Source organism: Notamacropus eugenii, chromosome 2, assembly GCF_028372415.1.
Source record: "Notamacropus eugenii isolate mMacEug1 chromosome 2, mMacEug1.pri_v2, whole genome shotgun sequence".
NCBI classification, from domain to species: Eukaryota; Metazoa; Chordata; class Mammalia; order Diprotodontia; family Macropodidae; genus Notamacropus; species Notamacropus eugenii.
In genome coordinates this window covers 60637872-60709960 of record NC_092873.1, presented here as the reverse complement: position 1 = coordinate 60709960, position 72089 = coordinate 60637872, and the positions used below count along the sequence as shown (strand labels likewise).

The 72089-nt window shown below is 40.5% G+C and overlaps 3 protein-coding genes across 3 annotated transcripts; 2 read left to right on the top strand and 1 right to left on the bottom strand.

Annotated features, from left to right (window-relative positions):
- Window positions 1-14749: 14749 nt before the first annotated feature.
- Window positions 14750-46636, top strand: LOC140525310 (uncharacterized). The gene is given in 8 exon segments (XM_072640576.1): window positions 14750-15306; window positions 16536-16627; window positions 20279-20405; window positions 38028-38117; window positions 44276-45851; window positions 45853-46046; window positions 46049-46203; window positions 46205-46636. Coding segments are annotated over 7 exon segments (2355 nt in total). The 5' UTR covers window positions 14750-15306; window positions 16536-16594; the 3' UTR covers window positions 46385-46636.
- LOC140525309 (cullin-4B-like) lies at window positions 28750-41702 on the bottom strand. The gene is made up of 2 exons (XM_072640575.1): window positions 40918-41702; window positions 28750-32703 (listed from the first exon to the last, which is right to left on the bottom strand). The coding sequence occupies exon 2, from the start codon at window positions 32366-32368 to the stop codon at window positions 30038-30040; it is 2331 nt and encodes a 776-aa protein (XP_072496676.1). The 5' UTR covers window positions 32369-32703; window positions 40918-41702; the 3' UTR covers window positions 28750-30037.
- Window positions 46637-52881: 6245 nt separating the features above from the next.
- Window positions 52882-69716, top strand: LOC140525312 (uncharacterized). The gene is given in 7 exon segments (XM_072640578.1): window positions 52882-52985; window positions 55314-55528; window positions 55984-56081; window positions 59842-59968; window positions 60866-60961; window positions 63482-65192; window positions 65194-69716. Coding segments are annotated over 6 exon segments (2103 nt in total). The 5' UTR covers window positions 52882-52985; window positions 55314-55494; the 3' UTR covers window positions 65231-69716.
- The last annotated feature ends 2373 nt before the right edge of the window (window positions 69717-72089 follow it).

Genomic DNA, 72089 nt, shown 5'->3' with positions numbered 1-72089 from the left:
TCCCCTTCTGAAAACAAAGTTCGAGTACCCTCTCTCTTCACCCCCTTCTGGGTTCCCCTCCACCCAGGATCTCTAGTGCAGTCCCTGTTCGGGCGCCAACTGTCTGGCCTAATGCCATGGGTTGCTGGGTCGCTTACCTAGACCAGGTCTTCGGTGATCAGCTGGAGGAACATATGAGAGAAGAGACCACCAGAGTGAAGCAGAGGTTCAGGCTTTATTCAGGATATAAGCTACATATCAGCATGCAGGGCAAGCTCTCCCAGAGAGAGAGAGCCCCTCCTCCCCCCCACTCAAGCTTTCCTGTCCCTACTTAAGCTCTCCAAGCCTCATGGTTTGCTTGTGGACAGTGCATGCTCCCAGCCCATCGGCTAATTAACAAAGGCATGCTCAGACCACTGACCAGTCTCAAGGGTGGGATGCTCTCCCCAGTGCATTCCCGCCGAGAAGAGGTGGAAAACAAGATATAACCCGTTTCACTCCCTCAATTCCCGGCTGTTACCTGGGGGGGCCTCATGAGAGTTCTGCGGTTTCAAGAGACCCTCACCTTTACCTGACCCGAGACTGTTCCTATGAGACTAAGCCTATGCCTCCACAGTATTAGAGCTCAGGTCCTCTAGACTACAAGCTCAGCACACTCCTGCCTCATGTAGCTGCCGTTGGATTGCAATATGGCATCCCCAAAAACTCAGGGACAATCATGGCCTGCATTGAAGGGCATAACTTTCAGGAATTGGGAGGTAACTTACTCTGTACTCTTCCCTCGTCAGACACTGCAATTATTGTGGTCATTTATGGACAATCTAAGAAGGATATTAATAATCTGGAGAGAGGAAGGAAGCCGTAATGGTGAAGAGCCTTGAATCCAGATATTTACAATTCGAGGGAACTGGTCATATTGAATGCTAAACCTAATGACAAAGAGACCCATGGGAAAAATGAATCTGTCTTCAAGTATTTGAAGGTCTTTCATGTGAAGGTAGGATTAACCTCATTCTTTTTGGCCCCAGAGGATGGAACCAGAAGCAATGAGGAGAGACGCAGACTTAACAAGACATTGTTCAGGGTGATGGAGACAGAACCAGGAAAACAATATATGCAATGGCTACATTGATATACATGAAAAGAAATAACTAAATGCTGTCTAAATATAATGACAAATTCATCCTGAAGAATAAGAAAATGCAACTCTCATTTTCACAAGTGGAGGATTATGGGCATAGGATAGGATGTTGCATAAACTGTCAGATTTTCTTGATACAATCGTTAGATTCACTAAATTACCTCCCTCCCCTCCCCCAATCTCTTTTTTAAGAAGGGTGGCCTTCTGGAGGAAGTGGAGATATATTTGAAAATAAATATATAAGAACAAGATAGATCAGAAAAACATTTTTTGTCTTTTTTTTAAGTATTACTAACATAGGTTGGGAACATATATAGACTTCACCTAGGTATTAGCAAAATGTTTTAGAAAGTCTTGTGTTGTACCTGTGGGAAAAAATGTTGATTAGAGAATAATACTGTTGACCAGATGGAAAAACTATTAGGTCAGCCCCCCAAAAATGGTCATTAAAGATTTTATGTTGGATTGGAAGGCCTAATGTAGAGTTCCCCAGGGATCTGCAATATTTTCCTAATTTTATCAGTGACTTGGATTAAGATATAGATGTTTGTCCAGTTTTCTCCCCATATCTCACCAGTTCCATTACTTTGGCACTTCATTATGCCCTCCTTCCCCAGAAAACTCATTATTGAGAAATCTCATTCTGCAAGATTGTATCTGCTTGGTCCTCACATCTCAGTATCTCTGTGCTCCTCTGCAATGTTAATGGAATGGGAAAATCTTCCCACGCCATTAATAGGACCATATGGCCTGCTTTGAGCTTGGGCCCAGCTGACTGCTGTGATACAGCCTGAGTCACGTGGCATGGTAGGAGGAGCTTGTTGAACAGGTGAAGCAGAAAGTGAGTGGCAAAGCTGGAAGAGAGTGAGGCAGAGCAGCTATTAAGAATGAGAGAGGGAGGAATTTTGCCTAGGGAAGCTTGTTTGTGAAGGGGCCTGAGGCTATTGGTGCTCTCTAGATTGGTGAGATGTATAAACTTCTTTGTTACCTTGGTGGATTTGGCTTTCTGGTATCTGAATAAATATCTTGACTTCGTCTTTGAGGAAGTTATTTATATTTTGTGAATTGACCCTGGAAATATGCATGCATATTGATAGTGGCAGCTATGGGTATAGCACTGGCCTTACAAATGGTGATGGAAAGATATAAAACCTCTATTGGAGACAGGAAGCTCTAGGGAAAGAAATGGGTATCCTGGGATGGGAGAATTTACCTTATTCCTCCCTAGTGAGAGAATGGACTAAAAGCATAGGCCTTTGCGAAAACTGGGAACAGAAGATTGCAGAAGGGAAAACTCAGAGATTTAGAAAGATGTTTTTTGTTTGGTTTTTTTTTTGTATTTAAATTTATTTATTTAAGTTTTCAACATTCATTTCCACAACATTTTGGGTTCCAAATTTTCTCCCCATTTCTCCCCTTCCCCCACCCCAAAACACCGAACATTCCAATTACCCCTATCACCAATCTGTCCTCCCTTCTAACATCCCTCCCTTCCCTTATCCTCATCTTCTCTTTTGTCCTGAAGGTCAAGATTTCCATAACCCATTACCTGTATTCCTTATTTCCTAGTTGCAAGAACAATACTCAACAGTTGTTCCTAAAACTTTGAGTTCCAGCTTCTCTTCATCCCTCCCTCCCCACCCATTCCCTTTGGAAGGCAAGCGATTCAATATAGGCCATATCTATGTAGTTTTGCAAATGACTTCCATAATAGTTGTGTTGTGTAAGACTAACTATATTTCCTTCCATCCTATCCTGCCCCCTGTTTCTTCTATTCTCTCTTTTGATCCTATCCCTCCCCAAGATTGCTCCCTCCTCCCACTGCTCTCCCTTCCATTATCCCTCCCACCCTGCTTATCCCCTTCTCCCCCACTATCCTGTATTGTAAGATAGGTTTTCATACCAAAATGAGTGTGCATTTTATTCCTTCCTTTAGTCGAATGTGATGAGAGTAAACTTCATGTTTTTCTCTCACCTCCCCCCTTTTTCCCTCCACTGAAAAGTCTTTTACTTGCCTCTTTTATGAGAGATAATTTGCCCCATTCCATTTCTCCCTTTCTCCTCCCAATATATTTCTCTCTCACTGCTTAATTTCATTATTTTAAGATATGATCCCATCCTATTCAATTAACCCTGTGCTCTTTGTCTCCCTCTGTGTGTGTGTGTGTGTGTGTGTGTGTGTGTGTGTGTGTGTGTGTAATCCCACCAACTACCCAGATACTGAAAAAAGTTTCAAGAGTTACAAATATTGTCTTTCCATGTAGGAATGTAAACAGTTCAACTTTAGTAAGTCCCTTATGACTTATCTTTGCTGTTTACCTTTTCATGTTTCTCTTCATTCCTATGTTTGAAAGTCAAATTTTCTTTTCAGCTCTGATCTTTTCATCAAGAATGCTTGAAAGTCCTCTATTTCCTTGAAAGACAATTTTTTCCCCTGAAGTATTATACTCAGTTTTACTGGGTAAGTGATTCTTGGTTTTAGTCCTAGTTCTTTTGACTTCTGGAATATCGTATTCCACGCCCTTCAATCCCTTAATGTACAAGCTGCTAGATCTTGTGTTATCCTGATTGTATTTCCACAATACTTGAATTGTTTCTTTCTATCTGCTTGCAATATTTTCTCCTTGACCAGGGAACTCTGGAATTTGGCCACAATTTTCCTAGGAGTTTGTCTTTTAGGATCTCTTTCAGGAGGGGATCAGTAGATTCTTTCAATATTTATTTTGCCCCCTGCTTCTAGAATATCAGGGCAGTTTTCCTTGATACTTTCATGAAAGATGATGTCTAGGCTCTTTTTTTGATCAAGGCTTTCAGGTAGTCCCATAATTTTTGAATTGTCTCTCCTGGATCTATTTTCCAAGCCAGTTGTTTTTCCAGTGAGATATTTCACATTATCTTCCATTTTGTCATTCTTTTGGTTTTGTTTTGTGATTTTCTCATAAAGTCATTAGCCTCCATCTGTTTCATTCTAATTTTTAAAGAACTATTTTCTTCAGTGAGCTTTTGAACTTCCTTTTCCATTTGGCTAATTCTGCTTTTTAAAGCATTCTTCTCCTCATTGGCTTTTTGGACCTCTTTTGCAAATTGAATTAGCCTATTTTTAAAGGTGTTATTTTCTTCAGCATTTTTTGGGGTCTTCTTTAGCAAAGTGTTGACCTGCTTTTCATGCTTTTCTTTCATCTCTCTCATTTCTCTTCCCAGTTTTTCCTCCACCTCTCTTACTTGATTTTCAAGATTCTTTTTGAGCTCTTCCGTGGTCTGAGCCCATTGAATATTTATTTTGGATGTTTGGGATATAGAAGCCTTGATTTTTATGTCTTTCCCTGATCGTGAGCATTGTTCTTCCTCATCCAAAAGGATGGGAGAAGATATCTGTTCACCAAGAAAGTAACCTTCTATAGTATTATTTTTTTCCCCTTTTTTGGGCATTTTTTCCCAACCAGTTACTTGACTTTTGGGTCCTTTGTCAAGAGTAGGGTATACTCTGGGAATCTGTGAGATCTCAGTTCCTCCAATGTGGCATGATCAAGAGTGTACTGGTCTGGACACAGAGAAGGATTTTTGTGCCCAGAATGTTAGCACTTACCTCTTCACAGCCACCTGGTCTCCAGTGCCCAAGTCAGCACTGGGGGCTGATTTTCAGATAAGCTGGATGGGCAGGGCCACCATTCAGTGTGGGACAAAGACCAGCTCACCCAGGGCCTCCACACAGGCTGGAGGCAAGAAACAGCTCTTCAATGCCCCCAGGGTTTTTACACTCCAAAAATGTATGCAGCTGCTGTGCCTGCAATGTAGCCTCTGAGGCAGCTGCCTGCTGCTAGAGCTATGGGAAGGCCCTTCTCCCTTCCTGGCCAGCTGGAAAAACCCCGTCACTGACCTTTGGTGCCTATGGGTTGAGGGATCTTTGAGCCTGCTGCTGCTGGGACTGGGGATTCTGCAACTGGAGATTCTGCCCCCAATGGCTGTTCGGGAGCCTTGGGCCGTGTGGCCAAGGCTGGGCTGGGCTCCATGCTCCGCTCCATGTCCAGTGCAACCCATGTTTTCCGTGGGCCTTTCAGGTCACCCTGTGCTGGAAATCTCCTCCACTCTGTTGTTCTCCTCTGCTGCTGCTCCAGAATTTGTTGAGAGTCCCTCTCTACAGGTATTTTATGGGCTGTGTGTGGGGGGGGGAGGGAACCCTGTGTATGTGTGTCTTTCTACTCCACCATCTTGGTTCCGCCCCCCCTAGAAAGATGTTTTTTAAGGAATAACCCTCTAACTTCAGGGCAGGGTCATGAACTCCAGGACCTCTTTTTAGGACAGAGGCTCAGTACAGGCCTCCACATCCCACCATCTGCACTACTGTGAGATGACATCATTTCCTCACATACAGGGTACTTCTTCCACCTTTCCCCCAACCCTTTTCAGCTTCCTTTTGTACGTTGTTGTCCTTGAGTTCAGGGACTGCCTTTTGTGTTTGTATGCCTAGCATTTAGCACTTGGCAGGAGCTTAATATTTATAGACTGACTGAGAGGGATAGCTAATACATTGAATGATAGGAAACAGTAAGATTTAGATAATCTAGAACATTGGGCAGAATTTGGTTTTGTATTCTGAGTTTAAACACCTATAAAATAAGGTATATGAAGTGAATATCTTTCATACACTTGTTTTTTAAATACATATATATGTATGTATATATGTGTATACCCACACATAATAAATTCCACTTGTTATTTTCAAAACTATCCTACTTGTCTATTTCCTCCTGAACTTCTATGAATTTTAAAAGACATTTCAGTTCATTTCTTTTCAGGGGAATTACTATTTCTAATCTTTCTCCTTAACAACTCTCCATCCAATTAAAAACCTAACGGAAAAAAACCCACTTTTGTAAAAACAAGCATAGTAAAGCAAAATGAATCCATAGGGTTGTCTTGTCACAAAATATCCCTTTCTACAACTTGTGTCTGTCACCTCTCTGTCAGAAGATAGGTAATAGCTTTCCTTCTAGGTCTTCTGAAGAGATGGTTTGTCATTGAATTGATGAGTTATTAAATCTTTCAGTTTTTCTTTTCAGTGTTGAAGGTGTATAAATTGTTCTGGTTCTGCTTGATTCCCTACATCAAGTGAGATTACCTAGGAATTTCTGAAATGATCTCTTCAAGGATCCTTCATATATAGTTCTTTCCACCCCCAACCCCTATCTTGTTTCTTAATCCTCTATTCAGCATCAGAAAGCTTGTTTTGCTACCTCACCATCCTCTTCCTTATCACCTCTGCTCTCACCTCTGCTTGTTTCCATGTCAACTTTGATGTATTTCTACACCAAACTATGTGTGTTCAACTCTCCTTTGTCTTTTAGACAATCTTCACACCTTCATCAAGCAAGAAAATTCCAAAACTGGATGAATTCTTTTCCTGAGGAATCGGTGGCCTGGTTCCTGACTGTCCGTTCTAGGGACCGCTCATTCCAGAGGAAAGAGGCAGGGCTTGGGCAAGGCATTTGGGAAAATTCCCTGGGTGGGAGACTAGATGGGATGTTAAGGATTCAGAGCTACCATTAGGTGGCAGTAGAGTTGCATTAATCAATGCAATGATGCCTGATACAGGATTTTATTTTTTACCAAAATCATTGCAATATTAGTTGTTAAGGAAATGTTTGCCTGAATTTCATTTTCCTTAAGTTCAGTAGCCATCAACAAAAATATTAAATATTGTTTTTTTAAAAATGAGCGTACATATGAAATTTAGTTTCATGTGACTTCCTTTTGTCAGTTCATTCCTTTGTCCTCTTCTGATCTCTTTTTCTTTGTATTTATTGCAATGATGGAGTTTCTCATGTAGTTTTAATCAAGGTTTATGTTGTCCTTACTCTCAGTTTTTTATTCTGCATCTCTACATGGGCCCCAGGTTTCTTTTAAGTTTACCGTTAGGTAAAATTTCTTTTGGGTGACTTATCAGTAGTCCATCACGGTCCTAAAACAGTTTGCTTGGTCATTCCCTCTATCTTAGAAGATATGAGTTCCTTAATTCTGTGAGCATTTTTGTTTAAATAGGTATCAGCTTCCTTACTGCTATTGTCTTCTGAGGTTTTGGACAGCAACATGTCGTACATGACATGGAATATTTCCAAACTCCAAGATTCATGTCTTTATTTTATTGGAAAAAGTCCATGACATCAGCCCACTTCATGAAATGCCACCATAGGGCTCATCTGTTATCTCTTGTGTTTCACTCTTCTCCTCCCCCACTTTGATGACCATTTTGTTTGCCAATGCTTTTAGCTGTCCTTGGGTGTTTTAGCTCCTCTTTCACAGCTTCTACTGTCTATCTACCACTACTGCTTTGCAGAGCTCTCTTCATGCCTTCCTTGCTTCCCTCCCTTTTTATCACTGCTTCTTTCATGCCTCTTAGGTTTAGTGCACTAACCTCCTAAGAATCTAACTCCAACTACATGACATCATGTCATTGTAATTGTCTCTTCAAGAATTCTGTAAGTATTTATAGTTAGTCTCATTTATACAGTATTTGCCCAGCACTTGAAATAGAACGATAAAGATGTCCCTTTGACCAAAGGAATTTAATCAGGTAAGGGAAATAATAACAGGTCTTCAAATATCCAGAAATTAGAGAATAGGATACGTGCAGAGGAAAGATTCCACAGAGAACTTTATTAGCTCTATTTGATTCTAACTCATCTCTCTAGCTACTTGGTATCTTGGATTTCTGTTTTAGGGCTACAGGATATCAGTTGTTTTCACTATTTCTAAGGCATGTATATCCATTAGGTTTTAGAATAACTCAATTTAGTACTTGAGTTATCCACATACCAACAGACTGAAATCTCAGGGATGAGAAATTTCCTTTTTCTTTTTTAAATTTAATTTTTAAAAAATTCTGAACTTCAACACCACAGAAAACAAGTCTATATACACAGAACACAAAAATTGGATTCTATATGAAAACCACTTTATATTGCTTGGGTTTTTTAAAAATTATACAATTAAAAACAAATTACTTTCAAAACTGTCCTGCTTGTTTGTGCTTCCTTCTGAACATGTATTTTTAAAAAATGACTCTTTTTATTGATATCATGATTACTAACCTTCCCCAACTCTCTTTCTTCCCCTGTAGCTTACTGGAAAAGGAAAAAAAAACCAAATAAGTATAGTTATACAAAAAAAAAAAATCTATATAGTGACCATGTCAAAAAGTGCACGTCCCTATACCCTGTATCAATCACCTGTCTGTCAGGAGGTCAGTAATGGAGATTCTGGGATCAGAATTCTCAGGTCTTTCCAAGTTGTTGTTTTTATGTACTATGTTGTTCTTGTGTAAATTGTTTTGCTCTCTTGGCTCACTTCATTCTACATCATGATGTTCATATTACCCAGAATTCTCTGCAATCATTTCTTGTAATATGTTACAACACACGAATATTCTATTGATATGTTAGTATACATTAATATACGTGTGATATACTAATAGTCATAAACAATTTGTGCAGCCATTTTCCAGTAGTCTAAGAAGCAATCGAAGGTACCACATTAGATTCTAATTTTCATTTTCCCTCTTTTCGTGTATCCTTCAGGATTAGGAAGTTCGTTTTACTTTGGAGTATTCTCTCCCTAGTATTGTCCTCCTTAAGCATCTTCCTTCATGCCCACTTGTTCCCCTGTTGAGTTTGATGTGCTTCTATACTAAACTGTGTGTGTGTGTGTGTGTATGTTTGTGTTCAATCGTCCTTTATTCCAGATAAAAGTGAAGTTGATGATGCCCATTCCCCACTCCCACCCCAATTTTAAGAAATAGCCAATTCTACCCTCTTTTTCCTCCTTCTGATTGTGGTTTAGTCCTTCAATCTCAAAGAGGGCCATGACAAGAGGGAAATAATGACATGATTTGCAATTGAATTGGATTTGAGTGAGGGAGGGCTTTTCAAAGTCACCAGACTCACTTTCTCCTCTAGAGCCATCTGGATCCAGTGGCCAGATATAGATTAGGATGACTGGAGATGGCCCAGGATGCAGTGGGAGACTTTGGCCTTTATAAGCTAAGGTCTTTTTACATTCTCACTTTGAATGAGGCAACATCCATTTAGTGAATAGGCCTCTTTAAGAAGTGAGTCAAAGAATGACTCCTTTAATAATAATAATAATAGACCGTGATTGTGTAATTCTGACTATGGTTCCTTTTTATTTCTTTCTAGATGCTTACAATATTTTTCTTTGATATGGAAGTTATGGATTTGGGCCATTTATCTTTTGTGATTCTCTCTGTTGGCTGTTTAGTCATTAACTCTTCCTCCAGTCATAGATCTAAACTATAATTTCTTCCTTGTTTCTCTAATTTGTTTACGTATCTGTTTGGAGCTTGTCTTGGCATATGATGTGTCTAAACCTAGTGATGACATACTGCTGTCCACTTTTTCCAGTAGCTTTTGTCAAATTGTTAGTCCTTCCTCCATTGGTATCTTTGGGTATATTGAACACTGTGCTACCATATTTATTTTCTTCTTTATATTGTATACCTAATCTGTTTCACTTATTGACCTTTCTGATGTCATTTGAGATGCAGTATGACCAGGCTCCCTGCCTTCCCACTCTTTTCATTATTACTCTCGAGATTCTTGACCTTTTATCTCTCAAAATACATTTCATTATTTTTTTCTAGGTCTATAAACTATTCCTTTGGTAGTTTGATGTCTCTCCAATTATTTAGATTTATCTATCTGCAAAATATCTTATTGTTGGAATTATATACTTGCAGAGTATATCTTGGTAGATATATTCCCAGATATTTTGTAATTTCTATCATTATTTTCAAGATTTTCTCTTTCTAGCTATTCCTGTCAGCTTTTATTGATATTATACAGGAATGCTGATGACTGTAAATTTATTTTATATTATATCCTACAACTCTGCTAAATTTATAATTTGTTTCAATTAATTTTTGGTTGACTCATTTACAGTTCTCTAAAATAAATTATCTTATTACTTGGCATAGTAGAGAGAACACTTGCCTGCTGTCAGGAAGACGTGAGTTCAAATCTAACCTCAGACACATAACTAACTGTGTGACTGACAAGGCACCTAACCTCTGTTTGCACAATTTACCTCATCTGTAAAATGGGAATAATAAAAGTACCTACCTTCCAGGGTTGTTGGGAGGATCAAATGAGATATTTATAAAATGCTTACTTAACACAGTGATAGGTCCATAGTGGGTACTATATAAATATTAACTGCTATTATTATTGTTAGCTGCAAAAAGCAATAATTTTGTGTCCTTTTTGTCTATGCTGATTCCCTAGATTTCTTATTATTGTGTTACTGCTATAGCTGGCATTTCTAGCCCTGAATAGTGGGTACAATGGGGACCTTCACTTTACCCCCTGATCTTATTGGAAAGCTCCCTAATTCTTCCCTAATATATATAAAGTTTGTTCTTGGATTTAGATAGATATTACTTACCATATATTAAGGAAAGTTTATTTAAAAAATAAGTTTTATAGTTAGTTTCTGTTTCCTACATCACCATAGTTATCTGATGTATTCCTCCCCTACATTCTCATAGAGGTATCTCATATAACAAATATTTTTTTTTGAGAGGAATAAAAGACAGGACAACTAATCAATGCATTGAAAAGTCTGAAAACATGTTCAATGTTTTGTAACATCTGTGGACCTCCCATGCCCTTGAAGGGGTAGATTGGGAGTATATTTTCATATCTTCTCAGTAATAGGGGAACACCTATAAAAAGATGTGGCGGCAGGAGAATGGCCTTTATTGGAAACAAGTGTGCCAATTTGGCTAAAAGGTAGATCTCTCAAAGAGTGGGGCAGTATTGTGGAATTATTCTAAAAAGATGATAGGCGCCTGTAACCTGTGTGTGCTCTGGCCCCCTTCCTCAAATCCAGGCGTACTACATCACCCCCTAAAAGGGTCCTGTGTCTCTTTTCTACCACTGAATCTGCTTCAGTTAAGGCTGGCCATATTCCCTGCATTGTTGGGGTCCAGTGACTAGCATCTCAGTTTTATTTAACATCACTTAGCTTTTAAAAAAGAAATAGTTGTTTCAAAGGCATGGCAGGACCAATGGAATAATCACCACCACCGCCAATACCTCCAGGGCACTCTGTCCTGTACACTTTAGTCTCTGGGAGAATAGGTGCAAAACAGTCCAGGTCCAACATAGGAGTGGTCCTGCCAAATCCAGAAGTGGCATCAGTGCTAACGTTAGGAGGTTAATTCTTTTTTTAAAGGGGGTCGGGGAAAAGGTAATAGAATCAATCACAAAAGACAAAATAAATTTCTTTTTGAGAAATTAGAAAGCTTTTGCACAAACCAAATTAGTACAATTTAGATAAGTGAAAAGATTGATAAAAATCTTTGTATTACTTATCTCTGGTAAATACATAACCCAATATACATAGGTGAGGAAGAAAAATATGTAAGACCAAAAACCACTCTTCAATAGATAATTCATTAACAAATATAGACGATTTCAAGAGAGGAATTCTAAGTTTTTTAAAAAATCAGATGGAACACTGCTCAAAATCAGTTATGAGATAAATACAAATGACGATGATGATAGCTAACATTTCTATAGCACTATGTGCCAGGCACTGTGCTAAGTGCTTTATAACTATTATCTCATTTGATCCTCACTATTGAGAATTCAGTGCTATCATTATCCCATTTTACTGATGAGGAAACTGAGTGACTTGCCAAGGGTCACATAGCTATTGATTATCTGAGGCTCGATTTGAACTTGTCTTCCTGACTCCAGACCCAATACTACTCACTGCATGCCACCTCATATTGATAAAATTGGCAAAGATGACAAAAGATAGGGAGAGTCGATGCTGAAGGGGTTGTAGAAGGACAAGCACACTAATACATTGTTGGTGGAGCTGTGACATGTCCCAGCAATCTGATAAGCAATTTAAAGATATGCCAAGAAAGTAATTAAAATGTCTACACCCATTGATCTCTAGATCAATCCTTCTGCTAGGCAAATACTACTACTAGAATGTCAGTGATAAAAAGAAAAATTCCACATACACCAAAATACTGGGATTTGTACTTTTTGTAGTAGCTAACAGTTGAGATGAGAACACACCAATCCCTTCCTTTGTAGAGGTGGAGGATGGTATTTTGTGGAACACTGCAGAATATGACAGAGTTCTCTGTGCGGTAGTTTTGCTGAGCTATTATTTTTTCTCTTTTATGCTTTGTTATAAGGGATGGATGGGGGATGGGGGGAGAAAAAGGATACATTGAGAAGCAGGAAAACCAAATGTAATCAGACACCTCTGAGAAATGCATGAGGCAAGTTTTGAGTTACGTGGATCACAAACAGAACTTTTGGTATTTTTTTTTTGAGAGCTGGACACTGAGGGAAGGGTGGCATGATAAGTGACTTCCATCTGAGAGGAGCACATGTAGAAGAGTAGTTGGAGCCCTTGTTTGGAGTGCAGTGGAGATGAACAGAGGCCCTATGTGAGCGATGCCAAAAAGTTAAGTTTCCACAGAAGTTATTATTACTTGATGAAGTTATTGAGAATAAGTTAGATAATAAGAAGGTTAGCAACTTCAGGTGGAAGCAACCAATCAGTAAACAGACAGTGGCCTTCAGAAAATTACAAAGTTCTTGATAAAGGAACCAAATCTAAAGCTAGCTGGAACTAGTCAGGGAAAATGACCTAGAGTTACCTGGAGAAGACTTTTCTTCTTGTCACTTGCTTAATGAACCTCATATATATAAGCAGACATACCTTGCATAAAATTATCCCTCCATTTTCTGATCATGGGTCCTATGTTAAAACATGTTTGGGAGGGGGGAAACACACCAGGGTGGTTACATAATAGGCATGTAAAGAAGATGGTGACCTAATGGAGAATGAATCAATCTGTCTCCTGATGGGAGGATCTATCCTGAACTAACCGTAAAAAGCCAATCTCGCTTCTGTATCTGACAGCTCCCTCCTCCTGAAAAGAGGGTAGGGGTCCACTTTGGCCAAAGTGTGGAATTTCTCTGAACTCTGTTGTAATATATTTTCCTTGATGGTGTCAAGTGTGTCGCTAATAGCCTATAATGGGTGGGCACTGATAGAAACTAACATGAGACCTTGAGGTGGCTACAGTGGCTTGAAACCTTACCTCTTTCAAAGACTGGTAATGGGGATGATTGGAATAGGCTAATATTACCAGCTGCGATTGTTTTTGGGGGGATTAGCCATAAGGTCAGTAAAGTTCTTTTTAACTCCCTTCCTTGGTGCCTATGGAAGGAAGAAGCTTAACTATATGCTTTTCTCTGTTTCTCCAAGCCGTTTTTGTTTCAGATTTTTTGTCTCCTAGAAACTAGGGCTGGTCAGAAATGATCTGTGACTCACATCTATTAAATGCATGAAAAGAAGAGGAGGACAATCAAAATCCCAGCGATGCTTGCTATAAATGGGACTGAGTCAGATTTCAGTCTTTTGTTCACAACACTAGGATTTCATTTCCAACAGAGGATGAGTGGAATGGGAAGAACAACGGATGCAGGTGCTGTGGGTGGACTGGTACAGGAATGTCCTCTTGGTGGAGCTCTAAATCTGTCTGAGCAATATGGAAAGAAATTCATAACTGTTCCCAAAGGACGTAATACAGTCCATACCTTTTGACCCAGAGATACACCGCTACTTGGCTTGCACCCCAAAGAGAGTGGAAAAGAATCCGTTCTGGCAAAAATATCTAGGACAACAGCAAAGACTTAGAGGCTGAGGGCACCCGTTATTTGGGTAAGAGGTGAAAAAATGAAGGCATATTAGCGTAATAGAAAATTATGACACTTTCAGAAATGATAAAATGTTGATGGAAGAGATCCGTTGAAGGGCAGCAGCAGGAAGCCAGCAGGACCCACGTGCAACAATTCCCATCCACAGCTCTCAAAGGCTGGGGAGCTGGGATGAGCCCCGGGCAAGCTCCAGGCCAGAGGTCCAGCCACGTGCTGAGAGCATGGGCGGCCTCCGTGTCTCTGTCTCCGGACGGGACCAGTGGAGGGCCAGGCGTATTTGCTAGCCAAGTCTTGTTTGTCTGTTTTTCAGGTGGGGGAAGGGAAACTCGGGATGATGCGGCGGGGAAAAAGGGAAAGTAAGAAAACAGGGGTTGCAGGCCTTCATTCGACACCTGGCAGCATGGCGGCGTGGGCTGTACGCCCCCTGGGGGCGGGGCGGCTTGGCTCTCTGCGCCTGCGCATGCCCTCCATGGGCTGGCTGACGCACCCCTGCCTAGGCTGGGGCCTTGACTTCCCAGAGCCCCACCTTCTCTACCATGGGGAGTTTCCGCATAACGGGGGAGGCAGGAGGTACCGGGGCAAGGCGGTGCGCACCCGCATCCACACGGGCTCATCCATGTTTTTGGGGGTTCAATCCTGGCCCTGCCCATTTACTGCCTGTGTGACTTTGGTCAGGTCACCCGCCCTGCCCTTGCCACAGTTTCCTCACTGGTGAAAACTGGGAGTCTGGCTCAGCGGCCTCGATGGCCCACTCTGGCAGGTGCTGCAGATTCGGCCGCACAGGCCCCTGGGAAATGTGGGCGGGGAGAAGAGCGCACGTGTTACGTGCCCGGATCCCATTCCCACAATGCCATGGGACGGCTCCCCTTCCGCCAGACCCCACCTTGAGCGGGACCTTGACGGAGGCACGTTGCACTGTGGGAGTTTCCCGCCCATTTGGTCAGACTTGTGGGCTTAGGGCCTCCGAGTGGGTTCCCAGTCCTGCCTCCTATTCCCCATTCACCACAGTCCCCCCAAACCCTGGCCACTCGGGGAGCCCGAGCCCGAGGGGTGGGGGAAGGGCGCCATGGGCCTGAGTTCTCAGCCTAGGGGGCGAACTGCTCGCAACCGAGTGCGCCTGCGCTGGCTCCTGCTCAGGGTGGGCCCCCCCCATCCCTGCTCCTTCAAGCTGCGGGGGCGAGGAACAGTGAGTGGGCGAGTGCTCCTGCGCAACTCTGTCTCCCCGCTCCTCCTGCTACTAGAGGGGGCGAGGAGCGGTGAGTGAGCGAGTGCGCCTGCGCCAGTTGTCAGTGCCACAGTTTCCCTGCCACGCCTGGCTGAGGAGGGCGGGACGATACTTTTAGTGAGCAGTACATTGCGCAGGCGCGCTCCTTCGGACCAGGCTGACAGCACCTCGCTCCCCTGGACCAAAAGGCAGTGGTGAGGAAGACATTGCGCATGCGCGCGGGTGGAGCGGGCGGGAGTGTGGGCGTATCTGAGAGTGCCCAGGTGTGAGTCAGGGTGCGTGTGCACTTTGATGCCGACGCGTGCATGTGTGTGTGTAGGTCAGTATGCACATGTAAGAGCCAGTACAAGTGAGTGTGGGTGAAGGGTCAGGGGGGTGTGTGCCTGAGTTTGGGTGAAGCATCTGTGCTTCTGTGTGTGTAAGTGAGCAGGTTCAGGGGGGTGTGGGGGTGGAGGACTGCTCACCCCCCAGCTTTGCGCACGTCTCCCAGGGGGGACACTGTGACCCCCAGACTGCACAGGCACCGGACCCTCTCTTGGCAGCCTTGAGTCTTAAGCCCATTTCCTCACCTGTGGGGCCCCAGTGACATGCCTTGCCTGGATGGATCTGGAATGAATGAATGAAATTCCTGCCGAAAGCCCTGCATGTGTCCAGAGTCTGGGGCTGCCTCTTTGAGCCTCAAGCTTCACCGTGTGGCCAGGCTTTCCCGTCTCTGGCCTGTGGAGCCCAGCTGTGGACAGGGATCTCCCCAGACAAGAGCTCCTAGTTACATGATTTTCCCAAGAACTGCCCACCACAGCTTCCTCCCCTGCCTTCACTTTCCTGGAAGGTGGAGACAGTGCAGCTTGTATAGCCCCAGCAAAGGGCCCTAACCCAGGAAAAGCCTCCTGCTGGAGCCCTTTTCTCAGAGCCCTAGGGCAGCCCCTGGCACTGCTGGGGGGTGCAGTGAGGGACTCATCCTGCTCAGGGAAGGGAGGGGTGATCATGGAGGACCTGGCCTGAAGGTTTAGGCAGAGAGGTGAGCATTACAGGAGTGTTGGGGACAGGGGAGAGACAATTACTGCAGCCAACACCACTCATGTCCCTTCCTGTCCTTTCTGCTACTTAGTACATGCTATTATCTGCCTCAGATTCACTGTTACCTGCAGGCCATCCAATCAATCAGTTAGTCAATCAACAGTCATTTCCTCAAGATCATATCTATACTAGCCCTGAATGAGAAAATAGGGAGTCTGTGGAGAGCTCAAGTGAAGCTGGTTTGAATTTCTGGTCCATGTTCATCTGGGATTGGTAGTTTAGGAAGAGGGGCAGGTGAAGTAGACAGGGTGGAGAAAGTTCATATCCCCTGGAAGGTTTGAGGGAGATGAGGGTATGGCTGAAGGCTTTGCTGGGTCTCCTTCATGGCTGCTTTCTCCTTCTCCAGCTCAGCCTCATGACGGAGCAGCTCTTCCCCTGGACAGGAGGATCGAGGCTAAGGAAGGAATGACAACTGGGAGCCCGATGGCCCGGAGTGCTGTGAGTTCTCTTTTCTGGGTTCTATTTCATACTGTTATCTTCTCAGGAAATATTTCTCCTTAGAATCTTCAGTGGTCTCTGTTTACCCACATTCCATCTGGGTTCCTCAGGCTCAGTTACTGTCCTACAAAAGCCTCTGCCTACTCTGACCAGTGGCCTGGAGAAGGCAGATATCAAGCTGAAATGTCTCCGTAATAGGAATTAGCAAAGTTTAGAACAAATGTGCATTATTCAAAAAGCAGTTGTCTTTATGACTGTTGTACTGAGTGAAAGGTAGAAGTTAAGCATTAAAAATGAATCAGAAAATTTGACTGGTTGACCTGAAAAGTCCTTTCTAACTCAATATTTTTTTCCTACAACTCAACAAACATATTTTAAGTTCTTACTATGTTCCAGACCCTGGGCATACCCAAATAAAAATTAAACTGCCCCTGCCTCCAGAGACCTGGCATTTTGTTAAGGGATGCATATATACCTGGGGGCAGCTAGGTGGTGCAGTGGATAGAGCACCAGTGCAGGAGTCAGGATGACCTGAGTTCAAATCTCCCTTCAGACACTTGACATTCAGTAGCTGTGTGACCTTGGGCAAGTCACTTAACCTCAATTGCCTCATCCTGGGTCATCTCCAGTCATCCTGATGAATATCTGGTCACTGGATTCAGATGGCTGTGGAGGAGAAGTGAGGCTGGTGACCTTCACAGCCCTCCCTCACTCAAAACAAAGTCAAGTGTAAGTCATGTCATTATTTCTCTAATGTCATGGTCTTCTTCAGCAATGAAGGACAAACACACACATTTAAACCAGATCATCTTTACAGCTGTTATGAATGAAGCTAGAATGAGAATGAATGAAAGGGGGAAGGGAGGCAAGTGTAGCCGGTGCAGGGGTGATGACCTGGGAGAGAACCAAGTGGCCAAGAGATCAGAGGTCACATTGTAGATCAGGTGCAGGGTTTGGAATCAGAAGACAGAGGGATCAGGTAAGGAAAGTCCAGAGTTTGGGAACATGGATATGGAGCATTTGTGGGGCATGGATGGCAGGATCAATGATGTGACCATCTTTGATGGGGACACGGATGCAGTGGAGGAAGAGCTTATGGCAAGTGGGGCGGCTGAGGAGCTGGGAGGCTAAAGGGGTATTTGAGGGGCAGTTAATGTGTGTGTCAAAGCCCCCTGATGAGGGCAGGAGAAATACTGTGAGCCAGAGACTAGACTCACTGAGGAAAGAAGGATCATCCTGGAGGCAACCAGGATTCTGATTGGGTGGTAGATGTGCACCCTCAGAGAATATGAGGTACAGGTGGTTACTGAGTGATAGTGGGAGAGGAATGTGGACCAGGCAATGGGGAGCCAAGAGGACTCCGATCATGAGTCAGGGGAAAGAGTGAAAGGATAGCCAGTGCTGGAAAGGGGAGTCAGGGCAGAAGATGGAAAGAGGATGATAGGCTTAAGATGAAAGCCTGTGAAACAGGCTTCCTGAGGCCTGTCTTTGGGATGGGACTTTGGGGTGAAGGGGATGTTCCAGAATAAGGCTTCAGGCAGTGTGGGGAGGATAGTTCAGGAACATCGGGCTTGGGAGGATATGACTGGGGCATGGGCTGGAGTGTGCTTATTGAGCATAATGTACAGCACTGCCAAATTTGTCACTTTTTGTTTTGGAAAACATAGCTACTTGTCATGAAATTATGTGATGGATTTATTATGATTATTATTATTTTAAAATGAATTCATGAATAAATATTTTAAAATGTTATCCGTTTTAATGGCTAATATGATAAATATCAAAAGCTATAATTTGCATAAGCTAAAGTTCTTTGGGTCTCTAATTTCTAAGAGTTGAGAGGGATCCTAAGACCAAAAAATTGGAGAAGGACTGCTGTAAAGCAGAAAGCCCGTGACAAAGCAGCTTCTCCTCCCCCAGCATGTGCCTGGATGATGCCAAGCTCCAGATTATTCCTGTTGAGGCTTCAGAGAGGCAGACTGTCCTGCCCAGGGTCAGTCACAGAGCACATTGTCTCAAGAAGGTTTTCCAAATACTCCCTTTTATGAATGTATCATTGATCTGGCTCCATCAGGACCCAGTATACTGAAGAACCTCCTAAAAGTGACCCACACCCTCATCAGCCATCCTGAAGGTAAAAACAAAGCCTGTTGTCCAGACTAGGAAAGGCAGTTGTAGTGTTGATCCATCAATTCACTTGTTTTGTTTAGACACTGTAGATTGCAAACAAACTGACCTAGACTTAATGAGTGGACAAGAGCTAGCTGAATAGTATTTGGGAAATTATGCAGGCTTTTAATGATCTCAGGCTTCTGCATTTGGAGAAAGAGTGGATGGGTTATCATTTTCACGGCTAGAGAGGTGTCTGTATTCCAGAGGTCACAGATCCATTGAGGTACTGGAGAACGTATCTCAATTAGAACTTATCCATTCTTAGGTCCATTAAATATTTAGGCAGCTGGAGATGCTGTGGGTAGAGCACCGGGAAGACTTGAGTTCAGATCTGACCTCAGACACTTGCTAGCTATATGACTGTGGGCAAGTCACTCAACCTCCGTCTGTCTCAATTTTCTTCTCTGTAAAATGGAGGATATCATAGCACCTATCTCACAGTCTTGTTGTGAGGATCAAATAGATAACAAAAGAGTGCCTGGCACGTAGGAAGCAAGAGGTAAATAAATGCACTGTCACTGTGAGACACACAGTGAGTGGTGGATAAGAACTGAGGAGACATCACAGTGTCACAATCTGCTCAGAATGAGTTAGTGGATGGAGCATGATGAATGTGAGGTGAGAAAGGTGTTGCCGTATGGTTTCTGTGTCCAGTTGTGTATCTAAAGAGTCAGATGAAGGCTGACTCTGTCATGTGGTTGGGACTTTAGGAATAAGGTGGTCATGTGGGGTGATTGTGAGGGGGATCAAGCAATCTGGGAAAGCTACCTCCAGGTTACTGAGAGGCCTAAACCAAAGTAAGACACACTGTAGTGATAATCCAACTTTAGATTTTGTGAAGACCAGAGTTTGAATTAAGAAGAGCCTAGACCTAATAGTCTCCTTTGTTATCTTAAGTAAACTCAGAGAATGCCTTTTGGTGTCAGCGAAGCAAATGGGCTGACTTAGTAACTTCCTTATGAGACCCTTCTCCTGGCATCTTAGTGATAAGGGAAAACACAGATGTCCTGGATTGTAATTTCAACTTTGTCAACTCTGTTAAGATACCCTTTGTTGTGTCCTCAACTTCAAGGACGTGTTCATGACAGGATGCCTGCCATCAGAGCGATGGGATTTTCTCCTTATCGTATGTCACGGACACATATGCTACAGAAAGGAAATTCATACAGCTTGGGATTATAAAACCCAATTGACACTACTTTGTTAATTGTCTTACTAAATTTACAATTTGTTCAACTATGAGAGTTCCTTTCCCATGGTAAAATGTATTTAAGCCAGTCGATTTCTGTACTGAGTCAGTCAGATAACCTCTGACTCCGTAGCGCTATGAAGCGTTTTCTTTACAAGGGAATTAATTAATTAATAACACATGCCTTTAGCCTGATGTCTTTTCTTTAACCAAATTTTCAGGTTGACGGTAAGTGTAAAGAAATATTTGGAGGGATGATCCCTGGTTCAGCAGGAATGTGTTTGACTCAGGTATCCGTGACCTTCAGGGACATGGCTGTGGACTTCACCAGAGAGGAGTGGGGATGTCTGAAACCTGCCCAGAGGGCCCTGCACAGGAACGTGATGTTGGAGACTTACAAGAACCTGGTCTCCATAGGTAAGCACACCTGTCCCCTTGACTCGGTATCTGTGTCCTGTGTTTGTGGGTGCCCTTGCTGCCAACTGTGGGCAATCTGAAATACCTGCTGAGTTTTGACATTGTTATGGGTAGATTTTGCAGTCATTGAATGCCAGTAGGCAGAGTGTGTTTGTTCCTACTACTCAGGTGAAAGGTCTTGGCTTTGTTCAGCCTCTTTGTGCTGGGGGCTCCCAACTCCCTGTGCTCTCTGGTCAGACTCTTCTCGGAGTCACTTTCTCTGGGAAGCCTTCCTTCTTTACTCCTTTTCTCCAGGTGACCTTGCATGGCTCCTGGTGGTGTATAGAGGATCTTCATCTCTCTGTGTTGGAAGCCTCAGGAGGCAGGCAGAGGTTGTGCCTGTCTTGGATAACCCTGGTTATGTCTCTAGTAAGTAGGGAAGATTGGGGCCCAGGTCTGAGCGTGCCAGCCCCTGCTCAGAAAGCTTCAGTGGCTCCCTGTGGCCTCTGGAATCATCTCTGGAGTTCTTCCTGGCCTCCTAAGCAACCCCAGCCTGGCCTGCCTGGAACACTCTGCACTCAATAGCCTGCCTGCTGGGCCTCTTGCAGAATTCCTCCCCAGAATCACCATGAATTCGTTTTCTTTTTAAAAAACAAATGTTTTCCCCCTAGTATCCCATCCTCACCATCCTGCTTCTGTCTTTGCAGCTAGGCTCCTCCTTTGTGACAAGTGTTTACTTATGATCTTCTGTGGCGGGAGCTCATAGCAGGCTTACAGAGCTTGTTTTCTTGTTCTGTTGTCCCTACCACATACCCCCTCCACCCCCACTTCATGGAATTCTTTCCAAACTTCCTGAATTCTCCTGCCTCCCTGTGCTGCAGCCCACAGGCAAAGGCTTTGTTCCTGCTCTTGGCTGCTACAAAGCAGTGAATTCTGTGGTGTGTTTGGGAACCTTACTTTTATCAGTGACCTCTTGGGATATATACGTAGCCTGGTAATCTGTGCTAAAGGGTGTGGCATTGTTGAGGTTGAGAGGTGCTGGGGACCCCAAAATACTGACACGCTGGGTCCTGCTCAAATGAATTCGACTCAAGCCTTCTTAAAGCCAAAGAAGACAAAGTTTATTAAAGATTCGCCACCTTGGATTGGCTCTTAAGGAGCCTAAGCATTTGTAACACTTGTATTCACAAGTGTGGGTCAGATAGAATCTCAGCTAGAAAGAGTCTGAGCTGGATTGAATCTGAGTGTCTTCATGAGGCAAGATAGGCCTTAAATATAGAAAAGACTGTAGGAGGGATGTAGGGGTGGTCTGGTAGTCTAGGGTGATGGGAAGAGGGGTTTAGGGAGGATCTTGAGAGGAAATCCAAGGAGGGGGTGACTGGTCAAGTGTTGGAAACAGCTGGAGGCAATCAGGAGATATCAGACAATGGAGGGCCTGGGCCAGGGATGGTCTCCATGGATCAAACCCAGGGAGGATCCTGATGAAGTGGCTGGTAATAGGATCAAAGGGAGGAATATCAAAAGAATGCTAAATAGAAGATAGGGAGTATCTGGCCTGGGAGAAATGGAAGGGGAATCCAAGGAGCCCCCTCCCCCAACAGACTTTCCAGGGGCCCTTCAGAGTAATGGGACAAAAGGGAATCCTCCCGATCCAAAGGGAAAAGATCTTGGCTTAGGCTTGTTACCTCATCATTCCCCTCTCAAACAGATTAGACCCAAATTCTTTTGTGGTAAGGGGCAAAGTTCTCATCTTCTAAAACTGCTTCCTGCTGGCAAGGGATGTAGAGCTGTCCGTGCCTCTTTGGGTCCCGTTCAAGGGGTCAGACTTCAGAACCTGGGCTGTGCCAGGTCTAGTGGGCTGGAGACTTTGGATTCAATCAGAGGGTGGTGTATAGCCTGGGCTGTCATCTGGAAGTTGATGGCTTGCACTCTGGAAAAAGCAAACCTGGCAAGGAGGTTAGACAAAGACCAAACAGGCACAAGAGGAGTATAAAGAAAAGACAATTTCCCTGGCATAAAAGATAATTTCTCTGGAGAGAATTAAAGATGACTATGGCAAGGCCAAAACATAGAGGGCATGTTTGATAGGGGAGTTCTTTTCTGTCAGATATCCCCTTTCTTTCCAAATTGCACCATGGGCATCTAGAACAAGGAAAGTATATTTTGAGTAAATAAAAACATCACCTGATCTGGAGTCAGGTGCTAAGGTATGGGTTAAGACTCCCAAAGCCTGTCCTCTCCTTTCATCAACATACAGAGTGAAAGGTTTTTCTAGATTGGGTAGGGCTAGTGCTGGGGTGGTGGTCAAATTAGTTTTCAGAGTCTCAAAAGCTTTAGCCTGGTCTGAATCAGTGCCCTGAGTGGGGTCATAAAGGGGTTTAGCAATAAAACCAAAATTAGGAATCCAGAGTCTACAAAATCTAGCCATGCCTAAAAACACTCGAACTTGTTTCTTAGTGACTGGAACAGGGATAGACAGGATTGTCCTTTTTCTCTCAGAGGTTAAGGAGAGAGAGATGAGCATGAGTTCATGGCCCAGATACTTTATGGACTGGCATAATATCTGGACTTTGAACAAAGAGACCCTATAGCCTCGAGTGCCTAAGAAATTAAGGGCTTCTGTGGTAGCAGCCAAAGAACGCGCCTGAGTGGGGCTACAAATAAGAATATCATGCACATACTGAATTAAGCTACTACCTGCTAGTTTCAGGTGCCTTAAATCTCTTCGCAAAGCCTGGCCAAATAAATGAGGGTTATCTCAAAAGCTTTGGGGCAAGAGTGTCCATGAAGTATCTGGGCCATGAACTCATGGCATTTTATTACTTTATTTGCATAATTCCAAGTTGTTCTCCAAAATATCTGAACAGATTCACAGCTTCTCCAACTATGCATTGGTGTGTCCATTAGCACCTAGGTGATATAGTGACCAGAGAGCTAGGCCCAGAGTCAGCTGGGCCCTGAGTTCAAATCCCACCTTAGAGACTTACCAGCTGTCTGACCCTAGGAGAGTCACTTAACCCTCATCTACCTCAGTCTCCTCATCTGTAAAATGGGGATAATAACAGGACTTATTTCATAGGGTCTTTGTGAGGACCAGATGATAATAATTGTAAATTGCTGGCACACAGTATGTGCTTAGTAAGCTTATTCTTTTCCCTTTCTGATTTTGTTGACAAAGCCCTTCCAACTTTGATTCTTCCTGTGTTTTGTCACCTTTGCCAAGTTGCTGGGTTTGAGTTGAAACCTCAAACTTGTTTTGATGTGCATTTTTCTCATTGATGATTTGGAGAATTCTTTCATATGGATGATAAAAGTTTGAAGTTCTTAATTTTGAGAACTATTTGTTTATATCTTTTGACAGTTTCTATTGGCGGATAGCTTTTGGACTCACATATGTCTGTTTTTTTCTATATAGATGCAAAGTGTTACAAAGGTCTTTAACATTCAACCTCATTGATGCATACATTCATTAATGCATTAATACATCCATTAATTTTGTACAGAAACTTTTCAGTTCTGTGCTTAATTGCCCCTACCCTTTGTTGTCTGATTAAGGACACACTTCCTGCCCATAACTGCTAAAGGCATATGATGTGTTCTTGTGTTTTTATGATAGTAACTTTAATGTTGCCTTTCTCTCTGATGCTAGTTGTATGGCTGATTCACAGGGACCGAATGGGGAGGGGACCTTAGAGACCATCAATCAGCAGGTGGTCTGGACTGTAGTCTCCTAAACTGATTATGATGGATAGAACTTTGAGGTTAGAGTTGGGAGAACTGGTTCAAATGTGAAAGAATTTACTTAGATGACTTTCTCCTAACCAAGAGGAGCTTTGTTGACACAAAAGTAGAGGGCTAGCTGTTTAAGAAGGACCAGCAGTCTACAGAAGGCCAGGGGCTTGTTGTTACAAAGACAAAATAAAGAAGACAGGGAAAATTTTATGACCCAGGATGAGGGTGACAAGGAATTTTATGGTCCAGGATAAAGGAGAAGTTTTATGATAAGGGGAGGAGCCTCACAAGGTACTGAAAAAGCAGCCTTTAATATTAACCCTTAGGGCACCTTTGTATCCACATCAGAGCCATATGCATTCCTTGTCTAAATGCAGCTGACACTACTGATATTGACTGAATCTATCGGGACTTCCTGGGACCTAGGTAGGTCAGTCTTTTGTTAAATATGGAGTCATTTCTGTCATCTGGGACCTAGCAATTGGCAAATCTTTACAGACACTAAAGTATGCACTAAATTCTCAGCACCTCATCGAAATTTTAAAGAAATGGACTCTGTATTAAGGGCACAGAGATACTTCAAATAAAAGTAATTGAAAAGGCAAATAAATAAATACATCCTTTATAGACCATATCATAATAAAAATTGTAGTTCAGGGAACAAAGGACAAAGACTCAAATAGAGACTTAATGAAATCCTAAATAATGAGTAGGGCAAAGAACAAACAATAGAAACAATGAATAATTATGTGAAAGAAAATGGTAATGATAAAACAATATAACAAAAGTTTGGGATGCAACCAAAGCAATCCTGGAGGTGTGTGGGGGGAATTATATATTAAAAAATATACATTCACAAAATAGAAAAGGAGAGGATTTATGAATTGAATGTGCATTTAAAAAATTAGAAAGTCAACAAACTGAAAATGAACATCAAAAAGGAAATTTTTAAAATTAAAAGAGAAATAAATTAGAAACTGAAAGGGCAATTCAAATGATAACTAAAACTAAAAGCTGATCATTTGAAAAGAGGAATAAAATCGATAAAACTTTAGCCAACCTAGTCATTTATTTTCTTTGTATTTTTTTACTTATAGGTCTTTATCTCAAAAGAATGTTAATTCTTTACAATTATTGATTTGTGTGTTTTTTGTGTTTGTATGCCTAATGACTAGAACAATGCATTGCACACAACAGTGATCAGTTCAAATGAATGCCTGTTGATTGAGAGACCTGAATCTCAGTAGAAATAAAAGAAATTGTTTTTTTAAGCGTGAGAAGCTCCGTACTTTAGAAAGAATAATCCTCGTTGTGAAACCAGGAAAGTTCTTATTATTTTTATTTACACTCATTCTTCTAAATGAATGGGTAGTTCTCTAATAGAGAATGCTTGTTCAGAGAAATGCAAGCCTTTTTATGCATGGTTTCCAATTCAAATTTCTCACCTGCCTCCCATTAGCTAGGCACTTCAGGGTTCCTAAACCCCGTCCCCATACACTCCTGCCACATTCCTCATTTTCTTTATAGAATGACATGTCATAAATTCTTGTAAATGAACTCCCTTAATTGAGAAGAGGCCAACCCAGGATGTTTTAAGTTTCCTTCACCATTAATATAAGAAGAGTCCTAACATTCAAAACTGGATTGTGGAATGAAATTCTCCTCTGGCCTTTGGAGTTGTAGATTTTATCTGAAGTACAAGGAAGGAGTTGTTTGGCTTTAGATATGATGATTAGCAGGCGCCCACATCCTGGTCTAGTGAAGTATTAATTAATATTCCCAAGACTTTCTTTCTAATCCATTTGTTTTCCTGCTTTCCCTAGCAAATACAAGACTTCTGGTATATTACATATTTTCTTCTGGAAACAGAATTTTGGTTCATCTCTTACACTAGCATTTAATTTCCCTCTCCCCATTGAATAATTTAAAAAGTTAAAACAAAAAATGCTTATAATAGATATGCATGATTCAGAAAAGCCAATCCCAAATTGGCCATGTCCAGAATCATGTCTCATCTGACATCTTAACCCCGGCAAGAGGATGGTGGGGTGTTTTGTCTTCATTCTGCTGGATTCATGTTGTATCGTTGCATCAATCAGAGTTCTAAAGGGTCTCAAAGTTGTTTTTCTTCCTATCTGTACTGTTGTCACTGTATAAATTGTCCTAGCTCTGCTTACTTCACTCTACATCTATTCATTCCTCAAAAATTGTCTATTTTGTCATGTCTTGTTACACAATTACATTTACATATCATAATGTGCTAAAGAATGGTCTCAATCTCTTAGTATAGAGTTGGGGAGACAACTTATTTTCTTTCTTAGCCTAATGTGGATTTTTGATCTCTACTGAAAAGGATCCATCCATGACCAGCCATCCTGGGTGACTCTTTTCCGTTGGTTTGCCACCCCACATACCAGGGACCTTCATCGCTTTCTCCTGACATTGCTCTAGGGCCAGGGGAGTGCTTAGAATGAAGTATCATCCCTCCTTATTGCCACATGACCTACTTTTATTCTCTTTCCATTATACATTTCCTTAATGATGCCTTTTATTTCTGTTCTTTGAAATTTCTCATTGGTTGTTTATCAGCTCCTGCTGAGACCCCTGGGATCTCCTGTTCATTGTTCTCTGTATGAGGCTCACTTTTTAAAAAGATAGTTTTCAACATTCCTTTTTTAAATAAGATTTTGAGTTCCAAATTTTTCTCAGTCTCTACCCTTCCCCCTCCCCAAGACAGCAGGCAATCTGATTTAAGTCATACATGTGCAATTATGTTAAACATGTTTCCACATTAGTCATATTGTAAAAGAAGAAACAAAAGGAAAAAAAAACGCATGAAGAAAGTGAAAATAGTTTGCTTCAATCTGCATTCAGACTCCATCAATTCTTTCTTTGGGTGTGGTTAGCATTCTCCATCATGAGTTTTGGAATTGTCTTGCATCATTATATTGCTGAGAGGAGTGCAGTCACAGTTGTATGCTCTTTGCTTTTAATGAAGAGATCTGTAAGCATTCAGGAGTTTGGCTCCATCATCCACAGTCAAGGCCAGGTGGATAAAGAGTGACCTTTGCCCTGATCATGACTTGGATGGAAGATTTCTAGGCTTTATCTGCCAGCATGTATATCTGGGACAGTGATTATAGATGGCTGTGGAATTCGACCTTGAATTGTGACCTCTGCTTCTTTGGGATAGAAAAGGTGCTCGGTATCAGCCTCTGTATTTTCTGAGCTGCCTGCTTCTTTTTTTGTTGTTGTTTAAACTATGTGTGTGTGTGTGTGTGTGTGTGTGTGTGTGTGTGTGTGTGTGTGTGTAGATGCAACCTTTGTATGTCTATGTACCATAACCTTTATATGTGTATATATGTATGTGTATATAAACACACCCATAAACTTTGCCTTTCACTTTTTCTTCAACTATGGATGGTTAAGAAAAAATTCTTGAATAATGCATTTACAAAACAAGTGGCCACTGCAGGCAGCAGCCAGCATCCATTGTTGGAGCCCTCAGCTTAAAGCTCCTGGGAGAAATGAGCAGCTGATCTGAACCTCAGCCCTGAGCATGATGCTGGGGTAAGGAGGAGTGCTGGCGTGGCAGAGCTGGAGGCCCTTGAGAAGTAAACTCCTCTCCCTTGATTGTGCCACCTTGGAGGAACTGAGAACTTACAGGTCCCCAGAGTATACCCTACTCTTGACAAAGGACCCAAAAGTCAAGTAATTGGTTGGGAAAATGCCCAAAAAGGGAAAAAAAATAAGACTATAGAAGGTTACTTTCTTGGTGAGCAGATACCTTCTCCCATCCTTTTGGATGAGGAAGAACAATGCTTACCATCAGGGGAAGACATAAAAGTCAAGGCTTCTGCATCCCAAATATCCAAAATAAATATGCAGTGGTTCCAGGCCATGGAAGAGCTCAAAAAAGATTTTGAAAATCAAGTAAGAGAAGTGGAGGAAAAATTGGGAAGAGAAATGAGAATGCTGCAAGAAAATCATGAAAAGCAAGTCAACAGTTTACTAAAAGAGACTCAAAAAAATGCTGAAGAAAATAACACCTTTAAAAATAGGCTAACTCAATTGTCAAAAGAGTCCAAAAAGCCAATGAGGAGAAGAATGCTTTAAAAAGCAGAATTAGGTAAGTGGAAAAGGAGGTTCAAAAACTCACTGAAGAAAATAGTTCTTTAAAAATTAGAATGGAACAGATGGAAGCTAATGACTTTATGAAAAACCAAGAAATTACAAAACAAAACCAAAAGAATGAAAAAATGGAAGATAATGTGAAATATCTCATTGGAGGAAGGGACCTACCTAACTTCCAAATGGTGGGGGGACTGGTAAGGTTCCTAGGAGAGAGCTTAATCAGTGATAGGTGGAGAAGGACACTGAATACAGGAGGTGCTTTCTGGTTTAGTGAGGGAAGATTAGGATGGTGGTAACTGGCAGCAATTTCCTTGTCGATAAGTCTTGGGCAGAAAAGGAAGGAAGGAGCTGAGATCTAGGACATGGAGAAGCTGCTGTTTAAGAAAGGTTTAGGAAGGCTTACCAATTCAACCTCTTGTCAGATAACCATGTTCACATGAAAAAGTTCCATAAGAGAGGAGCATTTCGTACATTTTGCTACAGAAGGCCACTAACAAGAGAGGGCTTAAGGAAATTTAATTGGCAAATAGAAAAGGCAAAATGAAGGCTAGGATCAACATCCTTCCTTCCATGTGGCTTCAAAATAGTGGTAGTATGGATGCAGTGTTACAAAATATCACACTAGTTTGGGTTTTTTGAAGACCCCTTTTTTCATGCTTGCACTGCAGGGTGGACTTGATGCATTCCAGGCTGTAGCATAAATCTCACTGATATACATATGCGTAGTGGGAGAGAAGCAGCCCTTGTAGTCACCAGATACCTCCCAATTTGGAAAACTCAATCATCTTGTTCCCTGTGCCCATGGTCAGTCCTCCTAATTGGGGACTTTCTCTTGCACAGTAGGTGGCATCTCTGTCTTGTGGCTATGTGTCACTTCCTCACATTGCAAGTGATTTTAAGATACGGTGAAGAATCAGCATGTACTCTTGTTGAAAATTCTCAGATTCTTGAAACTTTTCTATTCTAGGACTTTCCAGAAAGTAGAATAAGGATGAGAGAAAACATTTGCCTTCAAATGGATAGAGATTCTGGGATGCTTTCAGAAACCTCAGTCCAGGAAGAGGCCTTCACTGTGCTAGGAAGCCAGCATGGCTGGGTGAAGGGCCAGTATCACTTGCAGCTTCACAGGGGCTTGTTTTCACAAAATTGTGATTCTTAAAAGCTTTACCTGTTTGATATCCAGGAGCAGCACCTCCTAAAACTTAAAGATGTTTTCTCTGGGTAAGAGCTGTTTTAAAAAACCTCTTTTCAGTGAAACAGGATGTTATGTAGCAAATGTCAATATATTTGACCACTTTGTTCTCTTTGCAAAGAAAAGCACAAAACATAGGTGAGTAACCAAAGCTCAGGGTGCTTTTCCTGTCCAATATATTCATCTAGAATTCTGTAAGGTGTGTCATGTTTACTTGCACTCTAAGGTATCCTGGATAAAAACCTCCTGTACACAACCCACATTTTGCTTCCTAGTCATAGTGCATAAAGGAATCCACACACTCTCCCCCACACCCCCTATATCCTCCACTTCTCAGTCAACCACAGGGACCTTTCAGAGACTTCAAGTGAAGCATGAAAGATTGTTAAGAATTTGTTGTCATCAACTAAAGGATTCAACAGCATTCTTCTTTAATGTAAACTATGCTCTTTAAATGGGCATATAAACCACTGAAAAAATGGCTGTCATTCACTCAGTCATCAGTAGTAGGAAAGAAGTCAATTAATTGAAACAGTAAACTAGTTTATCTACTGGCAACGGTGTGTGATATAGCAAGGGCTCAAAGATGAACGTTTTAGGCAATGTAGTTGTACTGGGTTGGGTTTTCTTTGTCTCTTTCCATGTAGTCCCTGTCAATTAAGGATTCTATTCTTTTCTTGAGATCAGCAGGTTTAACTGGGAACCTCAACTGATTATATGCTTCTGAAACAAGCAGATTGTGGTCTAGAGCCTTTCTGATCTTCATGATTCTCACAATTGCAGCATCAATTTGATGCTGTCTGTCCTGGAAGACCCTTTCTGTAGTGCTAGCTTGTTCCTCTACTGTTTCTTTCATCTGGATTTGATTGATTTTTATCCTGAAGAGTTTATGTCTGAAGTCATCATTGCAAGTAAATTTATCACCATCTTCCACATCTTTGCCCTTTGGATATTTTGTTAGAACTCTAACTTTGCCACAGGCTAATGACTGAAGTGTTCTCCTTAATTCTCCATCCTCTATTCCTGTAGCTTGCCTTATGTCTTCTATACTGAATTCTTCACCATCATTAAACATGAGCAACACCAGCATTTGGAAAAGAGAGACCTGGAGTTCCTTTTTCCCCTCTTTAAATTCTGCCTTTAGTACACAATGTCCTAGTGTTGATTGCCACTGAAGCTTCCTCCCACTGTGTTTACCCAAGTAAAAAGCCTTGAATATCTCCTGGAGTCTTACCAGCTCAGCTGGTAAGTGAACCTCCATAGGCATGTAGGTTGGCCAGTGACCCATTGTCAAGACATTTACGGTTAGTTCAATGCTAACAGGAAAGTTTTGGTTTTGCACATACTGTTTGAACTGAACCATGATATCTTTGGACAGCTCTATGTCTTTGAACATCCCTTCCAGTTTGCTGGTGAACACGGCTCCACATTCATGCTTGAGTTTGGAAAGCATTGACTTTTCGGCATCTGCCGATGCACTCTTTCCAAACAACAGTCTTTTGACTAAATCCTTCTTATAAAAGGCTTCAAAGACATCTTTTCCATAAATGAACCGAAATATAATCATGATCTTGTCCAATATTTTCTCAAGTTCTTCATCTGTAGCTTCTCTGTTACCTGCACGGAGCTTTGAATCCACATACTTTGCTAGGAGTTCAGCAGGCTTATTTGGTCTTTTGTTTATGAAGGTTTCAAATGCTTCTTTTGTAGCATTGACAAACCTTTCACTTTTCATAAAGCTGACTTCAATAATATGGTCAACTTTATCTTTAAAATCCAGCAATTCCTGCACCATGGTATTATCTTTTTCAGGATTAATGACAATTGTGCTCCCAAAGGACTTGATGTATTCAATCCAGTGTTGCAAGAGAACAGGAATCCCGTCGCATACCCTGCTGAACAGCTGATAGAGCAGAGACAAATCTCGAGTTCGATTTTCATCTAGAAGGGAACGTAAGCCTTTCTGAAGGATGGCTGTTAAGTGTTCACCTAGAAGTTGCTTTTCTACAGTAGCAATCAGTGGTTTCTGAGTGCTCAGATCTAGACAGGTGATCAGTCTGTCTTCTTCTTCTTCGAGACGTCTGTTGACATGATGAAAGTATTGAGAAATTTCTCTTTCTTGCATTAAACGCTGACCCTCTGCTGCATATACCCGATTTGTTTCTTCTAAAAATTTCTGTTCAAAAGAATCTTGATAAATTTGCAAGTCTGAAAGCATACTCAGAAGGCTTCGAAGCAAACTTCTGTCAATTGCTTCCCCATTCCTTTCCCTCTCAATCAAAAGGAGAATGCCTTCAATAGTCTTGCTCTGGACTTTCTGATCACTAATTATATGGGTCCTAAATAATTCTAGACCCATGTCCCAAATGGAAGGCAACACTGAATTCTGAAGAACATACGTTCTGTCCAGGAACAAAAAAATACTCCTAATCATGGACATTTGTCTGCAGTGATTATGCCAGCATTTATCTATCTTTCTTAGAAACAGAACACCATCCAGTGAATCCTGTCGGAATTGGTGAATTTGGGATCTGATGTGCTCTTCACAGATCTGTCTCAGCTGTTTGTATAAGTTTGCAGCAATCCTGTAGGAACAGAGGTTTTCAACAGCCTGATAGAGTTCTTCTAAATTGTATGTAATTGAAGTGCTATTCTGAATGGCTGCCACTGCTTCTTTCAGTTTCTGCCAGATTTCATCTGTATAGTTTTCTGGCATAGGTTTGTCTTTAAAATTCCTGATCACCAGTTTCTTGGCTAAGCCTGGTTTGCTGTTGGTGAAGCTAGTGGTAGTAGTGGGGGCTCTGGTCGACTCATTTGCATGGTGCCCTTTAGCCACCGAGGAGATTAATAAGTTTTTGTTTTTAAGTTCCTGCTGCTGATTTACATCAAGACCAGATAAAGAAGAAGATGCCTCTTCCTCGGCCATCTTCACATCAAGTCCTATAAAATCCAAGGAGTCTTCCAAATGCAGTTGCTTCTGAAGGTGGTGATGGTTGGGGATAGCAACTGAAATCCCTGGGCAGGAGGAAATAGAAGAGGCTGGGGAGGAGTTCTTGGAAGGGAGTTGGGGAGAAGAGGAGCAGGAACAAGGGATGGGATCAGAGTCTTCTTTTTGGTTGCTGCTGCTGCCGTTTAACTTTCTTTTCTTGGAATAGGGGGCGAAGATGGCCAAGGTAGGGCTGGTGCTGTCATGACCTTCAGTGGCAGGTCTAACCTCCTGGGAAGGAGGAACAGCAGCAGCTGCTGGGGGGTTGGGGAAACCTGTTAGAAACATGAAATTGCTGGTGTTAATAGAACGAGAAACATGAAGCCCTTTGGATGGGCAAGAAAGAAAAGGGGGAAAAGCAACCCATCCAGGACTGAGTGAGGAGGCAGGCAGGGATGCAGGGAAGGGAGCAACTTAGTCAGTCTGCTTCTTCTAGTATTAGTATCATTTTATTTGTTTTCTGTGTTCTGCAATCACTTCCATATATCTTAGATTTTTCCCCTCCCTCCCCACTTTCCCCTCTACCTCCCCACTCCCTCCCTGAGATGGCATACAGTTTCATATAGGTTCTACACATACATTCCTATTAAATACATTTTCATCTTATTCATGTTGCATAGAAGAATTAAAATAAATAGGAGAAATCATAAACCAAAACATAATATAAAAGAAAATGATCTGCTTGATTCTGTGATTGAATTCCATCTCTTTTTCTGGATGCAGAAGGCCTTTTACCTTAACAGACCATTGGGAACTATTTAAGTCCTTGCACTGCAATGAAGTACTAAGTCTACCAGAAAATTCCTCACACACTGTGGTTGTTGCTGTGTACAAAATTCTCCTGGTTCTGCTCCTTTCATTCAGCATCACTTCATATAAGTCTTTCCAGGCCTCTCTGAAGTCTTCCTGTTCATCATTTCTTACAGCATAATAGTATTCCATTATATTCATATACCAGAATTTATTCAGCCATTCCCCAGTTGTTGGGCATCCCATCGATTTCCAGTTTTTGGCCACCACAAAGGGAGCTGCTATAAATATTTTTGTACATGTGGGACTCTTTCCCATTTTTATGATCCCTTGGGGATACAGTTCTAGAAGTGATATTGTGGGGTCAAAGGGTATGCACATTTTTGTAGCCCTTTGGGCATAGTTCCAAATTGCTCTCCAGAATGGTTGGATCAGTTCACAGCTCCACCAACAATGAATTAGTGTTCCAACTCTCCCACATCTTCTCCACATTTATCATCTTCCTATTTTGTCATGTTAGCCAATCTGATAGGTGTGATGTGGATCTCAGAGTTGTTTTGATTTGGATCTCTAATCAGTAGTGATTTAGAGCATTTTTTCATGTGACTATAGATAACTTTAATTTCTTCCTTTGAAAACTGCCTGTTCATATCCTTTGACCATTTGTCAATTGGGGAATGACTTGTATTCTTGAACATTTGACTCAGTTCTCTATATATTTTAGAAATGAGACCTTTATCACAGATATGAGTTGCAAAAATTCTTTCCCAGTTTTCTGCTTCCTTCCTAATCTTGGTTGCATTGGGTTTGGTTGTGCAAAAGCTTTTCAATTTAATGTAATCAAAATTATCCATTTTGCACTTTATAATGTTTTCTATCTCTTTAGTCAAAAATTCTTCCCTTCTCCATAAATCTGATAAATACACTATTCCTTGTTCCCCTAATTTGTTTATAGTATCAGTCTTTATACCTAGATGATGTATCCATTTGAACTTTATTCTTGTGTATGGTGTCAGGCATTGGCCTGTGCCTAGTTTCTGCCACACTGTTACCCAGTTTTCCCAGCAATTTTTGTCAAACAGTGAGTTTTTATCCCAGAAGCTGGAGTTCTTGGGTTTATCAAACAGTAGATTGCTATATTCATTGACTCCTGTGCCTTCAGTACCTAACCTATTCCACTGATCTACCCTTCTGTTTCTTAGCCAATACCAGGTGGTTTTGATAATTGCTACTTTATAATGCAATTTGAGATCTGGTAGAGCTAGGCCACCTTCACTAGCATTTCTTTTCATTAGTTCCCTTGATATTTTGGACCTTTTGGTCTTCCAGATGAATTTTGATATTATTTTTTTCTACCTCTAGAAAATAATTATGACAGTTTGATTGATGTGGCACTGAATAAGTAAATTAATTTAGGTAGAATTGCCATTTTTATTATATTGGCTCTGCCTACCCACGAGCAACTGATATTTTTCCACTTACTTAGATCTGACTTTATGTGTGTGAAAAGTGTTTTGTAATTGTGTTCATATAGTCCCTAGGTTTGTTTTGGCAGGTAGACTCCTAAATATTTTATGGTGTCTACCTTAGCTTTAAATAGGATTTCTCTTTCTGTCTCTTACTGTTGGGCTTTGTTAGTAATATACAGAAGTGCAGAAGATTTGTGTGAGTTTATTTTGTAACCTGAAACTTTGCCAAAGTTGTTTATTTCAAGTAGTTGTTTACTTGAATCTCTGGGATTCTCTAAATATATCATTATATCATCTGCAAAGAGTGTTAACTTAGTTTATTCTTTGCCTATTCTAATTCCTTCAATTTCTCTTTCTTTTTTTATTGCTACAGCTAATATCTCTAGTACCATATTGAATAATAGTGGTGATTATGGACATCCTTGTTTCACCCCTGATCTTATTGGAAATGCATCTAGCTTATCCCCATTGCATATAATGCTTGCTGAAGTTTTTAGGTAGATGCTACTTATTATGGTATGGAAAGTTCCATTTATTCCTATGTTTTCCAGTGTTTTCACTAGGAATGGGTGTTGTATTTTGTCAAAAGCTTTTTCTGCATCTATTGAGATAATCATGTGGTTTCTGTTAGTTTTGTTGTTCACATGATCAATAATTCTAATAGTTTTCCTAATATTGAACCAGCCCTGTATTCCTGGTATAAATCTTACTTGATCATATTGTACTATTCTCTTGATAATTTGCTGTGTGTGTGTTTGTCCTTTGTTGCTGAAGAAGACCATGCCATTAGAGAAATAGTGACATGACTTGCACTTGACTTTGTTTTGAGTGAGGGAGGGCTGTGCAGGTCACCAGCCTCACTTCTCCTCCAGAGCCATCTGAACCCAGTGACCAGACATTCATCAGGATGACTGAAGATGACCCAAGATGAGGCAGTTGGGGTTAAGTGACTTGCCCATGGTCACACAGCTAGTGAGTGTCAAGTGTCTGAGATGAGATTTGAACTCAGGTCTTCCTGACTCCTACACTGGTGCTCTATCCACTGCACCACCTAACTGCCCCAATAATTTGCTGTATTCTTTTTGCTAAAATCTTATTTAAAATTTTTGTATCTATATTCATTAGAGAAATTGGTCTATAATTTTCTTTCTCTATTTTGGTTCTTCCTGGTTTAGGTATTAAAACCATATTTGTATCATAAAAAGAATTTGGGAGGACTCCTTTAGCAACTTTCCCAAATAGTCTATATAGTATTGGAATTAACTGCTCTTTAAATACTTATAGAATTCACTTGTAAATCCATCTGACCCTGGAGATTTTTTCCTAGGGAATTCATTGATGGCTTGTTCAATTTCTTTTCCTTCTTGTAGTCCCAGCTCCTTTACCTTACAGAATATCATATTCCAATACCTTCGATCTTTTAATGTAGAAGCTGCAAGGTCCTGTGTGATCCTGACTGTAGCTCCTCAGTATTTGAATGGTTTCTTTCTGGCTGCCTGCAGTATTTTCTTCTTCACTTGATAGTTCTGGAATTTGGCAACCATATTCCTTGGTGTTTTAATTTTGTGATCCCTTTTGGGAGGTGAATGGTGGATTCTTTCAATGACATTTCACCCTCTGGATCAAGGACTTCTGGATAGTTTTCCTTTATGATTTCTTGGAAGATATTGTCCAGGCTTTTTTTTTTCATCATGGCTTTCTGGTAGGCCAATAATTTTAGATTTTCTCTCCTGGATCTTTTTTCCAGGTGAGTTGTTTTTCCAATTAGATATTTTACATTTTCTTCTATCTTTTCATTCTTTAGATTTTGTTTGACTGAGTCTTGATGTCTCATAGAGTCATTAGCTTCTATTTGCCCAATTTTTAGCAAATTGTTTTCCTCAGTTAATTTTTGTATCTCCTTTTCCATCTGTCCAATTATTCCTTTTAAGGAGTTATTTTCTCCAATTAGTTTTTGTACTTCCCTTTCCATTTGTTCAATCTTTCCAGTTAGGTTTTGTGCTTCCTTTTCCATTTGTCCAATTTTCCTTTTTAAGGAGCTGTTCTCACCATGAATTCTTTTTTCATACTTTTAAAACCATTGACCAGTTTTTCTTCTATTTCTCTAATTTGGCTTTTAAAATCCTTCTTCAGCTCTTCCAAGAGTGCTCTTTGTGCTTCTAACCAGTTCATAGTCCCTTCTGAAGTTTCAGATGGGAGTACAGTTTCAATGCTGACCTCTTTGGTATTTGTGTTTTGGTCCTTGTCCCCATAGAAAGATTCTATGGTCTTTTCTTTCCTGCTTTGCTTCTTACTCATGATGATGAGGCTTTGTGTGTTGTAGCCTCTGGTTCTTTCAACTAGAAGCTAAAGTGCTGCAGCTTAACTGGTCCTGAGCTGACTGGTGTGAGAAAGCACAGTGAAGTCTTTTTGTGTTTCCCTGAATTTACCCTGGAGCTAGCTTAAGTGTGGGGGAGGGATGATCTGGCCACAGGACATCTCCTCTGCTGAGATCGAGCATAGGCAAGATCAGCGTTTGGTGATCCTATCTGCCCTAGCGTCTTACCAATTCCCCTGGTGTTCTCAGGCACGCCTGGGGTCCTGGTGTTGGCAGTTGTGGGCTCCACCCTCTTGAGACTCCAGTTCTCCTCTCAGTTTGCTGAGGTGGGCTGTCTGGGACAGCTCCAGTCCTGCACTGGTCTCCTTCCACCACAGCAAGAGAGATCCTCCTTATTGATTTTCCTAGCCTCACGTGCTATGAAACTGTTTGTTCCTTCTGCTGATCCCACTGTTCCAGGATTTTTCTGGGGAAATATTTTATGGTTCTTTCAAGGTCAACAGTGGGAGGGGGAGAGAGCATTTACCAATCACTCCACTATTTTGGCTCCTGGAAACTCAAGTAGGTGACTTACAGACATTTAATCTCTGGGCTGATAGTCTCAGGAGCAGTCTCTGCAGACACCTGGGGCTCTGTGGCTCTCACTCACTCTGTTCCACTGAGCTCCTATCCTGGGCTGATATGCCTGAGATCCTCCAGTGCAGCAGCTGCCTTAGAGCTCCCAGGGCTTTCTGCTTGGCCCTGCTACAATGGGGACACACTGGTTCAGCCTGTGGGCTATGGGCTGTGTGCTCCTCCACCCCCATGAAACAGAACCTTCCTGTCCACCTTCTAGTCTGTCCTGGACTGTGAATCTGCCATAGTCTGTCTCCTATTGGATTCTGCCCCTCCAAAATCTGGTCAGACTCTCTTTTTAGAGGTATTTGAATGAGTTTGTTTAAGAGCTTAAGTGAGTAGTTGCTCTCACTCTGCCATCTTGGCTCTGCCCCCCAGTCTGCTTCTTTATGAACAGAATTAAATTCTGATTGCTCTCCCTTGCTCTCATTTCTTTCCCCATGTGTAGGGATTCCTGTTTCCAGACTGGATGTGATCTCCCTGTTGGCAAAACCACAAGCACAATGGATACCAGAAGTCTTCAGGGGGACCTCTCTAGGTGAGTGAATACAAAGCAGGTCTTTGGGCATCACTGCAGCCAGCCATTCCCTGCTTTTGGTAGGGTGCCTCCCTGGAAGGGCGCCATCCTGACCCTTTTGTAGCTCTTTCTGAAATGATTACACCATTCAATAGCTTTAGCATTTGAGCAAAATCATGACTCTTTGTCTCTGGAGTCCCTGGCATTATATTTCACAGCTTTCTTTTGAATTGAATAAATTTGACATTAGAGATGTTTTCATTTGCCTTTTTACAATTTTGGGAGAGTAAACACAATTTTTTTTACAGCTATTGCTTTTTGTGTTTTAAAAATAATTTTAAATTTTTAAAAAAGTTCTTTAAAAATTTTTTAAATTTAAAAATATATTTTTAAAAATACTTCATATCTTTTTAAATATCTTTTTTGAATTAAATGTAAAAAAGATTTTTTAACATCATCTTCCTTTTCTTTTAAATTTTTATTTTTTGTTATGCTGAGCTTGATAAACATCACCCAACATGAACATTCCCATATGCAAAGAACAAAATAAGAGGATTACATATGAAACTGTGAATCTGTGTCCATTATGTTTCCATATGTATACGTATATAAGTATGTATATATATATACATATAATAAATTCAACACTTTAACCTCAAATGTGTTGTACTTATTTGTCTCCCTCTGAATCTCTCTTTTCTGTACATTATTTTAAATGCTTTATTGATGCAGTTTCCTTCCCACCCCCCCTTTTTTTTTGGCATTACTTCTCATCATGCCCCTGAAATTCTCTGTTATAACAACCATAATTTAGCAAAACAGGTTCGTGCCAAGAATGAAGATGCCATTCTTCACTCTCACCTCTCCCTTACCTAGAAGTCATCGGAGGGTTGGGGATCAATGCAGAGTCCTGCACACATTGCCCCTCATTGCTGCAAAGAAAGGAGCCTGGGACATTTCCACGTCTCTGCTTCAGGCCTAAGCTTGGGATTAAATTTATCCACTGTCCAGTGTGGTTTTGATTTGTTATTATTCTTTCCATTGAAATTGTTGTAGTCATTGAATATTTTGTTTTCCTGGTTCTGTCTACTTCTCTCTGCATCAGTTCAAGTATTTTCTCATGGTTCTTCTGAACTTTTAACATTTATTATTTTATGATGCAATATCATTTCATTCCATTCATGTACCATGATTTTTTTTCAGCTATTCTCTCCCTAGTCACTGAACTTTAACTTTACTTCAAATTCTTTGGTACTATCAAAAATGCTGTTATGAATATTCTGATAGCTCAATTCCAAATCATTCTCCAGAATGGAATCAATATTTCTGTTATGTTTTGTGTCAATTCCATATATACTTTGAGCATCTTTTAAGAAAATTTGTATTTCTTTAGTTTTTACATTACTCACATTTTCCATTATATCTCTCCTCCACCCCTCCCAAAGTGCAAAGAGAAAGAAAAAACAATTTTTTTGGTAATTCTAGACATTCCATCAAAATAATCTGATTATATTTCTCTAATACATATATATATATATATATACACACACATATATGGAAAATATATGATTATATGTCACATGAAAGTAAATATGTAGAATATATTAGTATCTATTTGTTTAGATATTTATATCATCTATCTTCATGTAGAAGTGGGGCAAAGAGTATCTTTTCAAATTTCTTTTTTGGGCTCAAGCTTGGTCATTTTATAATATCTTATTTTAGATTCTATTATGTTATATATTCTTTCCATTTACACATTTGTGTATATTGATTTCTTGGTTCTACTTCATAGAAGTCTTTCCATGCTCCTTGTTCATTGTTTCTACAGACACTCATATGGATGTCCCTTATACTATTATAACAGTTTTTTTAGACTTTTCATTAGCTTTTGTTTTTATTTATAAATTTCAATTTAATTTACATGGATAGATATTGATATTTAGAAATATTGAAAGACCAAAAAATAAGAAAAATGTGTGATGTGCAAGGTGAAAACCCAAACTACTAGATGGTCCCTAAATATACCTGGATGTCTAAACTTCTTAATGTTTATTAATGGTCCTCCAAAAATTGAATGAAAAGCTCTATTACCCACTTCACCATTCATCTTTTTGTGCTTTTTTTTGCCTACTCACCTGTGTGTAAAATATCACTTTGTTGCTTTTTCTGTTTATCTATCTAGTCATAGTCAGTGAATATGCTGTTCTTTCAGCTTATCTTTCCCTTCTCTGCACCAAGACCTAGATGTCTTCCAAGATGTCTTTTGGTTTTCCATTTTCATCCTTTGACTGAATAATATTCCATTACTTTCATATATTATAATCACCCCTTTCCCAGTTTCTGGACACATCAAAGTATATTGCTTTTGTTTTTACCATAACCAGTAATTCTGCTAGGAATATTTTTGTACAGATAAGTCTTTTACTTTCTTGGATAATAGATCTTGAGTTGGAAGGGACTTCTGAGACCCTCTAGTACAACCCCCTCATTTTACAGTTGAGTAAACACATCCAGGGAGGTTAAGTGATTTACCCAAGGCCATACAGTTAGTGTCAGGGGTGAGATTTGAATCTGGCTCCTCTCACTCAAGAGTCAACATTCTAATAAACTATGCTACCTCCGTTCTTGTCATTTTTGTTAAGCATGTCATTTTTTTGTAAGAAATATTGATGACAAACATTTTTCCCCAGTTCTTTCTTTTCTTGGTTATTCTAGAAATATTGATTCTTATTGTGAAAAAAAATTATTTTTATATAGTTAAGTATTTGTCATTATATTCTGGTGTCTTTTATTCCCAAATAGATAAGAATATTCTTACCTCTCCACAGTTTTGTTCTACACCTATCATTTTCTTTAGCTGTGTATCACTTGAACCACCCACTGCCACCCTTAGACTTGTACAAAGCTACCTCACATACTGCATACTTATTAGATCATAATCCTTTCCAAACTGTAGCACAGAAGCCCCTACTAGTGTGTTTATTTTTACTGGTCAGCTTCAAGCAACATACTTAGCTCAAAGTAAAGGCATGTCAGGAAATATTACAGTAATAATAGTAGCAACAGAATTCCCTCTTCTCATATTTGGATATAATGATTCCATAAATACACACAGCCTTCTTTGGAAGAATGGATTTGTCTGGGGATCACTTGTATGACATGTTTATATGAGAGAACCCATGGAGCCAGGGTACCTATCCTGATGGGCTATCAAGCTTCCAACATATGTATGCAGCCAGAAGACACGCATGAAGGAGCATCTCATGTTTCCAGTAATGTAGTGCTATAAATGTCTTCTAGTGATGTCATTATATTCCTATTGGGTCTGCTTCTGTTTCTGCTGGGCATTGCATCTCTGCTCTTCACTCTCCGTTGCTGGCCATCATTCTGTCTCAATTTTATCTTGTTTCAGCTATTTCAGTAGCAGTCTAAACTGTTGACAATCCGTAGAAGGATGTGGGTGGTATATAGTAAGAATGCCCTACAGAGCCATAGTTAAGTCAGTGAGCTCTTTTAGACAGATACTTCTACTATCTAGTAGGTGGCCACATGTTCAGAAAGCCTGTCTTTTTGGCCAGATCTTTTGTTCAGTGACCATTTTCAACTACCCCACATCATCATTTTCCTCTCTTTAAATAAATCCCTAAAATTGGACTGGTTGTAGAATAGTTCAGGGTTTTTGACCTTTAACTCTGTATCCCCCAGGCCACGGATCATATCCAGGTCTCTCTTTTCTCTACAGATTTATAATTTTTAAGTTTTAACTTTCGTATATGATTATAATGATTTTATCTAGTTTTTTTCATTTTTACATAATCAGATTTTTCATAATTACTACCTTTACTTGAAAATATTAAAAATATATATACCAACTCTACATAATTGAGATTTACATCAGAGAATCATAAAAATTCAGAGTTGGGCTGGATCTTTGGTGCCATATTGTCCAATCCACACCTGATAAAGAATACACAATATAATCTAGCTGACAAAGTGTTTAACCTAGCTGCATTAGGCGGCTCTCACTGGGATCTCCCTACACAGATGAAATCGTGGGTCCAGTATTGGGGCAGGGGGAAGAAATGGGGGAAGTCTTCTGCAGGCTATATATCCCCAGTTCCTTTAATTGATCATTATTTGGAATCCAAGACCATTCATTTTATAATGTAGTTTCAAACACTGGACCCAGTAGTGTAGATGCAGTCTGATCAAGAGAGGGCCTTGATTTTTCCCATTCTATACTCTTTTCTTTATTTATCATTCTTCTTAAGGCAGCATGAGACAATGTTAGATGTATTGACTTCCGTGAGAATGCTTTATTTAAGCTTCCATGTCACTAAAAATGTGGTTGTTTAGTTGATTAGGCCAACACTTTGTGACCCCATTTGGAGTTTTCTTGGCAAAGATACTATAGTGATTTGCCATTTTCTACTCCACCTCATTTTACAGATGAGGAAACTGAGGCAAATGGGGTTAAGTGACTTGCCCAGGGTCACACAGCTAGTGTCTGAGGCCACATTTGAACCCAGGAGGGGTTCAAATGAACCCTGACTCTAGCTAGCACTCTATCCACTATGCCACCTGACTGACCTCACTAAAAAAATGCCTGGATTATTTTTTAAAGGTGAATTGCTATCTAGTTATATCTCTTCTATCTTGTACTTTCAGAAATGAGTTTCTGAACTCAGATGTGAACTGTTCATACTTATCTCCATTATCCATGCATTAGGTTTAACACATTAGTTTAGTCTGCTGGTTTTAACAGCGGTTTGGATCGTTGAACCCTCCCTGTCATTTGGATGGGTGGATACTCTTGCCAGTTTTCTGTCTTTTGTAAATTACTTTGGCTTATCATAAATGTCTTTATTTAAGTCACTGATTAAAACAGAATGGTGTTTTTTAAAATGATGATTCCTTATTTCATTAAATAATAATGTCATTTACCTTTTCACTTTCAGTTTGTTATATTTAGGGTTTTGTCATTTCTTATTTTTGTAAAAAACCTCGTGCAAGTCACATTATTTTATTTGATACATCATGCCATTTTGGGTTACTTTTAAGATCATCTTATGATTGTTGTGGATGTGTTCACCTTTCATTTTTGAAGAAGACCATGACATCAGAGAAATGATAACATGACTTGTACTTGACTTTGTTTTGAGTGAGGCAGGACTGTGCAAGGTCACCAGCTTCACTTTCTCCTCCTGAGCCATCCGGCTCCAGTGGCCAGATATTCATGAGGATGACTGGAGATAGCCCAAGATGCAATGGGAGACCTTGGCTTTTTTATGATTGTATTATTGCTGATTAACAGTAATGGGTCTATGTGAATTGCTGTCAATAAATGCTATGTTTTATCTACTTTTTCCCCAATATTTTTGGAATTTAAGGCAAATACACTCATTTAAATCCAGTATCCGTTCATAAGTTATCACTTGTGATGTCACTGGTTCTCTCTGAGAACAAAAGACAAACAACAACCACCACCTTCTGGAAAATGGATTCAATTGTTTTCTTCACAATTTGGGGGAGTCCCAGTAAATCTTAAGTTTTACCCATTTGGTATCTTCCAGGTATGTCAATTTTGTCTGCCTTTATTTCAATTTGAATACATTTCTAAATGAGCAATTTTCTGAGCTAATTTTCCTTTTTATTTTGTGGATTTCTATTCTTTTATGTTACAGAAGAATATTCAACTTTTTATATGTGTTGTCAGTGCCTTGGAATGTAATGCATTTAGTTGTGCAGTTGGGTGCTCTTTTATTATCACTTCACTTGTCTTTGGCATCATTTCCCCTAAAGCAGTAAATCTCTGGCTTCCTCTAAGCCTCTGTTCAAGTACCAGCTTCTCCAGGAGACCTTTCCCAAAGCCCCATCTGTTACTGTATTCCCCTTCCGTTTAGCACTCTGTATTTATTTTCTTTGTATCAATTTGTGTATATATCAACCCCATTAGAATATAAGCTGCTTGGGGGCAGAGCTTAATTTTATTTTTTATTTGTGGTCCCTGTGCTGAGTACATTGCTGAGTATGTAATAATCACTTAAATGTTTATATTTTATGTGATTGATTCAAATTAAATGTCTCCAGTGAGATAGAATCTAGAACTTACTCTAAAGAAGAATCTTTCAGTATTGCATTCAGTGCCTAATTACTTTTTAAAACATTTCTTTTAGATTCCTTTAGTGAGGAGACCAGGCTTGAACACAAAGATTCAAGTTTGATGCAGGCCATTTGCCTGGGAACATCATTCAAGAAAGGACTGACAAAGGATACAGTAGCCTGGTGTTCAAAGATGAGAGAGCCTGGGGCATGTAATGTTAATTTAGAAAAACAAGACAACCTGGAGAGACAATCCAGGAAAATAACAGTCACTTCCAGAACAGTTTTTAGTAATGTGAGCGTACTTCACTGTAATAAATTTAGGAGAAGTTTTAGTCTGTGGCCAAATTTTGTTGCACCATGGAGAACTATGGGGAAAGGTCTCTATAAATGCAAGACACCTGGAAGAAATTTCAGGGCTTTTCCTTATTTAATTACAAGTAATAGGTTCTTCTTCCAGAAGGACCTTTGTAAGTATACAAAATACAAGAAGCCCTTTAATTACCACTCAGATTTAATTAAATTTCATAAAATGCATGCCAGAGGATGGCTACATGTGCCCAATGAATGTGAAAAAGCATTTGGCAAAAGATCAAATCATACTGGACATCAGAGAGTTCATAATGAAGAGAAACATTACATATGTAATAAATATGGGAAATTCTTCAAAGACAGAAAAGGCTTGTTTAAACATAATGTGATTCATATTAGAAAGAAATCTTTTGCACATAGTCAAAGTGAAAAAGCATCAATGAAAAGGGACATACCACAAAAAACTCACAATGAAGAAAAACTCTTTAAATGTAATGAATGTGGGAAAGCTTTCAGCCAGAGGGGAAACCTAGTTAGTCATCAGAGTGTTCATATTGCAAAGAAACCCTTTGCTTATAGTACATGTGGGAAAACTTTCAGCCATAGGGGAAGCCTAATGAGTCATCAGAATGTCCATATTGGACACAAACCTTTTGCATGTAGTACATGTGGAAAAGTCTTTGGCCAAATGAGACACCTTATTATACACAGGAGACATCATAGTGGACGGAAACCCTTTGTCTGTAGTGAATATGGAAAAGCCTTCATCAAGAGAGGCCACCTTATTACTCATCAGAGAATCCATACTGGAGAAAAGCCCTTTGCTTGTAATGAATGTGGGAAAAAGTTTAGTGAGAGAAGAAATCTTATTACCCATCAGAGAATTCATACTGGAGAAAAGCCTTTTACTTGTAATCAATGTGGAACAGGCTTCCGACAGAGAATAAGCCTCATTATACATCAGAGAACTCACACTGGAGAGAAACCTTTTTCATGTAATGAATGTGGGAAAGGCTTCAGACAGAGTGGGCACCTTACTACACATCAGAGAATTCATACTGGACAGAAGCCTTTTAAATGCAATGAATGTGAAAAAACCTTCAGTGGGAGGAGAACACTTATTACTCATCAGAGAATTCATACTGGAGAGAAACCCTTTACATGTAATGAATGTGGGAAAACCTTTACCCAAAGGGCAAGCCTTATTACTCATCAGAGGACTCATACTGGAGCCAAGCACTTTGAATGTAATGAATGTGGGAAAGCTTTCTTCAGGAGGGGACACCTTATTACACATCAAAAAATTCATACTGGAGAGAAACCCTTTGCATGTAATGAATGAGAAAACTTTCAGTGAGAGGAGAAACCTTATTACCTATCAAAGAACTCATACTAGTGAGAAATCCTTTACATGTAATGAATGTGAGAAAACCTTTACTCAAAGGGCAAGCCTTACTAGCCATCAGAGAACTCATACTGGAGAGAAATTGTTTCCATGTAATGAATGTGGGAAATCATTTACCCAAAAGGCAGACCATATACTCACTAGAGAACCCATACTGGAGAGAAACCCTTCACATGTAATGAATGTGGGAAATCATTTACTCAAAGAGCAAACCATATCACCCACCAGAGGACCTATATTGGAGGAAAATCTTTTGAATGTAATGTGAAAATGTAATGTAATGTAATGTGAAAAAAGCTTCAGCCAGAAGAAACATCTTATTGCACATGAGAGTATTCATACTGGAGAGAAACATTTTGAATGTAATAAATGTGGGAAAGCTTTCACTGGGAGGGGATGCCTTAGCAGACATCAGAGAAGTCCTACTGGAGTGAAATATATTGAAGATGATAAATACAAAGAATAGCATAAAATGATTCAATGTCACTGTCCAGTGGAGTACTCTAGATGTCCTTGTTTAGTTCTGTACTGTTTAACATTGTTATCAATTACTTAGCTGGCATGCTTATCAAATCTGCACATGACCTGAACCTGGGAGCCATAGCCACTGTATGACAATGTAAAAATAGATCTTGACAGGCCAGGATTTGGGGCAGAAATATGAAATTTGATAAGAGATAAATGTCAATAAAGACTAAAAGTTGTAAATTTTTAAAAAGACAAAGATCAACTTTACAAGTCACTCAGTTAAGAAACATTTATTAATGTTTTACTTTACTATGTGCTAGGCATTATAGATACAAAGAAAAAAATTTCCTGACTCCAAGGAACTCACATTGTAGTTGAGGAGACAACTTGTAAATGATTATGTACACACAAGATATATGTACACATAGTACAAAATTGGAAGGTAATCTTAGAGGATTAGGTAATAGTAACTGGGAGAACAAGGAAAGTCTTCCTTCAGAAGGTGGGATTTGACCCAAGTCTTGGAGGAATCCAGGGAAGGTAAAAGGCAGGGAGGAAGAGAGAACATTTCAAGAACTGGAGACAGGCCTAGGCCTAGGCAAAAGCAGAAATGGAGTGTTGTGTGCTATGCGAGTAGGTCCATGTACCTAGCCCATCAAGTGTGTGGGAAGGAGTAATGGATGAAAAGAAGCCTAAGAAGGTAGGAAGGGGCCAAGTTGTGAAGCGTTTTAAATCTCAAACCAAGGACTTTATTTTTGATCTTGGAATTAATAGGGAACTTCTGGATTTTATTGTTAGAGAAAGTAGCATCACTAAGACCAAAGATGTAGGAAAATCACTTTGGCAGCTAAGTGAAGATTGGATGGAAACAGGGATAGACTTGAAGCAAGGAGACCATTAGAAAGCTATTTCATTTGTCCAGGCAAGGAGTGATTGAGTAGTAATGTTTCTTTTTTTCCTTCCCTTCCTGAAAGGACTGTCAATAAAACACTTAAAAAGAAAAAAATGTTCTACCTTTAGGAAAGACTGAGTTTGAAAACTAATCAATAGTTAGTGTTTATTGTTTTACATTAAAAATCATCTTGAAATATTCAAACACTATAGTTTTCTTAGTAAAGTAAATATAGTAGAGTGACAAGGAATTAAGCAACAAGTATTATTACAATATGTAGGGTGGGGGAGGGGGAGAGACAGAGAGACTATTCTAAGGGAAAGGCAGTAGTAACTATTGGGAGTGATCAGAAAAGGCCTTATGTAAAAGGTGGATGGCACTTAAGCTGAGGGATTCTGAGAGACTGAGAGAAGGGAATACGTTCCAGGCCTAAGCACAGTCCATACAGAGGCATAAATGTGGGAATGGAATATAAAATGTGAGAATGCTAAGAAGGCCAGTTTGAGTGGAACATAATTCAGATGGAGATAAATAACAAGTAAAAAGGCTAGAAAAGTATTTTGGATATAGATTGTAAAGGACTTTAAATACCAAAAAGGCATTTTATTCTTGAGCTAATAAGGAACAATTTTTGAATAGGGGAGTGGGACAGGCTCACTTTAGTAGGTAGTTGAGTGAAGGATGAATTGGAGAAGGGAGATACTTGAGGTGGGAACACCAATTAGGAAATTATTGCAATTGCAAGTTAGAAATGATGAGGGCCTGAACTAGGGTGTAATCTGGGAGTGAAAAGAAGGGGGTTTATGCAAGACCTGTGGAGATAGAAATGACAAATGTTTGATCTGGGGCCCTAGGTTTTAAGGACACTATTAAGCTGGAGAATGACTAGGGTGGTGAAGGACCTCAAGTTTATTTCATATAAAGTTTGATGAAATAGGATAGCTTGGAGAAGAGAAAACATTGGCAAAAATGAGTGTTTTCTTCAATAATTGGAAGGGGTGTCAAGTAGAAGAGGGATTGGCTTGTTCTGCTTGGGTCCCTGGGGCAAAGCTGGGAGAGAGGGCTAGAAGTTGCACGGAGATAAATGTCAGCTCGCAGGAAGAAAATACAGCCTGTCTAAAAGTGTAATGGGCTGCCACAGAATATATTGGGATACGTTAAATGAAACTTTTAAGTGATTCAAGACATTTCTCAAGCACATACTATATGCACAAGGGATTGTGCTAGGTGTCAGAGACAAACAGGAAAAAGTCTCTTCTTTCCACAAGTTTTCATTCTATTAGGAGGAAGCAGTATGTATATCAGAGTAGTGACCAGGGAAGGGGCATCATAGGTGATGAGTTGATCCATAGACAGTTGTCACCTTCAAGGAAGAATGGTAGTATGATAGTGTTGATTTGATTACTGAGGAAAGATGAAGAGGAAGAAAGAAAGACTGTGGGGTAACATAGTAGATGCCTAGAAGAGATGTGAAGAACTGTTTGCTGCTCTGGGTCTCATTAGTCTACAGTGTACTGGTTGAATTTGCAGCTCATTTGCTCACCAATCACCAGGGTGGGAGTTTAGAACTTGGTGTATTAAGTCCTTAATAGAATGGAAATTTTTTCTGGCTCTCCAGTATGGAGGTGCTGTTCCAATTAGGGGAGAAGCTATCAGCAGCAGGGCAGATGGCAAGATGTCTGGAGTAAATGGCTGGAAGGGATATAAATGACTATTCTGGGCCTGCTAGATAAGAGGGTTGGTTGGATTTACAGCTCATTTCCTCATATGGTAAAAGTAGCACGTATTTTGCATAGATTAGGGTAGTTTTGCAACATCTACTAAAGTTTATGCCATGAAAGCTAGGCTATTCCCCTAAAAGGGAAACAGTTAAGATTTACTTAATCCAGGGAACTAAACTGGCACAGTTGTCATAACTTCCCTATCTCCTAAATATAAAATCTAGTCATCCTAAACATAAAATCTAGTCATTGAGCAGTCAAGGCTTTTCAGGGGTCAACATGTCCTTCAAGGGGGCACTTCTCTTTATTAATATTAAAGGAACTACATCCATCTGAACCAATGCTTTGTCAAAGTATCTTTTCCATGCTTTTGTCTCTTGTTTTGCTTCATTCTAGGGCCTGAATCATAGGAGTATCCTGTGTCAGGTCAGAAGCATAACAAGTTTAAGTAGGGAAAGCCATTTGCAGAGCTGCCATCATTCCAGAATCACAGAATTGGAACATCCTCACCACTGAGACCAACCCATAACAGGTAGAGGATATCCTTCTACAGCATCCCTTTTATCCAGCTTTGCTTGACTAGGATCTGTGATTTCGAGCTAGAAGGGACCTTGGAGGTCAAGTCCACATGTTCACTTTACAGAAGAGAAAAATGAGGCTTATAAATATTACTTGTCTGGGGTCACAGGAATTCTGCTCTAAGTCCAGTTCTCTGGGTACTTGACATTTGACATACTGACAGTTTAGATGTCATTTTGTTCCTTCGAGAACAAAGGACAACAACCAACCAACAAACCAATAGTTTAAAAAAAAAAGACTGAAGCTAGGAAGGAGTAATCCTAGTACATCAACTGATCAAGGTGTCAGAGATCATATCAATGTCAGCATGCCTTCCCCTGGTGCACATCACAATCAATTCATAGCTGCCGACTCCGTAACATTCTTATCCATGGTTGTCCCTAAATATGTCACATAGAAATGTGTCTTTCTAGGATTTTTTCCTAGGTTTCTCCTATCTTCCTGAGGTTTTCATTTTGTATGCGTAAGTGGGGTTATAAATTGAATAAAGCACTTTAAATATTATAAACCTGTCAGTTGTCAAAGGATCTTTTAAGTACAGCCAAGGGGTAGAGTGTTTTTCCTTTATTATTTAATAGATTTATATTTAACCTGAACTCTTTGAATACAGTCCTTTTGGGCTGTAGGATCTTCATCATAAGAAAATGAGATAATCTCTTCTGTTTTTCTCCCTTCAAAAGATATTTACTAAATTTCTTGGAAAAAAAATTTTTTTCCTCTTATTTCTGTAATATACCTGCTCCTAAGAAACTTCAAGACTCCAGTTAAGGAGGGAATATTCCAGATTCAGAGATACCACTGTGAAATTCTGGGATTCTGCAAAATTCCCTGTAGCCAAAGCTGTCTCCTTTCCTTATCTTCATACTTGGAAACTGAGAAAAATAAAGGGAAACAACTGAGGACTTAATTTTTTTTTTTAAGTTTTCAACATTCATTTCCATAAAATTTTGAGTTCCAAATTTTCTCCCCATCTCTCCCCTCCCCCACCCCAAAACTCTGAGCATTCTAATTACCCCTATCACCAATCAGCCCTCCCTTCTAACATTCCTCCCTTCTCTTATCCACATCTTTTCTTTTGTCCTGTAGGGCAAGATAAGTTTCTATACCCCATTACCTGTATTTCTTATTTCACAGTTGTATGCAAGAACAGTACTCAACAGCTGTTCCTAAAACTTTGAGTTCCAACTTCTCTTGCTTCCTCCTTCCCCATCCATCCCCAGTGGGAAGGCAAGCAATTTAATATAGGCCATATATGTGTAGTTAAATGTTTAATTCTGAGGGACAGCACTGAAAATTAGAAGAGTCTTCATCATTGCTTGTTAAATGAAATGGAAATTTGTTTTTGAGTCATTTCAGCTTTTCTGACTCTTCATGACCCCATTTGGGGTTCTCTTAGCTATGATACTAGAGTGGTTTGCCATTCCTTCTCCGGCTTATTTTACTGATGAGGAACTGGGGCAGACCGAGTTAAGTGATTCACCCAGGGTCAGACAGTTTGCCATCTGAGGCCAGATTTGAACTTGGGAACATAAATTTTTCTGACTTCAGGCCCAGCACTCTCAGATCTCCAAAGATGAAAACTTTATTTAAAAAAAAAATCTTTTTAAAGTCTTAATATAACATGGAAAAGGCTAATTATTGAATTTTCATGAAGTTATACATTCTGTAGGTCGTTGGATCTCTAAAATTAAAATAGAAATGTTGAACAACAGCTAGACAAATAGTAATTTTGTGGAAGAACTTAGAATTCCAACAATCATGTTCCAGACAACCAAAGATTAAAAATGGCCAAAAAAGTTGAACCTTAGTCTATAAAAGATTTAGAAATGCTTAAATTCAGTATGCTGTTTTACTTAAATCTGTCCTTTTATTTTACATGAATTTTAACTTTATAAAATAACAAGTTTAGCAAATATGTGAATTACATCGGAAAACTGTCACAAAACCCAGCAAGTAAAAGTAAAAATGGGCAGTTCAGTGGCCCAGTGGATAAAGTGCTAGCCCTAAAATCAGGGACAACGAAGTTCAAATTTAGGCTCAGGCACTTAGTACCTGTAGGACCCTGGGCAAGTCATTTAACCCTTTTTGCTTCAGTTTCCTCATCTGTAAAGTTATTTGGAGAAGGAAATGGCAAACCAGTATAATATCTTTGCCAAAAAAACCCCCCAAAGGGTCACGAGTTGGACTCCACTGGAAACAAAAATACTGATGAAGTCATTCATTGATTTGTTTGGCACTGTTCCTTCTTTTGCCATTCTCTGTTGAAGAGGAGTTTCCTGTGCTGTTTGATGTATTTTCCCTAATTTTTCACGTCTTGGGTGGCCACCTCTTCCACAGACAACAAACTGCCCTTTTTAGGACACTTGCCTTTGGCTCTGCCCTTTCACTTTATTCCTTTGGGTGATGGGGTGTCCGCAAGTCCCCGGGAGGCGGTGGATGCACACAGCCCCCTCCCAGCCTACTGCACCAGGCGGGAGTGAAGGACGCTGCGGGCCCAGCTGTGGCTCCGAGAGCGGGCATGACTTGGGGGAAACACCGTCACGAGGGCTTGAACCCGAGGCTCCGTTTCGATAGGCTGCGGCCCTGGCTTGCAGCTACTTCTTTTCGAACCTCCTTGATAGAAATTGGAAGGATGGTGCCCAGAGGGCAGGAGGGCAGCTGTGGTCAGGACTGGCCGGACAAGCCGGTTCAGGGACCAAGATGTCCGGCCCATGTGTCCTCGCTCCAGCGGCCGCGCCAGGCCCTCCGGACGCCCTCGACTTCCAATGCAGCTCGGTCGTCCCGGGGCACCTTGGCCCAGGGATGCCCGGGGGGGAGGGGGGCGCGTTGGGCCAGGGGGCTCTGCCCACCCTGAGCGGGGACTTCCGGCTCTGCGGCGGGCGAGGCTGCCCCGGCCCCTGGACCAAATTCAAGAAGCTCCTCCAGGAGCCCGGATCCATAAATGGAGAGGGACCCAAGGCCAAGAAGCAAAGAGCCCTATCACCCACTGACAGGAGCTTGCACCACCAATGATCGAGACGGGCCGGCCTGGCCTTGTGCGCAGGCGCACACGCAGCCGCTCCGGCAAGGAAAGGGAGACCGTAGAGCCAGATGGGAGATGTAGTCCTGGGCGTAGTTCGAGCGGCGCAGTCCAGGCCACCGGGGACGCCGCCAGGACTCCATTTCCCAGAATAGCTCGGGAGGCTCCTGGGGGGTCTGGGGCTCTTCGCTCCCGAGCCATTCAAGGAGGACAGGCGCACAACGCGCTGTGCGATGCGAGTCGTCTCGTGAGGCACGACTTCCTCCACTTGTGCCTGCCTCGTGCGTGTCTCCAGCTCGAAGCCAGCAGCATGGAGTGGGAGCGTTCGCAGGCGTCTCCGGAGTACCCTTCCTTGCGGGGTGCGTCTCCACGCCCCTGAGCCCTCGGGGTGAGTGAGTACGCAGGCGTGGTGTCTGGGCCCGGCCCCCTTCCCCCAAACCCCGCCTTTTTACTCTGAGTCTGGACTGTATTCAGGGCAGGGAGTGCGCAGGCGCGATCAGCGAAGGGAGGGTGCTTGGGGCGTGTCAGTAATTGACAGAAGGTGGGGGGGGCGTCCTGCTCGTGGGCCCGAACTGGGGAGAAGTTTCTGTAAGTTTGTACCTAGGGGGCTTTCAGTCATCAAGCCTTTATTAAGCGCGTACTGTGTGCCAGGCCCTGGGCTAAGCTCTGGGCAAAGGCAGACTTAGCCACCTGCAAATCCCCATTAGGAGGAATCAGGAAGGGCTTCCTGTAGGAGGCATGGAGCACAGCCCGATTCCAGTGCCCTAGTGTAGGGGGTAGAGAAGAAGCTTGGAAAAGATGTTTGGTCCTGGAGGCAGTAGGGAGCCCATGGAGGTTCTTGAGCGTAAGAGTGACGGCTTGAGCCCGGCAGAGCCCTCACATGAGGTGAGGAGGGTCTGCATTCAGGCTACTCTCCCGATGGGAGTGCTGGGAGAGGTTTTTTTCCAGTTACAGATTCTCTCCCTTATCCCACCCATTGAGGTTCTAAGAAACATAATGTCCATCATAAATATGAACTCATGCAAAACTTATTTCCATGTTTAGAAAAAAGCAAGAAAAATAAAGGAAAAAATATGATTCGGTCTGCATTCTGAGTCTAGGAGTTTTCTGGAGGGGATAACATTTTTCATCATGAGGGCTTTGTAACTGTGTCAGAGTAGCTAAGTCTTTCACAATTGTTTATACAAAGTAACAACGATATTGCAGCATTGTGGTTCTGCTTATGGTCACTGTATCAGTTCATGTTAGTCTTCCCATTCATCATTTCTTATAGCACCATAGTTTTCCATCACATTCATATGTTCTGATAGATGTTTAACATCTGGCTGCCGGACATACATGCTGTTAAATTGAATTTGTATTACTAACATTTTCTTCATTACTTTCTAATCTAGTCTACTTCATTACTATTCTGGTCAATAAAATCATAAAACAAGCCCTCTTTTGTAGCCTTGGCTGATTTCTGAATCACACTGAAAATATAGCAGTGGGACTTCATCCCTTGAGTAACAACTACTTAAAGAAGCCTGTTCATTGAATGGTTGTATCTCACTCAAAGTGAGAATGTGATAAGACCTTAGCCTGAAAGGGCCACGGTCTCACATTGCATTATGGGCCATCTCCAGTTGCCCTGATAAATATCAGACCACTAGACCAAGATGGCTTAGGAGAAGAAAGTAAGGTTGGTGACCTTGCACAACCCCTCTCACTCAAATTAAAGTTAGCTGTAAGCCATGCTTTGCAAGGAAGGAAGTCTGGAAGAGGAGACTGAGAAAAGGCCACTAGATCTTGCCATTGAGAGATCATCTTGACTTTAGAGAGTTTCTATGGAATGATGAGGTTGGAAGCCAGACTGTAAAGAGTTAAGATGTTGAGAGGAAAGGAAGTGGAGGCACCTGTGGTCTCTTCAGAAAGTTTCACCATGAAAGGGAGGGGAGACAGAAGATGATAGTTAGCAGGGATTGGTGGATCAAGAAGAGTTTTGAGGATGGGGGAGACAAGAGCATGTTTGTAAGCAGTAGGGAAGCAGCCAGTAGATAGAAAAGGGTTGAAGACAAGTGACAGTGGGTATGACAGGGGGGCAGTCTGCTGGAAGAGAAGGGATGGAAAGGGATCTGGGTTGCTTGGGCATGTAGAGGAGTTGGCCTTGACAGGGAGAAAGGGGTGAGACAGGGCTGAAGGGGGCGATAGTGTTAGGAGGCATCTGGGTGCTGTGAGATGGGAGGAGGGGAGGGGAAGGGGTTCACAGCAAAGGGCCTCAGTTTTGTTAGTAAAATATAAATTAAGGTTCTCAGATGAGAAAGGAGGGGGAAGGGAGGCCTTGAGAAGGCTGAGGAGGGTTTGGAAGATCCTCTGGAGATCTGGATAATAATGAATCTGGGAAGCCTGAGGGGCTGCCTTCACTTCCCCCCATTGATGTGTGAAATTTAACACCTGGGAGCTGTTCTTCCTACTTTTCTGTAAGGCCCAAAGGCTGTATTGTCTTGGTGTTTGCTTTCTTGAAAAGTTCCTGAATCAGTGAAGTTTATGTCCAGGATGAGTCCTGAGTTCCCCTTGGTCCTTGTCATTGGTTCCCAGCTCCTCTTTTGCCCTCCATCATTTCTCTAGCATTAGTTCTTCCCAATGATTCTCAAGAGGACTAGCCCCAGGTATAGTGTTCAGTGGAGGATAGGGATCTCAGGGTTGAAAGTTCCAATTAAAGGGATCTTGCTTTTAGGTGCCCAGGCCCAGCTACCCCAAGACAAAGACCACAATCCAAGAGAAGGCACCAGCCCTGAGACCTGAGGTGAAAGAACTAATCCTGGTACTGCTGGTGGTGCAACAATTCCAAGCTGGCTGGGTAGAGAAGACTGGAGTGAAGTTAGAGCAGGGAGAAAACTGCAAGGAAGGAGCTGACCATGGAGGACTTGTCTCTCATGTTTGAGAACAGAGGTGAGAATTGTGGCAGTGTTGATGGGAGACAGAGAAACAAATACCACAGAGCGATTTCTGAGCAATAGAAGGGAAGGAACAAATATAGCACCTGACCCTAACCTTTGTCTCTGTCTCTCCTCTGATCCACCAAGTAGACATCATTAGCTGGCTCTGTATCACTAGAACTTATGGCTCATTGAACTGTCATTAAACTTCTCACCTTGCCCATGTGGAGTGAAAGGATGGGAAGTAGAATAGGGTTACAGAGGAGGGTAGAATGAACTTTCAGTAGTTGCTGGCAGCTCAGGATGAGGGACTGGGAAAGTTGTGGGAGGTGGGGTCACTTTGAACATGGGGCTTGACAGTGATGCAGGGCTTGTGGGTGAGGCCCTCTGGTGGGCTCCTGAGGGCTCTGTGAAAAAGCCACAGGCAGGGCTGATCTGCCTCCCCCAGGACTGCCTCTCCTCCCCCAGGACTGCCTGTCCTCCCTGCAGCTCATCTTCCTCAAGCCAAGAGTATGGAGGAGGAGGAAGAGGGAATGACTTCTGATTTCTGCTCTGCCCAGGTTCAGGTGAGTTCAAGTTTACTATCTTCCATCATTTCATACCATAGTATTCCTTAGTGTATAAGTAGATTCTTTCCCTTCTTTTCATTAGTGTAAATTGATCCCCTTCCCATCTATATCCTAGGTATCAATTATTTTCCAGGAAGGCTCTGGCTGTTCTCAGTGATGGTATAAAGTCTGTAGAAGATTAGAGTTGAATATCTTCTTCATAATATCTATCAACAGACAGATTTTAGGATGAATGCAGAGTTGGATAAGAACATTTTGTGTGTGTGTGTGGTTGTTCTAACAAGTTAATTAATGGGGAAAGTTCAGTGTGTGGCTCTGGCCTAAGAAGTTGGACTAGATGATCTCAAATTTCCGCTCCAAATGGTTTTTAAAGAGATTTTTATGGGTATTTTTTGTTTTTACATAGTGTAGATTTCCTCCTGTATCCCTTCTTGCTTCCCTACCCCCACAGAGAGCCATAGTGTATAACAAAGAATTGTTTTAAAAGAATAAACAAAGATGAGAAAAAAAATTAGCAAAAATGATAAATATTTTTTAAAATTCTGACATTCTTTGCAACATTCCATATTCCTTACAACCTTCGTTATCACAGTTTTGTGGTTTATATCCTTTCCATTTACCTCTGCATCAGTTCATGGAAGTCTTTTGTACTTCTTTGAAGCTTTCTTTTTGTCCTTAACCTCCTTGGGGATGATCCTTAGCAGCAGAGTCTTTGGAACAAAGGGTATGGACATTTTAGTCCCTTCATTTGCATCATCCAGAATGGTTTCACTCATTCACAGGAACACTGAGGATGCATTATTGAGACTTAATTTCACAATCACCTGTAACATCTATCATTCCTATCTGTCTTCTTTACCAGTTTGCTGGATATGATGCCTCAAGGTTGTTTTGATTTGCATTTTTATTATTAGTTATTTGGAACATTCTTTTATATGGCTGTTAATTGTATTGACATTTTATCTTGTTCTGGTTCCCCTTCCATTTCCCTGGCCCTCCCCACCCCTAGTATAGTAAGTTTATAAATAGCCAGAATAATGTAACAACAGCAGGAAGTAAGATTGCAAAGAAGATTCTGGAAGTCATATATAGACTGCCCCACAGATAAAGGGCGCAGAAGTTACTTGCAAACTGTCTCATACATGAACTATAAAAGCCACCTCCCAAGACAATGTGATAAATCAGAGGAACCAGGGCTTCTTGTCAGGGCCTCTCACTCTGGCTAACTGTCTGTGGTTTGTAAGCATCATCTAAACTCCAGCCCTCAGCAGTGAGAGAAGCAGAGCAACCAGAGATAATGTGGGCATGTCAATGAAGTAGCCCCGAGGTGGCATGGATTAGAGTTGGTCTGTTTTCTACCAAAGCCCTGTGAAAATGAGACCCTTCTCCTCCTCAAACTTCTGCTTCTTCCCCCAGCCCTCTTTCACCTCCTACAGTCCATGCTGCCCAGTGCTCCCAGCTCCACGGCACAGTCTTGTGACTGTGCCTCTCCCCTTTGCCATTCTCTTCCTCATGCTGACTGTCTCCTCCCACCAACCCATCCCTGTCCCCATGCTATCTGTACTTTCAGTGCCTTATTAAAGGGTGATTGAAGCATACTCCCCACTTTGTGCTATCATGGTCTTTCCCAGCAAGTATCCAGAGAACGTGGCACACCTTCCTCCAACTCAACTCAGAGGGACCCCATTGTGGTCCCATTCCCTTATTCCACAAATTAATTAGCGATTCATTAATAGTTTTTAATTCTTATTTTGAGAATTGTTTATTCATATTCTTTGATCACTTATATATTGGGGAACTTATATGTTTCTTTTAGTTTTCTGTATATCTTGGACATCAAACTCTTAACTTGAGAAATTTATTATCCTGGATACATTAATTTTTTGGTGCAAAAACTTTTCAACCTCATCAGTTGTCATTTTTAATTGTTCTATCCTTTATCTGGTTAAGAATTCACATTCTACCCATAGCTGTAAGAAATATATGGTCTGCTTCCCTTTTTAAAAATGAATATCTTTGGGTTGCATATCCATTTTGATTTTATTTTCCAATATTTTTAAGATGTTGGTCTAAGCCTAACTTCTCCCAGACTGTTTTCTAGTTTTCCCAGCAGTTATCAAATAGAGAATTGTTTTCTAAGTAACTTATTTTTCAGTTTGTCATAGGTTATTGAATTCCATTATTTCTCTATTTAAAAAAATCAGTACAAATGCTCTTGATGGGTGCCATTTTATAATGTAGTTTTAGTTCTAGGAATGTTGCTCTCCTTAATTCCTATCTTATTTCTTCATTATTTCCTTTGATAGTCCAGATTTTTTATTTCTCCAAATGAGTTTTTATTATTTTATCAGGTTCTATAGAGTATCCCTTTGGTAGTTTGCTGTGTCATTAAAAGTAAAAATTATTTACTTAGGTAGTATTGTCATTTTTATTAGATAGCCACTGGCCAGATAGAAACACTACATATTTCCTTTTTTTCTTTTGTAAACAGCATTTTATTTTTTCCAATTACATACAGTTTTCAGCATTCACTTCTTATAAGATTTTGAGTTTCAAATTTTTTCTTCTCCCTCCCCAGGAGGCAGCAGTCTGATAAAGGTTATTCATGTAATGTTGCATATTTTTACAGCTATTTGCTGTCCTTCCTTCATTTTTAGAGCCTGGGTCTCCCTGTCTCCCCCAGTGCAGGGCCCCTGTTCATACAGGGATTACAGGCTGGCACCACATTGCTCACAAAGAATGACTCACATCCTTTATTTTGAAGGGACACTTTGGCATTAGATCTATGCAAGGGTTCATTGTGTTTTGATAGCTTAATCTTCAGATATTTTATGCATTTTGAATGGGATTTCCCTTTCTATTGTGGCTTCCTTAGATTTGTTGTCATCGTATGGAAATTCTATTGGTTTTTATAGGTTTATTTTGTAGCCTGCAACATTGCTGAAGTTATCAGTTGTCTCAGTTTCTTTGCTGACTCCCTAGGATTTTCTAGGTCATCTGTCTAGCATTTTGATCTTACATGTTTCTGTTAGTTGTCTGTATATCTTGGACATCAAACCCTTACCTGAGAAATTTATTACTCTGGATATATTAATTTTTTGGTGCAAAAGGTTTTCAACCCGATATCATTTTTATCTTTTTTAATTGCTTCTGGTTAAGAATTCACATTCTACCCATAGCAAATCCTCTAACATGAGGATAGTTTTGTCTCCTTTTTGCCTTTAATTCCTTTTTCTTGTCTTATTGATATGCTGGTGCTAGTGTAACTTTCTCAACTAATAGTGGGAAGAGGAAGAATCCATTGAAGGACCTGGGGATACTGAGGTTAGAGAAGAGAATTTTAAGGGGGAATGAGACTATTTTAGAGTATTTTAAGATTGTCTTGAGGAAGGGGGACTAGACTTTCAGGGTGGCACAGAGGACACAACAACGAGCTATGTGTGGAAACCATGGAGAAGCTGATTTGGAGAAGGTGAGGCAGAAGCTGCCAAGAGCAGTCAGAGGGACCATCTCAGAGGTAATGATCTGATTGTTCCACAAATGCTCCTTTTCTGCTGTGGTTTGGGAATTCAAGGGCAAAGTGCGTGATTTTCTGGAGGTTCTTTTATGGGAAGGAAGTTTTCAGGATGAACTTGAGCAATCAAGGAAAACTGTTGGAGTCATTGAGTCTGGGACAAAGTGAGGCACATAGTAACTAAGTTGTCAGGAGATACTTGGAGGAGTGGTCCCTGGTTAAACAGGAATGTGTTTGATTCAGGCATCAGTGACGTTCAGGGATGTGGCTGTGGACTTCACCTGGGAGGAGTGGAGATGCCTGGATCCTGCCCAGAGGGCCCTGTACAGGGACGTGATGTTGGAGACCTATGAGAACCTAGTCTCCCTCGGTAAGCACGGCTACCCTGTGACTCTGCCACTCCTCCATGTAAGCTCACCAAAGGTGTTCCCCACAGTGGTGGAAGAGGGATTCTCTGCGGACGGTATTTGTTAAGTGCCTGTTATGGGTCAGGTACTACTATGTGCAAAGTACTGCTGATACAAGAAAACAAAATGGCCCATGCTCTCAAAGAGCTTACATTGTAATAGAGGAAGATAACATATAAGGGGGAGCTGGAAGTCAGGGAGTAGGAAGTGGGAAGATGAGGGAGGGAGAGTAGCAGTTCATGGGGTGAGGCATCTGCTAAGGAGATGGAGCCATATGAAGCGTGAGCTGAGCTGGGAGAAGTCCTCTAGGCCAGAAATGTCAAGTACATGGTCCACAACACTACTAAGTATGGCTTGAACCAGATTTAAATGTAGTCCCTATCTGATTTTTATGTGTTGATATGTTAATTTAAAAAATATAAACATGTTACTTTCTAGGTCAACATGTAATCCTCGGGGATCCTCATGTATGCTTTGGTGGCCCCTCTTTCTGAGTTTGACACTACTGGTCTAGAATAGTGTTTTTAAGTGAATAAAGATACTTAGCATTACAAAAGAAATTAATTCTATTGAAATGCAGTTATCACAATATTAAAAACAACAGCAACTAAAAAAAAAACCCAGCCAGGTTCATTGATCCCAGGTTAAAAATCGCTGATAGAGAACCTGACCATTATTCTGTATCTGTGGAAGCAAATAGAACAAATAGACATCTTGAGCCCATAACAGTGGCCTGTAATCCCTGGAATATGAAATAGAATATACTCCAAAGATTGTATCTTAGCTTTACCCTAAATAGAATTTAATTCTCTGCATGTTTTCTGTTCCTAGCACTTTATCATTTCTATACCTATATGTAGGGCTTCCTGTTTCTAAAGTGCATGTGATCTCTCTGTTGGAGAGAGGGGAAGCACCATGGCAACTCAAGGGAGGAGGTCCCCCTGGCCTTTGTCATGGTGAGTGAAACCTTTTCAATCTTCAGAATCAAAAGTCAATTTTGTCTCCTGAGATCTTCTCTACTTATCCTTTGTTTGATCAAGAACTCTTCCCCTATCCATATGGTGTATCTTGTCCCCAATTATCTAATGTGTTCATTGCATGACTTTTTTATTTACATCATGTCTTTTTCTGGAATTTGTTGTGGTATATGGTGTGAGATGTTGGTCTAAGCCCAGTTTCTCCATGACTACTTTCTGCTTTTCCAGCAGTTCCTTGAAGAATGCTATGTTTCACCTGAAGTTGTTGTCATTGGGTTACTATTATGTTCGGTTGCTCTGGCATCTTTTTTCTTATTTTGTTTCATTGATCAACTTTTCTATTTTATTTATTTTTACCAGTATCAGACTGTGTTGATGATTACAGCTTTGTGGTGTAGTTTACAATCTGGTGCTACTAAACCCCACTCCTGGCTGTGTCTTTTCAGTACTTCTCCATTGTCTCTTCAGTCTCCCATTGTCTCCTCCCTCACATATTCATTCCACTCACATGACTACCAGCCAAGCCTACCCTATTGCAATAGCTTTCTAATTGGTTATCTGACTCAAGTATCCATTTTGTGTGATGTAGAGTACTCACTTTTACGGGGTAAGTTATTCTTTGCTATAAGCCTTAATCATTTTGCCTTTTGGAATACTAAGAACTTCTCTCCTCTGTAGTAGTTGTAGCATAGTCTGTGTGATCCTAAACTCTTTCTGGATGCTTGTGGGTTTTTTGTTTGTTTGTGTGTTTGTTTTTTGATATAGATATTATGGGTTTGGGCTGTGACAGTTTTGTGTTTTTCTTTTTCTTTAAGGAAGAACCTGATTTGGGTTCTTTTCCCCAGGAGGTGACTGGTAGATGCTTTCTATTTAACTTTGTCCACTGGTTCTAATAGATCTGGGGAGTTTTCTTTTGTGATTTAATGGAATATGGTGCTAAAATGTTTTGGGGAAATTTAATGAGTCTTAAATTTTCTCTCCTCAATCTGTTTTCTGGGTTCCTTGTGTTTAGCAGTAGTTGCCTTACATTTATTTCTGTTTTTTCAATCTTTTGACTTTGTTCTTATTTTTCCCATTATCTTATGGAGTTATGGAGTTCTTATCATTCCTGGTTTTCTACCTTCTGAGCATTTTATTCTCTGTCCAATTTGTTCTTTTATTTTTTACTTCTTATTGAATTTCTTCCAGATTCTCTTCCAGTCCTTGTGCCCAGACCATTCTTTTCTTTAACTTTAACTTTCTTTAATTTGAACTTGTAGAGTTACTTTCTTCTAGATAATCCATGGTGTTTCTTTAGTGTGTTAGGTACTTTCTTCTCTTTACTCACACCTGTAGCCTCAGTGACTGGATTGAGAATCTGTGTTTGTACTCCAGGCTGAGTGGCTGAGCTCTATTTACTCCTGTGACCCTCTGGAATCTGGATGCTACTACTACCTCTGCTCTTCTGCTTTGTTTGTAGTTCTTTGTTCACATAAAAAGTAACATTGCTAATATTCTGGTGTTTGTGCATGCTTTCCTCCTGTCTTTGATGTCCTTGTAGCATGTGCCTCACAGTGGAATTCTAAGTCCAAAGGAGTGGATGTCTTAATGGATTTCTGGGCATGATTCCAAATTGTTGTTGGTTCAATTCACAGTTCCACCGAGATCATACCTTGTCCCTGCATTAATCCAGAAAGAGACTAAAGTGCCTTAACACTTTGAGCCAGAAGTCTCTCTGATAGGCATATAACCCGGGAAGGTCAAAGACAGAATGGTTTTATGTATATCCTTACATTTTTCCCCCATCACCTCTCATGAGAGTTTCAATATTTATTCCTCCAAAAGAATCCCTGTAAATTAAAAATTTTTCTAATGGTTTGATGAGTTTCATTGAAACCATCATTATGCATGAAAAGGAGTATTTTACTCTCCTCTTTGTCAGTGTTTATGTTTTTACTTTCTTTATCTTGTCTTAACTTTAACATTTATAGAACTATGCCAAATAACATTACAGGAAATCATATCCATGCTTTATTCCTATGAGTTACTACTGAATATTAATACAAAATGTTTAAATAAATTGTAGGAAAAATGCTACAGAACATATGCAAAAAATTATTCATTATAAACAACTGGGATTTATAACAGGAATATAAAAATGACTCAATATTAGGAACTTAATGTAATTAATCATATTAAAAACAAGAATGCCTCTAATCCCATGCAGAAAAAGTCTTTGACCATGTATAACATTCATTTATGCTAAAAATACTTTATAAAGTCGAGGTTTATATGGTACATTTTTAATATGAGGGAAATTATATAAATAAAATGAAAAGTTAGCCTTTATAATATTTGTCTTTGACTTCACTTCCCCTTAGATAATACTAGTTCTACAGGGCCCAAATTAGCATCTTGCTCTTTGTGTAAGAGACATTAACTAGAAGCTGAAGGTATAATGAAGGTTCTTTTCAATTCAGCCAAAAATAATGAGTGGCTTTTTTTTTTCATTTCTTTCAGATTCTCTTAGTTGGCAGACCATGTTTGAAACCAAGGACTCAAATGTAATTCAGGGCATTTGCATGGGACCATCAGCAAAGAAAAGTCTGCCAAATGACAGCCCCTGGCATCCCAAAATGAGACAAATTGGGGAATGTAACACAGAGAACCAGACTGGCAATCAGGAAGGAAATTCCCAACAAGTAGTAGTCACTCCTAGAACAGCTTCTGTTGGGAGATGTTTTAGTTTGGAATCACTTTTTCTTGCACTATGGAGAGGCAGTATGGAAGAAAGTCTCCCTAAATATAAGACACTTGGACAGAACTTCAAGGATTTTTCAGACCTAATTACATGTAATACTTTTTCCTTGGGAAAGAATCTTTCTAAGTACAGCACATATGGAAAGCCCTTTAGTTACCACTCAGATCTAGTTAAATTTCATAGAGAACAAGCTGGAGAAAAGCCACATGCATACAATGAATGTGAAAAAGCTGTTGGCAGAAGGTCAAGTATTAATGAACTTCAGAAAATTTGTATTGGAGAGAAACATTACGGATGTAATCAATATGGGAAAACCTTCAACCACAGGGGGAGCTTGACCAAATTTAAAAGGATTCATACTAGAGACAGACTCTTTGAATGTAATGAATGTGGAAGAACCTTCAGCCAAAAGGCATACCTTATTTATCATCAGAAGACTCATATTGGCATGAAACCCTTTGAATGTAATGAATGTTGGAAAACTTTCAATAAGAGGGGACATCTTATTCGACATCAGAGAACTCATACTGGAGTCAAACCTTTTGAATGTGATGTATGTGGAAAAGGCTTCAGCCAAAGGGGAAACCTTATTAGTCACCAGAGAACCCATACTGGAGAGAAACCCTTTGCCTGCAATGAATGTGGAAGAGCCTTTAGTCGGAGGACACATCTCATTTATCATCAGAGAAATCACAGTGGAGTGAAACCCTTTGAATGTAATGAATGTGGGAAGGGCTTTATCCAGATGGGGAGCCTTAGTAGACATCAGCGAGCTCATACTGGGGTGAAACCCTTTGAATGTAATGAATGTGGGAAAGCCTTCCAAGAGAAGGGATGCCTTAAGAGACATCAGAGGATTCATAGTGGAGTGAAACCCTTTGAATGTAATGAATGTGGCAAAACCTTCAGTAAACTAGAGACTCTTATTAGCCATCAGAGAACTCATACTGGAGTGAAACCCTTTGAATGTAATGAATGTGGGAAAGCCTTCCAGGAGAGAGGATGCCTTAATAGACATCAGAGAACTCATACTGGATTGAAACCCTTTGAATGTAATGACTGTGGAAAAGCCTTCCAGGAGAGAGGATGCCTTAATAGACATCAAAGAACTCATACTGGACTGAAACCCTTCACATGTGATGAATGTGGAAAAGCTTTCAGAGAACGGGGATGCCTTAATAGACATCAGAGAACTCATACTGGAGTGAAATCATTTACATGTAATGAATGTGGGAAAGCATTCAGTGAGAAGGGAAAGCTTATTAGACATCAGAGAACTCACGCTGGAGAGAAAACATTTGGATGCGATGAATGTGGGAAAAACTTCAGCCGAAGGGCAAATCTTATTAGACATCAAAGAACTCATACTAGAGAGAAACCTCTTGCATGCAATGTATATGAAAAAGCCTTCAATGAGAGTACACACTTCATTTATCATCAGAGACTTCATACTGGAGAGAAATCCTTTGACTGATAAATTTGGGAATGTCTTTAGCCAGCATGCGTAACTTATTATCTATCAGAAAGTACATAACTTCTCAGAAAACTCATCCTTAAGTGAAACCTTTTGAAAGGGAAAGCTTTAACATGAAGGGATAGCTTATTTAACAGCAGAGAATTCGTAGTGGAATGAACCTTTTTTTAATACCTTCATTTAGAACAGTAGGACAAAGTAAATGCCCATTAAGAGGCTGCTGGTGGCTCTTTGGATAGAGCATTGGGCCTGAGTCAGGAAGACCTGACATTTCCTAGCTATGTTAACCTGGGCAAGCCATTTAACCTGATTGCCTGATAAGATGGATCCACTGGAGAAAGAAATGACAAACCACTCCAGTATCTTTATCAAGAAAACCCCAAATGGGGTCATGAAGGATTGGCCATGACTGAGCAACAACAAAAAATGCCCAGTGGTTGAGGGATGGCTAAACAAATTGTGTTGCATGAATGCAGTTATCTAATACTACACCTATAGAAATTAATATCAATGTGTAACATTGAATTATCTTGAATAAATTTAATAAAGGTAGACTGAGGTAGAGATCCTTGAAGATCAGTTTATGAACAGTAATATGTATAACTGTTAACAAAACAGGTCACACTGGCCACCTCAGCAAAGCCAGTGACTGCCAGAGAAGAAGAAGACCCTCTTTATTAACATACAAAAAAAGGGATCTTGGTAGGCATGGAAACAAGTGATAGGCTGGGACAGCAACATTATGATTGATTATACTAAGAAAGATGGGCTGCCATTCAGGTAAGGTTAATCATGCCCCTATAACAGTTAAGGAATGTTAATTATTTATGGAACCCATCTGTATCTTGTAGTCCTTGCTAAGGAATCACAACTGACAGATTTGCGGTCTCCTTGGAAGAGAATGAAGCTCCTTTAACTACACAAAAACAGGAAAGGCCAGATAACATATCTTTTGGAATAGTCATTTTATGGGGCTAAACAAACATATCCATGAGATATCCTAAGAGATGCCAGCAGGAGAGATGATAACATTTAAACTAAGCTGGATGGATACTTAAGCTCAAGTCAAGCCAGGTGGATAGAGACCCAGTTATAATAGTAATACAGCATAAAGTCAGTCACATTGTAGAAACAATAAAGAAGAAATTAGAGATATTATTTTTGATATTTTCAGCATATACTATCAGAGTTGTTTGGTGTCTTGATTAGTTATGCTTAACTATTTTCCCCCTTCATTTTTGTTAAATTGAATATTTCTCTGGATAGGAAAGAGGAATAGATGCAGAGAAAAAAGGTGACAAAAGCAATATGTTAACAGTTAACTATACTGATATTATTTGCTTCTCCCTCCCCTCCTCTGCCTTTACTAAACTGATAGATCAGAGGAGTGCTATAGGTAAGGTTTACTTCAGCTTTAGCAAACCATTTGATCAAGTCTGAAGCTATTTTTGTAGATCAGAAAAGAGTAAAATTATAATGTTCCATAACAGGTTGAATGGTTGGTTCCAAAGAATAGTCAATAAGTATGTAAAATTAGAAGGCATATAGTGGTGTGCTTCAGGAATTCATGCTTTTATCGATGATGAACACAGATGTAGTACAATTATCAAATTTGCAGTTGATAGATTTGGGAGGGATAACTAACATACTCAAACAGTCAGCATCTAAGATCTGGATCCCAGTGTCTAAACTATTGGAGTCAGGAAGACCTGAGTTCAAATCCTTCTTCATACACTAGCTGTGTGACCCTGGGCAAGTAACTTAAGCCAGTTTGACTCAGTTTCCTCATCTGCAAAATGAACTGGAGAAGGAAATGGCAAACCACTCCAGTATCTTTGCCAAGAGAATCCCATATGGGGTCATGAAGAATCAGACATAACTGAAACAACTGAACAACAACAAAATGTTAGTTCTTTGAATTTGGGCATGATCAAACAGTAATTTTCAAAAAGTTTTTTGGGGGATTTTTCTATATGGAAAGCTCAATCTGAGTCGTTTGTGTGATATGACAATCAAGAAATACAGTGCCATCTTTGGCTACATAAAGGGAGGTATAGTTTCCAGAAATTAGGAAGAAATAGTCTCACTACACTCTGTTCTGGTCAGACCAGATCTGGATTATTGTGCTTGATTCTGGGCAGTGTGTTTTAAGGGCATTGTTAAGATTAATTCCAAAGGAGGGTGACCCAGGAAGGTGGAGGGCTTTGAATTCATGCCATATGAGTGTCAGTTCTGTGGTATCATAATCATGGTCTTCACGCATCTGGAGGACTATTGAGTAGAAGAGGGACTATGCTTGTTCTGCTTGACCCTAAATAGCAGAGCTAGGAGCAGAGAGTGGACATTCCCAAAAGGCATGGAGTACTCAATGTAACAAAAAACTTCTCCCAAAAGTGTTTTAGACTTGGAATGAGTTGTTTTAGGAAGCAGGGAGATCCCTCCAATTGAATAGTGGCAAAAAAAAAAAAACCAAAACAGATAAAAAATCAAGATTGAACAACCACTGATTATCAAGGGATTCTTTTTCGAAAGTGGGTTGGACTAGATCACCATTAAGAACCTTTCCAACCTGAAATTCTGTGATTCTGCCTGAATCTGTAATTCTGTGATTGTTATAAAGACTTCGGTCAGCATGTGCAATAGTAATTATCAGAGAAATATTCATTGGAGATGTAGCAGTGAGAAAGACAGTTTATAATCATCCCTGTCCTGGCATGAGTGACTCCTATTTTAAATCATTTTTTTGATGTAAAATGAGCAGTCATTTCCAAAGTCCTTTGTTCCTCCTCTTTTTCAGTTCCCCTAGTAGGCCAGCCATAGCCCAAATGTGCTTTTGTTTCTGCTTTCTCACAGTCACCGATGTTAATAAATTCATGCCCCAGTTTCAACGACAATCTAGATTGAATACCTTCAACGTTTTTTGTCTACTAAACTCTACAGGGTGTCCCAAACATTTCAGTCCAACTTTGAGCTTTCATAAGTTCATAAAAAGAAATGCTGCAGACTACCTTCAAATTTGAAATTTTGGTGATATAAAGTTTTAAAACAGTTTCTTATTAAAACTCATCGTAACCACTGTCATGCAATACATTGCTCCAGTTGCTTTCTGAACTTTATAAAACTAATTAGTCTCTGCTCAGTGACTGAAAGGATTGTATTTGTAATCCTAGTCTTAAGATTATCCAAAAGTCTAAATGCAGATCAAAGCATACCGTATTTTGCTTTCTGTATTTTTGTGGGGTTTTTTTTGGCTTTGGATCTTTGTCTTCTTTCACAACACGGCTAATATGGTAATATGTTTTGCATGACTGAACATGTCTAACCTATATCCGATTACTTACTGTCTCAGGGAGGGGGGAGATAAGGGAGGAAGAGGAAATTTGGAACTCAAAATTTTTCAAAATGAACGTTAAAAATGTCATTACATGTAACTGAAGAAAAATAAAATATTTTTAAAAAGATCAAAGAATGAGGTTTTAATGTATTAATAATAGTTTTTACATGACCTCACAAGAAAAAGTAATGAATAAAGATCAGGTGACAAGCAAAAGACCCTCTTCTACCAGTCCACCAGCCTGACATGATGTCTTTCAGAAACTCACACATGCAATGAATAATGACAGGGTGTTTCATCTTCAAATTACAATTTTATTCAAAATTTACAAAACTAAAGCATAAATTTTAATTTTCAAAAGGTATTTTTAAAGTTTGTAGCCTTTATACTTCTAAAGTTATTATAGATATTAAGCTCATACTATGTGCTAGATGTCATGTTAGGGGCTGGAGACATGAATATAAAAGTCAGTCCCCACCTTCAAGAAACTTGAATGTAGTTGCTTGATTCAGTAACTAGAGCATGAAGTGAAAGGTAGAAGTGGGGAAGGTACTGTGTGATGGCAGAGCAGATGGCCAGGGTTGTTGGCTCAATGGGATGTAGAAAGTGAACTCATCTGGGCTGGCTCATTATAATGGACTAGGTGATTTTGCATTCACTCCCCCATCAAGATGGTTCAGCAATGAATGGCTGAATGGATTAACAATCCCAGTGGTTTTTGAAGGTCTAGTCGAAGGTGCTATAAAACACCAGGGAAGGAAAATACCAAGCAAAGAAAAGTAGAGTAACAGTGGGGTAATAATAGGGCACTATGTCCAGGGTAGAAGGTTGGATAGGATGGGAGATATTTTACTTTTTAGGGGCCTACTAAATAAAGTGCTGGGGCAGCTAGGGGGTGCCATAGTGCATCGTACACTGGGCGTGGAATCAGGAAGACAACTTCCTGAGTTCAAATATGGCCTCAGATACTGAACAACTGTGACCCTGGGCAAGTCACTTAAATCTGTCTCAGTTTCCTCATCTATAAAAAGAACCAGAGAAGGAAATGGCAAACCATTCCAGTGTTTTTGCCAAGAAAACTCCAAATGGGGCCATGAAGAGTTGGACACAACTCAAATGACAGAACAACAAAATATTGGTTATTGGAGTTCGTGTTGAGTTTTCAATAAAGAATAGTTCACCCAAACTTCCCTTCTCTCTGTTCCTCACCCTGTACATCATCTTCTATCTCCAAACAACAACAAAGCTACTATTGGCCCATGTCTGCATCTTATCTTCAAGGCTGACGTGGTCAACTTGGCCCAGGGCTTTGCAGAAGGCCAGACATGTCAAGTTAGGAACATTCCCCTTACCTACCAATTAAGAAACATTGTTAGGAAATTAGGCTTGCCTAGCAAGATCGTCCCTGATGAAAGCCTGAAAGCTCTTAGTGACCACTGACTCCTTTTCTAAATGGCCACAAACCATTCCTTTAATGTTTTGTAGAATTTTGCCAGGAACTGAAGTCAAGTTTCCCAGCCTAGAGTTGAGGACTGGGTTTATTGCAAAGGGAGGTGACAATGGTCAGAGGCAGCTTCAGAATCAAAGGGTCACAGATCAGGAGCTGGGAGGAGCCTGAAAGGCCATTCAAGCCACTCCCTCATTTATGGAGGAGGAAACAGTGCCAGAACTGTCCAAGGTCATACACAGGTTTTCAGTCTGGGTCCATCTAGAAACTAGCCTCCATTTCTGTGCTAATGGGTAGCATCACTCACTCCTCTGTGTCAGAGAGCAATGACAGAAGGCCAGTCTGCTCCCTCTCCTTCAACATGAGCTACACTTCCCAAGAACAGCTGGAGACAGCTTTTGATCCAGGTCTAACTCCTTCCACAGCTGTTCTTTTCCATCTGCTATAAATACTGGTGGGAAAATAGCATGTGTTCAGAGTTCCCTTAATTCAGAGAATTCTTCTTGTACATTAACCTTTCCATGCCACAGCTTGTAAAGTGAATAGGAATAAAGATTCCTTACCTTCTTCTCAGACTTTGAGCAGTGAGTGTTATAGTCATAACAGATTGAAATTAAAATTTTAATTTAACTTTTCACCCAAAGAAATCCTTTCCAGTTGCCTGATTTCTCTGAGTAAACTTTAGCTTTTTATAATTCTTATCAAATGTCATCTTTTAAAAAATCAAACCTGTCATTTCTCAGAAAGTTAAAATCTTCTCCCCATATGAAATTTCATTTAAAGCTATCAATTTTCTATCTAGGTATAGTCGGAATAGCCACAGAAACAGTTTCCACGTGGATCTCTCATTCTTTTTCTTTTGGCTTCCCTGGATAATTCTCCATTGAGGCCACTGTATCTGGCTCCACCTTCTCTGATTCGAAGTCACTCTGGCCCTGAGGAGAGGGGCAGAATGCACCTTACAACCTGCTGCAACTTCCATATTCGACCTTTGGCATGGCAACTTAGCAAATTCCTCTGAAGTTCACATCATCTCAAGGTATCATCCCATCCAGGTCAAAGAGGCTGATGTTTACTGGTCCCAACATGCTTTTGTACCAGTATTCCTCCTTTCCCCAATCCCCACTCCTACCCTAGGAGACATCAAGGCCCACGTTAATGCTGCCTGAAACACTTTTAACATCCTGGTTCCTCAAGCCACTCCATTTCCATGAACAACTTCTCTATTCCACTTCAGCCACACATAGGGTATCTCACCAATCCCCTAAAAGTAATCTTCTATGTCTATGTCTATGTCTATGTCTAAAAATTGACAGTCCTCTGAATGATGACAACATTCTAACATTTCTCTTGATGGCTGACTTCTCCTGTTTGCCCCAGGAAGCTGCTGGGAAAAACCTCATCATCCTCCAAGATCCCATCAGCCTCCTCACTATCCTTTGCCCCAGTGACTGAACTGTGGAACCATGAACTCTTCAACTTTCCCTTTAAGGAAAGAGCTCAGCTCAGCACACATCTCATTTCTTTTCCAACTGCAGTAATCTGGGATATCTCTGACTTTGCCATGCCCCTTCACTGGGCACCTGACCCTATTGCCCCTGCAACCCTCCTAATTTGTCAGCCTTTTTGTGTATCTTCCCCCATTAGATTGTAAATTCCCTGAGGGCAGAGACAGTCTTTCTTCATTCATATTTGTATCCTCTGTGCTTAGCACAGAGCCTGTCACATAGTGGGGGCTTAGTAAATATTTACTGACTTAGTAAATGTTGAACCCCTCTTTCAGTATTTTTCCAGGTCATTAACATTTACCTGATTTCATTTTCCCTTTCCTGATATAAACCATACAATTAACCAGTTCAGTTTCACACTGTTCTTTACTCTCAAATTTCTTCTCCTTTGTCCTATTGCCACACAAGGTTTGCTAAACCTTAAACCTGAATTACTTCTACCATCTACCTCCTCCATTTTTGCATGCTGCTAAACAGAGCTAGAGAAAATCATGAAATCAAGCTGTGTCCAAAGCAGATGTCTATTATCTAATTTTAATTGGATCATCAATTCTGCAACACTTTTATTTCCTCCTAGTGAATTTTCTGTCCTCACATACAGCTG

Bases quoted from the DNA above. Each gene is read 5' to 3' on its own strand.
- LOC140525309 (XM_072640575.1), bottom strand. From the start codon at position 32,368: ATGGCCGAGGAAGAGGCATCTTCTTCTTTATCTGGTCTTGATGTAAAT.